Raw genomic sequence first — 72089 nt, 5'->3', positions numbered from 1 at the left:
CGTTTGTACGTCCGTACTTTCGCGACGTTTTTTCGTTCTCCAAAGCTCAAGAACCAGAAGAGAGGCAGAAAGATACAGAAACGGCTCTCAAGAAAATTGCGTAGGTGGTTTTTTTACCATAGCAGTTTGAAAAAAAGGTGAAAACTGTGGTTAACCCTAAATAGCTTACGAACCAAAAACGCTAGAGACTTGAATTAAATTTAATATAATATATTGTAACGTGATATCAAAAAAGTATATTTAAAAAAAAAATCAATTTAACGGTTTTTTTTATAAATCAAAAAAACTGAAAAAAATAATTTGTCACCTAAAAAATTTTACGACTAAAATACGATTTTATCTCCTAAACAATTTTGTGCAACGAAAAATAATGTTTTTGACATCTGATAAAATTTTGAAAAAAATCTAATTGACAGTTTTAAAAAAAAAAAAAAAAAACGTAAAAAAAAATTAATAAAAATTGGTAAAAATTGATTTTCGACTCAAATATCTTTCAAAACTTTGAGATATTGGCTTTAATTTACTTTTATCTTTCAAAAAATATTGCTGTCATTCAGTAAAATTCTGAAAAAATCGAATTGACAATTTTTTTCCATAAAATTAAAAACCGAAAAAAAATTTACAAAAGTTGATAAAAATTGATTTTCGACTCAAATATCTTTTCAAAAATTGTAGATATTGGCTTTAAACTACTTTTATCTTTCAAAAAATATTGTTGTTAACATTCAGTAAAATTTCGAAAAACATCGAATCGACAGTTTTTGTACAAACAATTAAAAACATAAAAAAGAAATTAACAAGATTGGTAAAAATTGATTTTCGACTCCAATATCTTTTCAAACCTTTGAGATATTGGCTTTAATTTACTTTTGTCTTTCGAAAAATATTGTTGTAAATATTCAGTAAAATTTAAAAAAAAAATCGAATTGACGGTTTTTGTACAAACAATTAAAAACATAAATAAATTAACAAAAGTTGGAAAAATTGATTTTCGACTCAAATATCTTTTCAAAAATTGTAGATATTGGCTTCAAACTAATTTTATCTTAAAAGAAATATTGTTTTCAACATTCGATACAATTTTAAAAAAATTGAATTGACAGTTTTTTTACAAAAAATAAAACTCTAAAACTTTCGACTCAAATAGCTTTTCAAAAATTTAAAACTTATTTTTTTTCATAGAAAATATTGTTTTCGATATTCAATAATTTTTATATAAAACAAGCGGCTCGGTACGTGCTTCGCTACGTATAAGGCATAGTAATAAAAAAATATGATTAAGTTCATTTATTCAAACAAAAAAATATTTGAAATTGCTAGCTATTTGAAAGCCCAAATGACCCAAATGATATATTATTTATATTATATTTATCAGCAAAGAGTAAAAACTTAAAAATAAAAAAGAGGCTGGGATGCGACCCACACTGATAACTTCCCATCCCGTATGTCGATTTGTCTTCCTTAAAAGTTTGTCTATATGTTTTTTTACCAAATTTGCGCACTATTTTTTGTAGATTTTATTTTTTAATTACTGAATATTGAAAACAATATTTTCTGTGAAATAAAATAAGTTTGAGGCCAATATTTTTAATTTTTGAAAAGCTATTTGAGCCGAAAGTAAATTTTTGCAAAGTTTAAGTATTGTTTTTTTCTAGTTTTTTATTTTTTGTAAAAAAATTGTCAATTCGATTTTTTTGAAGTCGATATCTCTTCTGGTTCTTGAGCTATGGACGACGAAAAAAACGTCGCGAACGTACGGACCTACGGACGTACGGACGTACGGGCGTACAAACGTACGTACACACGCACGCACAGACATCTTTCTAAAAATCTTTTATTTCGACTCTAGATATCTTGAAACGTCAAGAAATGTCAAAGTTTTCAATCTGACAAATCGGACCCATTACAATAACTTCCTATGGGAAGTTAAAAAGAATTAGGTACTCTTACTATGATTGGTCTATATGGGTTAGTCTAAAACAGTTGGATAAACAATATTTTTAGTTTTTTTTTTTCATTTTGAGCATGAATACATAAACAGTTGAGGGTACCGACTCTGAAAAAGGCAACATAAAGTTGGCCATGTGAAAATCATGATTCCTCCAAATTGACACCACAAACGTGAAGTGTTTGAGCTTGGGCCCCATTTAAGAACATCGCACATAATAAAGGCACAGGATATTGTAATCTTTTTAATTCAAATGGCATATCAGTTGGAATCATAACGATACTCGGTATTAAACACACTTCTCCTTTTAATTTACCAGTTAGGATTGTAGCTTCAATCAATTCATAATACTGTCAATTGATTTATATGTCGTGACTACACTTGGCAGTTTCGATTGAATTTGAAAATTAATGGCATTGATATGATTGTTTTTCGGTGCTAAACTGGTGCGTTCTCTCAAACAATCATGATTTCTGTAATTCTGAAGAAAATTCGGATAAACACATTCAACCAACTCATCTATAGATTGCGCAATTGTACAAAAATTGTTCGGTAAAGTGATCAATCCGTTGGTACTGTCGATTGGTATTTTGACATCACCAATTTCTAAAAATTGTTTTGATAACTTATGGGCAGTGCAGCATAATGTAAGTGAATACGCATATTAATGTTAAGTGTCAATTTTTGTACATATCTCCAAAGAACAGATGACTTCCAACAGGCGTTTATTTCATTAGTAGGAATTGACGTTAATCGCAAAACTTTTGCCATTGCAGAATTTCTCAAAATATTGCAAGTTGGAGTTTCAATCACCCGTACAATGTACATTCAATGGCAATTTTAATACAGAGTGTGCGGTCCGACCATAATGTTACAGCAATTCCCTAAGATGCAAGTGGCAATGTAATTTTCTCTTCCGATCGAATAGTCGCTAAAATCAATGATACAACGAAAGTTTTGCCTGTACCACCAGATGCATCCAAGAAATATAATCCACCTGTATTATTGGAAATGGCTTGCATGATTGTGACATGTTTTTGTTGAATATTTAATTTAGTTAAATCCGATTGTACAAATAAACGTAAATCACGTTGCAATTCACAGTCAAAAAAATCATGTATCTTTCGACTTGGTGCGGTCATACCCAATTGTTCTAACGCCTTATTTACAATCGTTAAACTCATATCTTCAATTCAATTTCAAGGTAATCAACAAATCGGGATTTCTTTAAGTACAAAATGTTTGAATATGGGAATATAGAAAGATGTTGATTTTATACCTTTTTGATTTTTTTTTAAATTTTTTCTACGTACAAACCTTCTCTAGACTTCCTCGAATAATTCAAGACCAAAATTAGCCAAATGGGTAAAGGCATTGTTGAGTTATAAAATTACAACGAAAAGTGGCATTGATTTTTATATATATAGATAAATAAATAAATCCAACAGTCCGTTTTTTCATACAAAATAAAATCTACAAGAAATAATACGCAAATTTGGTAAAAAATGGTACGAGTACATATAGACAAACTTTTAAGCAAGACATATCGATAGACGGGATCGGAAGTTATCAGTGTCGGTCGCATCCATTCAAAGACGATGTTAAAGAAATTGCATGAAAGTGTATCCCTTGTCCAAAACCTTATTTTGGAGCAGCGCGAATTCTTCCTTTACAAACGGACGAGGTTTGCAGGGTTGTCAAATCGTTGAAAAGCTGGTGGGTGTCGAATTGATGTTTTGCGTTTTTTTTCAAGATCTGCCGTAATGTGAATATTTGATCGACTTTAGACTTTCCTGATCTAAGACTACACTGATAAGGACGTTTCAGGTTTTTAACAATGGACTATAGAAATTCATATATTACGACAGACAATATTTTGTAAGCGATGTTGCGTAGACTGATTCTTAAGTTGGTGCATTATAGAGAGTCTCATTTTTTCAGTATCGGTTATGCTTTCTTCCAACAATATTTTACAGATAACTTTGTGCATGCCCCTAAACAAAGTGTCTCCATCTGCTTTGAAAAGTTCGGCTTTTAAGTCATTTGCTCCAGTGGCTTTGTTAGGCTTCAACTTACATATATCAATCTGTACTTCGTGTAAGTCTTATAGAATTAGTTAAGCTAGGTTTACTTTATTAAAAAAAAAAACTATTTTCATTTCACGAGAAATTATGCTCCCTTCCATAAAGCAAGCAAAATGAGGAAACCTTTTAGAAAAAAAAACATATCCCAAAAAGGCAACTTACAAAAGGATATAACTAAAGCCACCTTCATAATACGACATATAAAACATCTTTTTCTGCAAGTGAATATACGTTGCCATACTTGTGAAATTATAATTTTTTCCATATATATAAAATATCTATTTTCCTTCTCGATACTACACAGCTATAAGTTGAAAGATTTGTCGTTAAACTTATAAAGCAAATCACGTCAACTGACAGATATCTAACAACCAACCATTTTCAAAAGTCCAACAAGTAGCTATATAGTTGCTGGCTTTTATGCTCCCACTTACTAAACAAGGCTTGTGAATCCGCTCTATAGGCAAGAAGTTTTACACAAAAAAGAAATAACGAATCCTTTTTTAAAAAAAGGTACAGAACTCATCCTACAGGAACAAGATAAATTACATCACATAGACTAATTGTATTGTACCATCTGCCTACAATGGGCTACCACATTACACACTTACCATCCATACTTGGGGCTGAAGAACTCTGAACAAAAACACAAACAACAACAAAAACTCCTCAACGACCTACCATTACCACGTGTTTCTGTAAATTGTATCCAACAAGATCCAGCGTAGGTACTACCTAAAAAAAAAAGACTTAAACTAACTAATAGAAGTCGCATCGCTGTACTCGAACTAAGTAAGATTTCTTTTTTGTTATTATTTTTTAAATTTATATTTTTATTTAACGTTTTCTTTTTCTTTAATTTTATTTTTTTTGTTGCTCTCTAGTTGATTGTTTATTAGTCTCTTCTGGCTTTAGCTAACTTTAAGTGCCTCTCTTCAACTGCGCAAAGCCTGGACAACCACAACGACGACGACGACGAGGATGATGATGATGATGATGACGATGGCTACGAGTATGTCCGTATAGACGACAACAACGTGAACGTCCAAAAGAACGAACCAAAAGTATAAGGCCACTTCATGTGTGCCATTTGTGAATAATACGAGGCACGACTAATGAATCACGCTGTGCAATAAAGAGTCGAAGAAAGATGCAACCAAAACAAAGATACACCAAACATCTTATGCAACAACAAAAAAGAAAAATACCAACAAAAACTAAATAACAAATCATGAAACAGGGTGATTCAGTAAGGAACACAGTGTTCATAATTCCTCATGAAAATTTCTTAAGCTTCATCAAAATTTCGAAAGTGGTTTCGTTCTAGATTTCAAATAAAATATACTCTCAAAGGTATCCAAAAGCCTTAACAATTTATTCTTGTTTCAAATGAAAATTGAGTATTCTCTCGAACCACCCTGTATTTTGTTTTTAGCTTCTATTTATTTTAAAAAGTGCACAGTAGCTGTGGAAAAGATGCAGGCGGTCATATCCAGTATGCATCCTGCCGCCACAATTGCCATCCAGTGGCTTTTATTTAAACTACATACAAACGTATATAAGAACTAAGAACCCACTGTAAGAACTTTAGTTTTTTGTTTTGGTTTGGCATAAGCCATCTCTGGATGATGGTCCTCCTCCTCCTCCAAAGTTCTGTTTTTGTTATTTTTCAAAGTAAACTCGTTTTTTGTTGGTCACGTGAGGTAGCATCATCGAATACAACACACCAAATAGTGAAGTCCATCTCGAGAATATTGCATCATTTGTTCCTTAAGATTGTATGCTCTAGCTGCTAGTTTTACGTTCAAAAAATAAGTCGATAAAAAGAGGTTCTAAGTTGTGAAGTAGGTAGCTTATGAGTATTTTATTTAAAAAAGAATTCAGTTTTGTTTTACATTTTTTAAGGTAAAAGTTCAAGAATTGTTTAAATTTTAAGAGCTCCATCACTTAAAAAATATTCTTAGCACAAAAACATAATAATCTAAAGTTTTTGGTCTAAAACTACAATAGAACATAATTATTCACTGGGGCGTATACGCACTATTGAATTGTCCATAAATATTCATTTAGTGAGTATTACGGTTTAATTGTTTAAGGGGAGTTATAAAGCTTACTACGATATTCAAGCTAAGTAAACGAGCATATGATGATGATGGGATCATGACGAAATCTAGAATGCCAAAAATCTCGAATGCTGAAAATCTCGAAAATAAAAAAAAATTATCTAGAACGCAAAAATCTCGAATCCACAAAAATCCAGAATTTACAAAAATCTCGAAAGACTCTATCTAGAAAAAAATCTCGAAAAAAAAAATAAATTCCATATTTTTTTTTGTATTTTTAACTGTTAAAAGTCAATAAAACACAAGTTTACCCAATATTTTATTTTCTGAGCAAGAAAAAAAATTTTTGCAAACAGTAAGAAAGGTGCATGTGTAGCAATGCGCAATTGTATAATTGATAACTTTACTTGTCAACTTTAAGTTTGTTAAGGAGAAGTAACTTATCCAGAATGTATGTTTGAATTCGAGATTTTGGCATTTCGAGATTTTATTTTCTAGATATTTGTTTTCGAGATTTTTTCCATTCTAGATTTTTGTTTTCGAGATTTTCATATTCGAGATAATAAATTTCTGGATATCGTGGTAGACCCGATGATGATAGTATCACCTATCAATTTAAATGCTCTACGTTCAATACTATCAAAGGGGCTTAAGTAGGTCGCAGGAACACCAGCCCATAGATGGGAGTTAAACTCAAGCTTTGGACTTATTTAAGTCTTTTTGATAACAGCAAGATCAGAAGAGATAACATATTTATTGTTAAGCCTAAGGAAACCCACACACCATGCAGCATTTTTGGCGACTTCCCGTATGCGCTCGTTCTACAAGAGGTGGTTGGTGATACACATACCGAGAATATTAATATGTTCAGTCTTCTCGATGCAAGTGCCATCCATGGATAATGGCAAAGGGGTGTTTGTAACTTTAATGATACAAAACAGCATTAGGTTCTCGAAGAATTAAATTCCACTCGGTTTTTTATTCCCCATTGTACAATGCTGCTTAGGTCGGAGTTTAATGAGCTTATCATATTTTGGCATTGCAGTTCACCATCCGAAGAAGAGGTATGTTAGTCTTTAAACGAAAATGAAAAGCTAAGAGTGCTAACCGTGGCATGCTGGTTAGTGCGTTTGACTGTCATGCAAGGGGTCTCGGGCTCAATCCCTGCCTGTGCCACCTTAATTTAAAAAAAATAACTTTCGAGGGTATTGCCTCTTGCGAGGAATTGACAATTCCTTCTCAAATTAGGCGTTCGGATTCGGCCTAAAAATTGTAGGTTCCTTCCATTTCTAACAACAGTACTTGCATACAGGAAGGATTGCGAGTTGTAAGTCACTAGGCCCTGGTTCACAACGGACTGTTGCGCCACCCAATTTAATTTTAAGAGTGCTATCGTCAGCAAAGCAATGTAGTTGCAGACAGGAGATCATTAATAAAAATGAGAAAGATTGTTGGAGATAGTATAGAGCCCTGGGACACACCAGCATTTATTTTGTGGTACTTAGACTTGAACCCATCCAATACTACTTGTATCGAACGATCCAAGCGTTAATTACTAATCCAATGAATCAGGGATTCATGAAAACCTCAAGAACGCATTTTCAATAAGATAGCCTGATGCCAAACTTTATCAAAAGCTTTTGATATATAAAATGCAATAATCTAACTTTATTCAAAACGATGTAAAGATTTTCTCCACTGTTCGGTGAGATGAACCATGATAGTACTAGTGGACATATTGCTGCGAATGCCGTATTAACGGTCATTTATAAGCTTTCGATCTTCAAGATATTTCTTGAGCTGATATTTAATCATCGTTTCCATGACCTTGGAAAGAAGGGACGTAAGTACAATTGGTCGGTTATTAGAGGATGAGAAGTATTCGCCCATTTTTGGGGATGGGCTGAACAAATGCTGTTTCCATCCGCTCGAAACCAGACCTGAGGAGTAGGACAGATGATACGTAGTGGTTTTGCCAGCTTTGAAGAACACTTCTCCAGAACAATAGCGGGGATACCATCCGGACCAGCGGATTTAAGTTTGTTTAGATCTCTAAGGAATCTTGCCACAATACGAGTGCGAAAAAAGATTGGTCTCATAGAATAACTAACTCATACAAGTACGGGCGAAGTCATAACAATCACTGGGAGCGTTTAGAATTGGCGTCAAGCTGCCTAGAAAAGAGATTAGCTTTCTCTTAAGAGCTTACAAAAAAAAAGAGTGTTATTAACAACTAGCGTGGGAACCAAGGAAGAGGAAGAATTCCTCATGTTTTTGCAAATGACCAAAAAATGTTGACTGCCTTTGGGACATTGCAGAATTTTGTTTGCTCTTCTTTTTGGTTTTCCATAAATTTGGTCCGCCGGCCGAATATGGGCGTTGGAGGCCTTCCTGGCTTGTGTGAACTTTCGGCTTTCCTCAGAAGAGTTTGCTTTATGTCAACGGAAACTTACTTCTCTATCCCTAATAAATACTTTACAACTCGAATCTAACCATACCATTCCTAATTTTTTTTTTTTTTTTTTTGATTTATTTATTAGTTTAAAAACTCTTAACAATAACATTTTTTACTTAAATCATACTTAATTTTAAGCAATATTATACAGTACTAGCGGCTCGGTACGTGCTTCGCTACGTATAAGGCATAGTAATAAAAAAATATGATTAAGTTCATTTATTCAAACAAAAAAATATTTGAAATTGCTAGCTATTTGAAAGCCCAAATGACCCAAATGATATATTATTTATATTATATTTATCAGCAAAGAGTAAAAACTTAAAAATAAAAAAGAGGCTGGGATGCGACCCACACTGATAACTTCCCATCCCGTATGTCGATTTGTCTTCCTTAAAAGTTTGTCTATATGTTTTTTTACCAAATTTGCGCACTATTTTTTGTAGATTTTATTTTTTAATTACTGAATATTGAAAACAATATTTTCTGTGAAATAAAATAAGTTTGAGGCCAATATTTTTAATTTTTGAAAAGCTATTTGAGCCGAAAGTAAATTTTTGCAAAGTTTTAGTATTGTTTTTTTCTAGTTTTTTATTTTTTGTAAAAAAATTGTCAATTCGATTTTTTTGAAGTCGATATCTCTTCTGGTTCTTGAGCTATGGACGACGAAAAAAACGTCGCGAACGTACGGACCTACGGACGTACGGACGTACGGGCGTACAAACGTACGTACACACGCACGCACAGACATCTTTCTAAAAATCTTTTATTTCGACTCTAGATATCTTGAAACGTCAAGAAATGTCAAAGTTTTCAATCTGACAAATCGGACCCATTACAATAACTTCCTATGGGAAGTTAAAAAGAATTAGGTACTCTTACTATGATTGGTCTATATGGGTTAGTCTAAAACAGTTGGATAAACAATATTTTTAGTTTTTTTTTTTCATTTTGAGCATGAATACATAAACAGTTGAGGGTACCGACTCTGAAAAAGGCAACATAAAGTTGGCCATGTGAAAATCATGATTCCTCCAAATTGACACCACAAACGTGAAGTGTTTGAGCTTGGGCCCCATTTAAGAACATCGCACATAATAAAGGCACAGGATATTGTAATCTTTTTAATTCAAATGGCATATCAGTTGGAATCATAACGATACTCGGTATTAAACACACTTCTCCTTTTAATTTACCAGTTAGGATTGTAGCTTCAATCAATTCATAATACTGTCAATTGATTTATATGTCGTGACTACACTTGGCAGTTTCGATTGAATTTGAAAATTAATGGCATTGATATGATTGTTTTTCGGTGCTAAACTGGTGCGTTCTCTCAAACAATCATGATTTCTGTAATTCTGAAGAAAATTCGGATAAACACATTCAACCAACTCATCTATAGATTGCGCAATTGTACAAAAATTGTTCGGTAAAGTGATCAATCCGTTGGTACTGTCGATTGGTATTTTGACATCACCAATTTCTAAAAATTGTTTTGATAACTTATGGGCAGTGCAGCATAATGTAAGTGAATACGCATATTAATGTTAAGTGTCAATTTTTGTACATATCTCCAAAGAACAGATGACTTCCAACAGGCGTTTATTTCATTAGTAGGAATTGACGTTAATCGCAAAACTTTTGCCATTGCAGAATTTCTCAAAATATTGCAAGTTGGAGTTTCAATCACCCGTACAATGTACATTCAATGGCAATTTTAATACAGAGTGTGCGGTCCGACCATAATGTTACAGCAATTCCCTAAGATGCAAGTGGCAATGTAATTTTCTCTTCCGATCGAATAGTCGCTAAAATCAATGATACAACGAAAGTTTTGCCTGTACCACCAGATGCATCCAAGAAATATAATCCACCTGTATTATTGGAAATGGCTTGCATGATTGTGACATGTTTTTGTTGAATATTTAATTTAGTTAAATCCGATTGTACAAATAAACGTAAATCACGTTGCAATTCACAGTCAAAAAAATCATGTATCTTTCGACTTGGTGCGGTCATACCCAATTGTTCTAACGCCTTATTTACAATCGTTAAACTCATATCTTCAATTCAATTTCAAGGTAATCAACAAATCGGGATTTCTTTAAGTACAAAATGTTTGAATATGGGAATATAGAAAGATGTTGATTTTATACCTTTTTGATTTTTTTTTAAATTTTTTCTACGTACAAACCTTCTCTAGACTTCCTCGAATAATTCAAGACCAAAATTAGCCAAATGGGTAAAGGCATTGTTGAGTTATAAAATTACAACGAAAAGTGGCATTGATTTTTATATATATAGATTATCTTTTAATAGAGGTTTTAATAAAAATTTAAATTTATTTAAGTTTTGCTCAGTCTTTAAGTTACTAGGAAGGCTATTAAAAAGTTGAATGCGTTTATATAGTAGGTTGTTTTGTGTTGCTGCTCTTCTATACAATGGAAGTCTGAAATCACCAGTATTCCTCAGATTGTAAAATGAATTTGTTATATAGTTCACGTTCCGTTGTAAATATGCAGGATACATTTCATTTTTGATTTTAAAAATCATCACAAGCGCATTAAATTTTAGTCTTTGTTCAATATTTAACCATCCGAGGACAGTAAGCATATCATTAATTGGTGTTCTATAATCGCACTTAAGCACTGTTCTCATTGCTCGATTTTGTAATACTTGAAATTTTCTTATATTTTCACTATTTGACATGAATATAATCGAAGAACAGTAATCAAAGTATGGAAGAATCAATGTATTATAGATTGTCACAGCACAATTTAGAGGAATATACCTCCGGATTCTTTTGAAAAAGCCGATTTTTTTTGAGATTTTAGCGCACTGATTATAAACATGTTGATTAAATTTGAGTTTATTGTCGATAAAAACCCCGAGATATTTTATTCCATCCACACATTCGATAGGTTGATTATTTATTAGTATGTTGACATTCAAACCACCGTTATTTAAACACATACATTTAGTCTTAGTAACGTTTAATTTTAATTTATTTTTACAAAGCCAGATGTTAATTTTTTCAATTTGATTTTGTATTAAACTTTCACATGATTTTAAATCGTCTCCTACAACGTAAATCAGGGTATCGTCTGCGAATAACGACATTTTAGCATCAGATATAGTTTTAACGATATCGTTTATATATAAAAGAAACAGAATTACACCCAATTTTGATCCTTGAGGCACACCAAGATCAACCTTTACCTTTTCCGAAAATGTTTCATTTATCTTTACTCTTTGGAATCTTTCCGACAGATAACTTTTAAACCATTTCACTTCAACTTCACGAATACCATATTTATTAAGTTTTTCAATTAATATATTTCTGTCTATCGTTTCAAACGCGCGTTTTAAGTCAAGAAAAACACCAATAATAGTTTTACCGCTATCAATTTCTTTTTTCCATTCGTTAATAAGCCAACATATCGACGTTTCGCATGAGTGACCTTTTCTAAAACCCGATTGTTCTAAACACAGTATATTTTCTTTTTCTATATAATTCGTAAGTTGATTACACACAATCTCTTCGAGGATCTTTTCATAAGTCGGAAGCATATTTATAGGTCTCCAGTCTTCTGGATTTTTAGGATTTTGCACTTTTTCGATAGGGATCACAACTGATTCTTTCCAGCTTTCTGGGAATTCACCATTTAAAAGAGACAAATTAATGATTTTTAATAATTTTGGCAAAATTTCATTATTACAATCAAGCACTATTTTGCAATTTAGCCCAAAGCAGTCTTTTTTCTTATTCATAGCTTTGATTGACTGTTCAAGCTCTTGAATGTTGATTAATTTAAATTTAAATTTATTTGTATGGATTAAGATATTATCAGAGTATGGAATTTGTTCTATGCTATTATGAATAGCTTCTACACTTTTTACAAAAAACGAGTTAAACGTGCCGGCAATTTCCATTTCGGTTTTGAGTGATTGATTTTCAATTTTCAACTCTTTTATTACATTTTTATCTGTTTTTAGAATTTGACTCTTCAAAACTTTCCATAACCCTTTCTGATCACCAGCACAGCCGTTTATTTTAGATTCGATGTATGAACATTTTGCCTTAACACATTCGCGTTTATAAACATTTCTAGATATTTTATAAATGTTCCAAGCTTCCAAAGAATTTTCAAATCTAGCCCGTTCATATGACACAATTTTAGATCTTTTTAAATTATATAATTCGGTGTTATACCATTCCACTGAGTTTTCGCGTAATTTAGAAGATTTTGTGATACTAAGCAATGCTGCTTCAATACCTTCTTCAAATTTCTTTGCACAAATATTTAAATCATTTGTTTCGGTTATACTATTGAAGTTTTCACAATTTAAAGCACTCACAAAAGGGTCATGGCTATATTTTTGGTATTTTTTTCGATTTTGATTCGCGTTTTTAACTGAGTTCGTATACAATTTTATACTCAAACTTTCATGATCTGATATTTTCCACTCATCACGAACCGAAACGTCTAGCTTTAATGTATGGTCAGCTAAAACATAGTCTATTAAGGTTTTGGAACTTTGAGTTACTCTTGTAGGTTGGGATACACATTGTTTAAGGCCAGTAAATATCAAAAAATCGTTTGCAAAGTTACATTCATAATTATTTTTTGCTAAAAAATCCACATTAAAGTCACCTAAAAGCACAGTTTTTTCATTTTCACTTGTGTTATTTAATGTCCATTCTTTTAAGAACTCAAAAAATTCACGTACAGGCATTTTTTCTGATCTATATATTAATATAATGTTCCATGAATCACATCTTACAGATATCTTTATTGACAAAATCCATACCTTTTTTTCAATTGAGAATTGTTTCACTTCCACAGACCTTATTGATTTTTTAACATAAATAGTTACTCCACCTGTATGGCGAGAATTACTTAAACAATTATAAATCTTATAGTCATTCAGGGATACTTCACATTTTTCGATTTCAGGTGTGAGATGAGTTTCAGTTAACATCAAAAAATCAAATTTATTACTTTTTGTAAATTCTTCAATTTGTTCAAAATTTCCGGTGATACCTTGCACATTTAGGAGGGCCCCGCTAAGAAACCTAGGGGGTTTTTCATTTAAAAAGGTATCGATTAGTTGCTAATACTGCACCCGACTTCTCACCCCATCTAACTTTTTGAGATAAACCGGGCAGAAGTAATCCAACGTTTTATGATCAGTATTTAGATTTAAACTGAGTCTCTCGTTTGTTCTTACACAGTTTATACATTTGATAATTTCAGCACTATCGCAGTCAACAAGATTTATTTTTACATTCTTGCGAAATGTGGTTAAACCCCAAACATTTATAACACCTTTTTACTAAAATTGATTCAAATACTTTGCATTTATCCCAACCGACATTGACTCGCCCTACTTCCATGACTTTGGCAAAGCTTTCACAATCCAATTCCACTACCGCATTAAAGTAAACAAACTTTTTTTCTCCTTTCTCTACAATTTTTTTTATTATTTTCATGCACTTTATTTCACTCGCGGCAAGCATAGCGTTTTGTGCTCTTAAGCTTTTCTCTATTTCCCCTGATTCGATTTCGTCACTCAAACCGCATATGATTACTTTTGGTTTTTTTAGCACCGGTAATTTAACTTCGTAATCTTCACCAAGCTTTTCTTCAACTGCATGTTTGATTATACTTCTATCTCCCTCACTAACACATGATATTTGGACGATTCCATTTTGCTTTTTAGCTACTTCACTAATTTTTAGGTTACTTGGATCAACATTTTTCTTAAGATCTTCTTTTGTTTTTTCACTCGGTTGTTTCGATTTTGGTTTTATTATTACTAAAGGCTCTTTCTGTAGCTGACTCGCATATGTTTCTTTAGCTTTCGGATTCACACCCGCACAAGGAGTCTCGCGCCTACCAAAAGTGTTGCAATTCTCGAGAATGTCACGCACCATTCGTTCTTGTTTCAATATATATTCTTTATTTTCATTTATCGAATTTAACATTTCATTCAAAGTATTGAAAATCGCATTTTTTTCATCAACACACTGATCACAGATAAAGGCTAGGTTTTTTTTTTCATGGACCGTGATCATATAATATATCATATATAGGAGCTCTCTCTTAAACCGGACAGCTGTCATGTGATTTCTTTATATCGTCCTTGGTAGAATAATGCAGGGCTCCCACGTCAACAGTATCGGTACAATTTTTCTAAAGTCGTGACATTGACATGCTCAGAAGAACTGAGTGTGATGGCACAGGGCTTTTGCGATTATTGAGACAGAGGCTGCAAAATGAGTTAAGCGTCACCATCGACTGACGTAAATTTGTGATATTCACATAATTTGTGTTCCAAACACATAAAACAACCCCAGTGCTGATATCAAATGAAGAATACCTTTTCGTAGGACTGTAACGCCACCGGAAAGTATGAAGTTAATAGCATTATTTTTTCACGAATTGATTAAGTTTAACTAAAATGTTTCTTTGTGCTTTGAATATGTCATAAGAATGTATTTCACAGAATATTTGTTTATTTGAATTTCCTTAATAAATATCTTAAGATAATTTTTCGTAGAGATTGATTAATTTGAATGCTGCTTCTTAAAATATAAAAATCTCTACAAAAATATTGGATTAAGAATACAAGAACCTTGAAACACCGATAATTGTCAAAGATTTCTAGTCAGAAAATCGAACCGATTAAAATAACTTCCAATGGGTATAGTTAGCAAAGGTTGATCCATCAGATGAGCTTTTATGTTGTATTAAAAGAGTTAACTATTTGTCAGCAGCATTTTTAATATTATTATGACTCTCAATTAAAAAATGTCAAGCCATATATTTCGCTTTGTTATTATGATCCATCAGAGATTATTGATATTACTCAACCTAGTCAACGGTTCTTAATGTTCTGTAGTGCTGGTGACTATGAGAATATAATGACTCACAATTTACAATTCACACTTTGCAAAATATCTATATCTATATTAGGTACCTTGTTTTGTACATTTTTTCTTTTTTATATAATTCTTTAATTGGGTGATCAATGTCTTTATAGAAAAATGATCGTTATGTTCATTCAGGAAATTGATTGATTATTTTATTGTTTAGCTATGTGACAAAATGCGAGGATGCGAAAAAGTTTTCATGTTATTATATTTTTCATTTTTGGTCATTTTTGTTTGTTAACCGAAGCAACAATAAAATATTTAAAGAACAGCGTTTTCCGTAACATGGGTAAAATTGGATTGAAAGCAAACGTGATTTTAAATCACGCACTTTAACCTCTGAATGATCATTGCACTGTATATTGTTATGTTCTAGCATTTAATGAGCTAACGCCTTGTTAACACCAAATTGGTAAGTGGGAAATATTATCACTTAACAATAATCATTGTCAGTTTTTATTATATACTTAAAAAGCGGTTCGCTGTTTTAACTTATAAGTTTTGATGTTGTTTCATATACTTTGCTTACTTTTGGCAATGAAAAAATCTTGTTAAGAAAAGAAAACGATTTTAATTATTTATGGCACACCTTTTCTCTTAACTTGTGATATATGGGAGCTAAATATTTACATATATATGGCAAGTATTGCATAGGCGAATAATAGACTTAAAATAACATTATTCATACATAAAATTTGTTTGGTCAAAAATGAAAAAATCGAATTTTCTCAAAACCAAATCGATATATTTTTAAAAAATGTTTACTTACATTTTTAAGTTCTCGTAGGAACTTTTTGTAATCGATCCGATTTGTCGAATTGAAAATTTTGATAATTCTTGGTGCTTGTCGTTTTAAAGTCCCTAGACTCGAAATAAAAGATTTTTAGATATCCGTGGCATGATGGTTAGTGCGTTGGACTGTCATGCGAGAAGTCTTGGGTTCGATCTCTGACAGTGCCACCTAAAGTTTTATTCACGGGTACTGCCTTTTGCGAGGAATTGAAAAATTCTCCAAGAGTAATTCTTGTCATGAAAAAGTGCTTTCACAAATAAGCCGTTCGGATTCGGCATTTAAACTGTAGGTACCCTAAATCCCTGCAATTTCTCAAACGCAGGAATGATTGAGAGTTATAAGTCACTAGGCTCTGGTTCTCTACAGATTGTTGTGCCACATAATTTATTAACTTCCCATGAAGTTATTGTAATGGGTCCGATTTGTCAAATTGAAAATTTTGACATTTCTCTACGTTGACATTTTTCTAGAGTCAAAATAAAAGATTTTTAAAAAGATGTCTGTGCGTGCGTGTGTACGTACGTTCGTAAGTCCTTACGTCCGCACGTCCGTACGCTATCAATAAAACTGAAAACAAAAATTTGTCACCTCCAAAATTTTACGTCTGAAATATGATTTTATTTCTAAAACAATTTTTTGCAACAAAGAATAATGTTTATGACATGTGATAAAATTTTGAGAAAAATCTAATTGACCGTTTTTTTTCATAAAAAATAAAAATAAAAAAAAAAAAAAACATTACTTCAAGTTCGTAAAAAATTGAATGTCGATTCAAATATCTTTTCAAAAACTTGAAATTTAGGCTTCAACCTTATTTTATCTTATAAGAAATATTGTTTTTAACATTTTGAAAAATGTTGAGAAAAATCGAATTGACAGTTTTTTTTACAAAAAATAAAAACCTAAAAAAAATGTATAAAAGTTGGTAAAAAATGATTTTCGACTCAAATATCTTTTAAAAAGTTCGAGATAATAGTTTCTATCCAATTATTTTCTTATAAGAAATATTGTTTTCAACATTCGATAAAATTTTGAAAAAAATCGAATTGACAACTATACAACTCTAAAAATAACAAGACTAAAACTTAGTAAAAATTTACTTTCGACTCAAATAGCTTTTCAAAAATTAAAAATATTGGCTTTAAACTTATTTTATTATTATATTGTTTTCGATATTCAGCAATTTTTATATAAAAATCCAACAGTCCGTTTTTTCATAAAAAATAAAATCTACAAAAAATAGTTCGCAAATTTGGTAAAAATTGATACGAGTGCATATAGACAAACTTTTAAGCAAGACAAATCGACAGACGGGATGGGAAGTTATCAGTGTGGGTCGCATCCCAGCCTCTTTTTTATTTTAAGATAGATCTCTGTGAGTGCGTGTGTACGTACAATGCTTCGTACGAAAGAACGTTCAGGAAGCATTCTTCGTCGTGCATATCTCAAGAACCAGACGAAATATCGACTTCAAATATTTTTTAAATACAGATAATGATGCCGAAACGAGCCCCAGGAAAATTGAGTGGTCGGTTTTTCTTACCATAGCAGTTTAAAAAAAGGTGAACATTTTGGTTAACCATAAATATCTTTCGTACTAAAAACGCTAGAGACTTAAATTTTATAAAATATATTGTAACGTGATACCGAACAAGTATATTTTTTGACAAAATCCAATTAACGTTTTTTTATAAATCAAAAAAACTGTAAAAAAAAGGTTTCACCTCAAACATTTTTCGAATAAAAATGATTTCATCTCGAAAAAAATTTTGTGTAACGTTTTTAGCATCTTGTAAAATTTTAAGAAAAATCAAAGTGACAGTTTTTTTTAGAAAAAAGAGGCTGGGATGCGACCCACACTGATAACTTCCCATCCCGTCTGTCGATTTGTCTTGCTTAAAAGTTTGTCTATATGTATTTTTACCAAATTTGCGCTCTATTTTTTGTAGATTTTATTTTTTATGAAAAAAACGGACTGTTGGATTTTTATATAAAAATTACTGAATATTGAAAACAATATTTCCTGTGAAATAAGATAAGTTTGATGCAAATATATTTAATTTTTGAAAAGCTATTTGAGCCGAAAGTAAATTTTTACCAAGTTTTAGTAGGTATTGTTTTTTTAGAGTTTTATTTTTTGTAAAAAAACTGTCAATTCGATTTTTCTCAAAATTTGTCCTAATGTTGAAAACAATATTTCTTATAAGAAAAAATTAGTACGAATCTATTATCTCAAAGTTTTTAAAAGATATTTGAGTCGAAAATCATTTTTTACGAACTTTTGTTAATTTTTTTTTCGGTTTTTAATTTTTTGTACAAAAACTGTCTAATCGATTTTTTTCAAACTTTAACTGAATGTTGACAACAAGATGTTTTGAAATATAAAAGTAAATTAAAGCCAATATCTCAAAGTTTTGAAAAGATATTTAAGTCGAAAATCAATTTTTACCAACTTTTATACATTTTTTTTTAGGTTTTTATTTTTTGTAATAAAAACTGTCAATTCAATTTTTGTCAAAATTTTATCAGATGTCAAAAACATTATTCTTCGTTGCACAAAATTGTTTTAGAGATGAAATCATATTTCAGTCGTAAAATTTTGGAGGTGACAATTTTTTTTCAGTTTTATTGATTTATAAAAAAACCGTTATATTGATTTTTTTCAAAAAATACATCTGTTTGGTATCACGTTACAATATATTTTATAAAATTTAATTCAAGTCTCTAGCGTTTTTGGTTCGTAAGATATTTAGGGTTAACCAAAATTTTCACCTTTTTTTCAACCTGCTATAGCGAAAAAACCACCCACGCAATTTTCTTGAGAGCCCTTTCTGCATCTTTCTGCCTTATTATCTGTATAACAAAATTTATTTGAAGTTGATATCTCTTCTGGTTCTTCAGCTATGGACGACGAAAAAAACGTCGCGAACGTACGGACGTACGGACACACGCACGCACAGACATCTTTCTAAAAATCTTTTATTTCGACTCTAGGGACCTTGAAACGTTGAGAAATGTCAAAATTTTCAATTTGACAAATCGGACCCATTACAATAACTTCCTATGGGAAGTTAAAAATAAAAATGTAAAAAAACATTACTCAATGTTGGTAAAAATTGATTTTTGACTTCAAAATCTTTTTAAAACTTTGAGATTATGGCTTCTTAATAATTTTGACTTATAAGAAATATTGTTTTCAAAATTCGAAATTTTTGAGAAAAATCAAATTAATAGTTTCTTAACAAAAAATAAAAACCTAAACACAAAATTAATAAAAAATAGTAAAAATTGATTTTCGACTCAAAAATTTAAAACTTAACAAAAAAACAATACTAAAACTTGGTAAAAATTTACTTACGGCTCAAAAATCTTTTAAAAATTAAAAATATTGTCTTCAAACAGAAAATATTGTTTTCGATATTCTGTTTTTATAAAAATCAAACAGTCAGTTCTTTAATAAAAAAATAAAATCTACAAAAAATAGTACACAAATTTGGTAAAAAGTGATGTCAAGTTCTTGATATCTCCCAAATTAATTTCATTCATCCAATTTGTAAAAATTTAAGAAATGCTACTAAAATTGGTAAAAAATTGTTTTCAACTAATAATCTATTTAACAAAACTTGATTTTCAAACTAAACTATTTCTTTATAAGAAAAAAATGTTCGCAATTTTAAAATTTGTAAAAATAATAACAACAACTTTTTTAACCCAACACGAAAATGTACAAACTTTTATTAGGCCAAATCATAATGGCAAGTTACACAAGTGAACAGCACGTTCCTTCACAGTCGACTCTTCAACGTTTGGTGGCCAAATTTGATACGACAGATTATATTAACAATCAGCCAACACCAGTAAGTTCAATAAACGCAAGATCGGTCGTGAACATCGCATCGGTGCGTGAAAAGTGTACAGCGGAACCCGAGGCAGTCTATTCGTCGCCGTGCACAAGAACTCGGCCTTTTGCAGACTTCAGCTTGTTTATTTTACGTCGGTACTTGAGCCTACAGCCGTACAATATCCAACTGACCAACAAATTTCATGACCTTAGAAAACGTTATTTGTTCTGGCTAGGCTTTGAATCGTTTGGAATAGGACCCACATTTTAGCCGCGTATTTTTGGACGACATCAAGCCGCGCAAGATTCATAACATGATAATGCATCCTCAAAAAGCTATCGTTGGTGTGGATTTTGGGCTGGCGGCAGCGGCGGTGGCGTAATCAGTCACCACTTTTTCGAAAACGATGTTGGTGAGACTATCAACGTCAACAGCGAGCGCTACATTTCAATGATAACTAATTTCTTATGACCCAAACTGAACCATATAACCCATAGACGACATGTGGTCCCAGCAGAACGGCGCGGCGCTACGTGCCACACGTCAAACTCCACGATTAAAATTTTGCATGACCGATTTGAGAGTAAAGGTATCTCTCGCGGGGGTGATGTGAATTGGCCATCAAGTTCATGCGATTTGACCCCGCTAGACTTTTTCCTGTATGTTTTCTTGAAGTCGCAGGTCTTTGCAATCGACCTATTCCCTAAAGGTGAACATAACACATTCAGGCGGGTCTATGCGGAAGATTCATTGAAAATTGGACCACTCAGGCCCATGTCATCGTAAGAAGCCACGGCGGGTATTTGAATGATGTCATATTCCAAACTTAATGGCGTATGTACATTCGCCTTTCAAAGAAAAAACAAATAATTTTATTAATACCTCACATACAGCTTGTTTTATTCCATTTCAACATTTACCCCACCTTATTAAAAAATCTTTTATAAGAAACTTTCAAGAAATGCTAGTGAAATTTTTAACTAATGATTTCGTTAGCAAAAAGATTTTGAAATCCAACTATTTCATCACATGCAAAAATCGTTGGTAATTTTTTGCTAACCTTTAAAAAAAATTTAATTGACAATTTTTTAACCAATGCACGAAAACTTCAAAAACAAAACATAACTGGATAAGAACTTTTTTCGAATCAAGTATTAGAAAATTTAAGAAAGATATCGTCGTCCATTTTCCGCAAAAATTAACTAAATACACTAAGTTAATGCAAATGACAGCATTTATATTTTTTCAAAACTCCCTTAGCTTAACGATGCACCATTTTTAAATTATAAAGAATTAAAACTCCCAAAATCTATTAATTTGAATTTTGATTTCAAACTTTTAATGCAAATATCTCAAAACACAAAAATTGGACTTAGATAGTTTTAATAGAACGACGACGATATCACACTCAAAATATTGTTTTTAATATTTTGTTAAAGTCTTAAGCAAGACAAATCGACAGACGGGATGGAAAGTTATAAGTGTGGGTCTCACCCCAGCCTCTTTTTTCTTTGCTTTCTTTTCATTAATGCTTGACACAATTTCCAACATTTCTGTATGAAACGCACCCGAAACCCCCCCAAACTATGGTAAAGGGTGTCCTTGTTAATGCATGATTTGAATTAAATAGAAAACGCCGTTTTTAGTCTTTTGATAATTATATTTTTATTGACTCGTAAAGTACATAGAATAGGGTAATGTATGGAATAACACATCGGACAAATGGCCTCCACGGCTTTGCATGCACATGCGCACTCTTTTGTTGAAATTTTCCATGAACATTCTGCATAAATGTGGCTGAATTTCGTTGATGCAGCGGCGAATGACAAAGCCATCAAGATGAAAATGTGCTTCATCGCTTAAGATGATTTTGCTCGAAAAATCAGGGTCCATTTGTTGATGTTCAATAATTCATTCAACGAACTCTCTTCTCTGTCCATGGTCATTGGGCTTCAATTGTTGTGTTAATTGAATTTTGTAAGCATGAAGACACAGATCTTTGGTGAGTATACGCTGTAGAGAGGTTCTTGAAATTTGCAATTCTTGTCCACGACGTCGAATTGAGGTTCCTGGATTGTCAGCAACACTCTCACGCACTGCTTCGACATTCGCATTTGAACGGCTTGTTTTTGGACGACCAGTGTGTTTGGCGTCTCCAACGGATCCAGTCTTTATGAATTTTTCGATAAATCTCTTCACAGTTGACGAAGTTAAAATACTGTTCCGACCATATTTTGTATGAAATTTTCGAACTGCAGCCGCCAAGCTTTCATTTTTTTTTTAAATATTCTTTAATAATAAAGACACGTTTTTCTATCGTGTAATGCTCCATTTTTAATAACCCTATACTGTTAACTGTCAAAGTGCTTTTTTTCAGGGTTGCCAACACTTCACTGCACAAATGGCGGCAAATTTAAATCTTGCGTTAATTTTGGGACACCCTTTATCATTAGGGTATATTTCGAAAGCAAATGTTTGAATGCTTTCAGATGTAGGGAATTCACGAAGTTAGTTAGTCCATGTCTTGCTGGACAGGAGTCTTCTAAAAGAATTTAATATCACAAATTTGAACTTAATAGTATGTATAAATGTTGTTGTTGTTGTTGCCTCCCTAACAGAACATTAGAACATTTTAAGTGGTGCTCAGAAACTCTCTATGGTAAGTATCTAGAGTCTGGATCCGTCCTTTCGAGATGTAGAGTATTTCTGTTGTAGGTACGCGTTTAAAATATGTAGGCCACCTACCAAATTCATAGTAATAATGCACAATGTACCTACATAATGTACATAATGTTCATTCTCAACAAGTTCGACAGGTAAAATTACTTCATCACATTTAAGTTCCAAGCCAAAATCTCCTATACAACTGCATATAATATTCAAGTACCTATACCTAAATGTCTATAACTCTTTACCTGCGTTTCGTATAAAAACATCGACAGCAACATCAAGTTTATCATAATTGCCCCATTTATGATTCAAAACATGTTCAAGCATGCTCAACAGAACAGAGTTACCATAACTTATACTACATATACATACACATACATAGTAGCAATTGGTAGCAATAATTTGTATGTGCTGTGTCTCGATCGGGCATCATCTCCGTCCATAAGAAAATATCTCAACCATGCTTTTTGTCCCAAATTTTCCTCCATATTACAGCTCAATATCATTTACCTTCTGATGTAGGTACTCATATGAAATACGACCCTCCAAAGATTTCACGAAAAGTCTCTGTCACATTGAAGATCACTGCGAGCATGAGATCTTAAAAAATTATGGCCACGAGTTGCACGTACGATCATTCGATTACCTGACCCATTATCTAAACGTATCCCAACTTGTTCTACCTCTCCGTGCACTCGTACAACAACGACGCGTCGACGACGACGATGATATTGACGTTTGTCGTCTCGAATAATTTCGGTTTGAATCTCAACGTCTGCTGAACCCAAGACAACCAACAACTGCTGCAAACAAGTGTCTTCAAGACTTGCAGTAGGTATAAGAGCTTAGGTATACGCTCTGCACCCAAACAAAAATGACTTTTCAAATTCGGACAAAAAAAAATTAAATATCATCAAGTAGTTGCTGATTGCTTCTGCTGCTGGGCTCAACGCTGCTAAAGAACCAAGAAAAAGAACAAACAAAAGAAAAGCAGCAGCAACAACAAAAACAATATCACAATAAAAGAAAATACTATCTGAAATAAAAATCGTTAAAAGGGCATAAAAAACGATCACAGGTGTTCGCGATCAAGCAAATAAAATGCATCGCTTATAAACCAATACGCACACTCTAACAAAACAGACAGCCTAACAATTGTGCATCCAAATCCAAAATCCAAACCAGTGATAGCAGACTGTGCGAGTATATTTTCCCACAAAAATTACTAAAAATCTCTTTTATTTGAAGCCGAGCTGTTTTCATTAATTACGTTTATAATATTTACAAATTGTATTGAATTTTTATAACATGCTGTCAAAAAATACCCTTTTATTCACTGCTTGTCAATTATATTCTCAAAGTTTATAGTTTTTTAACTCTTGACCTTAAAGTATATTTGTTTATTTAAGTAACCAATCTACGAATATACATTCAACAGATTTCAAATTAAGTACATGTATAATACAATTTAGTTTATAAATACAAAATAATAATACATATTACATATAAAATTAAAAATTGGAAAAAGAAAGTTCAATTAATTAAAGTGAATAATCGACTTTTAAATAAGTTTCTGGACATTGATATATCTAAACTAGAATAAAACATATTAAATAAATTACAACATGCGGAAATCGGTTCACGTTGTCCATATAGCGTATGATGGGAATCAATTGACAAAGGCGGTCTGGCTCTTAAGGAAATTGAAGGAGCATACAGATGCAAGCAGTTAAGCAAACTCTCACAATCAATAGTTGAAGTCAAAATATCACAAATAAACATCACACTATACATATTTCTTCTCGACTCAAGAGTTTGTATTCCAAGTAAAGGGCATTTCGAATTATAAGAATGATGGAAACCTACTATATTGTTTTAAAAAATATTTCGAAGAGCAAATCTGAGAAATTTTGTTTGAACATTTTCAATTCTCTTTTTATTAAAATCAGTTATAGAGCTCCAAACAACACAGTTATATTCAAGCACAGGCAGTAGAAAGATTTAATGGGGTAAGGGTCCTTAAATTCCAATGAGTTTCTTTTGATGAATCCAAGTAAAGAATTTGCTTTGGATACAATATAATTAATATGTAAGTTAAATTTCAATTTAAAATGAAATAGAACGCCCAAGTCTTTTCAACAACTTGTAACGAAAAATTATTTAATGAATAGTTTGGAATAATATTTAACAAAGTTCTGTTGTAGGCCATACAAGCACACTTGTCAACATTTAACAATAGATCATTTGACTTGCACCAATCAACAAATGAATTTAGATCATTTTGAGGAAGAAAACAATCATTTAAATTAGAAATTCGAGAAAAGAACTTTATGTCATCCGCTTACATAAGGCAATGAGAATTTTTAAGAACATTTGGAAGATCATTAGAAAAAAGTAAGAATAATAAAGGACCCATATGACTACCTTCTGGAACACCAGAAATTACTTTAATCTCTTTTGAGAAAAAGTCCCCGATCTTTACATATTGTTTTCGACCAAGTTAATATGAAGAAAGCCAATGAAGTAGCGGTCCATGGAAGCCATGTGCTTGAAGTTTTTTTAAGAGTATGTTTAAATCAACTCTACTAAAGGCTTTTACAACGTCTGTATAAATCACACGAACTTGTTCTCGATTGTCTAGGGTATTAATGACAAAATTTGTGAATTCTACTAGATTAGAATTAGTAGACCTACCTTTCCAAAAATCATGTTGATTACATTTTGCTTTATGATAGATTTAAATTTACCTTGAACAAGGCTATCTAAAAGCTTTGGAACAACAGATTCGTATTACCTAGGTATTTGAAATACTTTTTGTTCATAAAGTTTTCATTCAATCAAATCGAAAATAAGATTCAGCGTTACCCATTTTTGGAGTGTTTCTACATCATAACAAAGACACACATTTTAAAACACATCCTTTATGCATTTTTATATGTCAATTCTGAAAATTCAAGAAATAAAGAAATACAAAATCAATTGGCCGCTAGGATCTTGTGATTTACCATCGTAAAACTTCTTTATATGGAGTTATTTGATAAGTTAGCAACAGTTAAAGAGCTTAAGGATGAGATAATTCGGCACATTAAGAGCATAGAAAATGAATGGGGTGGAGGTGTGCCTCCGAGAACGTGGTGGCTATTTGGTAGTTAGGTATATGGTTTCATACAGAATGGAGCCATAGTAATATTATAATAAAAGAAAAAAAGGACAATAATGTCCTAAATAACCTTTGTTTTATTCAAAATCAACACCGGTCCTTAAAATTAAATCAGCCTTCACATATCTATAATAAATCCAAAATAAAAATACAGTCTAAAAATACTTATTCAAATAGTCGGTAGCTACATGCTTATGATTCTTAATCTGAATGAAGACCTCAAGACACGGACTTAAATAATCACATTTTGTAACACTCTGTCAAACCTTATTTATTTTTTAACACGACTTTAATAATTTTCCTTGATTACATCGTCAAATTTAATTTTTTTTTAAATCTGACGCATCTGTAGGCGCTAAGGCACATCGTACAACTTGTGTAAATAAAGGGTGATTTTTTTGAGGTTAGGATTTTCATGCATTAGTATTTGACAGATCACGCGGGATTTCAGACATGGTGTCAAAGAGAAAGATGCTCAGTATGCTTTGACATTTCATCATAGACTTACTAACGAGCAACGCTTGCAAACCAATGAATTTTATTACCAAAATCAGTGTTCGGTTCGAAATGTGTTTCGCGCTTTACGTCCGATTTATGGTCTACATAATCTACCAAGTGAGCAAACAATTAATGCGATTGTGACCAAGTTTCGCACTCAGTTTACTTTATTGAACATTAAACCAACCACACGAATGCGTACAGTGCGTACAGAAGAGAATATTGCGTCTGTTTCTGAGAGTGTTGCTGAAGACCGTGAAATGTCGATTCGTCGCCGTTCGCAGCAATTGGGTTTGTGTTATTCGACCCCATGGAAGATTTTACGCAAAGATCTTGGTGTAAAACCGTATAAAATACAGCTCGTGCAAGAACTGAAGCCGAACGATCTGCCACAACGTCGAATTTTCAGTGAATGGGCCCTAGAAAAGTTGGCAGAAAATCCGCTTTTTTATCGACAAATTTTGTTCAGCGATGAGGCTCATTTCTGGTTGAATGGCTACGTAAATATGCAAAATTGCCGCATTTGGAGTGAAGAGCAACCAGAAGCCATTCAAGAACTGCCCATGCATCCCGAAAAATGCACTGTTTGGTGTGGTTTGTACGCTGGTGGAATCATTGGACCGTATTTTTTCAAAGATGCTGTTGGATGCAACGTTTCGGTGAATGGCGATCGCTATCGTTCAATGCTAACAAACTTTTTGTTGCCAAAAATGGAAGAACTGAACTTGGTTGACATGTGGTTTCAACAAGATGGCGCTACATGCCACACAGCTTGCGATTCTATGGCCATTTTGAGGGAAAACTTTGGAGAACAATTCATCTTAAGGAATGGACCGGTAAGTTGGCCAACAAGATCATGCGATTTGACGCCTTTAGACTATTTTTTGTGTGGCAACGTCAAGTCTAAAGTCTACACAAATAAGCCAGCAACTATTCCAGCTTTGGAAGACAACATTTCCGAAGAAATTCGGGCTATTCCGGCCGAAATGCTCGAAAAAGTTACCCAAAATTGGACTTTCCGAATGGACCACCTAAGACGCAGCCGCGGTCAACATTTAAATGAAATTATCTTCAAAAAATAAATGTCATGGACCAGTCTAACGTTACAAATAAAGAATCGATGAGATTTTGCAAATTGTATGCGTTTTTTTTTTAAAGTTCTCAAGCTCTTAAAAAATCACCGTTTATAAGCTCAGTCAAAGAAAACAAATGACATACAGAAAGTGCATTGTGATATAAAATTGAGAGTACTGCAAAAAAGTGTGCTCGGTGCAATATTATAATTATTGAGTTAATGGATTCATATTGAAATTATTTGTATGTATATGAAAACAAAATTTGTATTTTACTTCCTTAAACTTTGTCGCAAAAGTACCATTTTTAAATTATGGACTTGACCAAGAACATGTTCCAAAAACTTAGCCACAATTTGATCAAATTTTCAAAAATGGACGATGCAGGGGGGGGGGGTTTATATGAGCCATACAACTTTTACAGTTAAGTTCTTTAAGTATAACGACATTCACAAAGAAGTTTGTGCCAAAAAAACTGTATGGCAAGTATTGTATTCGTAAAAAATTTCGAATCAACCATGAAATTACGATGGCCGAAAAGTCGAAAAAAGTGGGTCCAGCGATTCCGTCAATCTGTCTGTATGTCCTGGCCCCTACAGCCTAAACAATTGTGCCGATTGAAATTAAGTTTTTTAGGCAATTGCCTAAGGCGTTTTTATTTTTCAATTTTTAATACGAAAAAAATAGCAGTCCCCATACAATTTCAAAAATATTCTCTTTTAGCACAAGCTCTTGTCGATGATTAAATTTTTAAATTTGTGATGATTTTTGATTGTCAAACAAAAATATTTTATTTTCCAAAACGTGATATCTCAGAAATAGGTGTAGATTTTTAATGAAATGTTAACTGTAAATGAATGAATAGCAAAAATATTTAAAAAACAAAATTTAAAAATTGTATGCATACAAATTAATTAAAAAAAAAAAAACGGTCTTATGATTTTCGAAACAAAATTAAGTTAATGTATTGGCATAAATATTTCTGTCAAAACTGGGTTTATGTTGAATTAATTAAATTTTAAAAGTTTAAATAAATCTTGTTCTTAAAGTGAATTTGCTTTAGATGATCTAGAACTGAGATTAAAAGGCAAATTCCAAAAATATAAATGTCCCGAACACAGCGTAAGTGACACTTTTGTTAAACTAATGGCTTATTGAAAAACATAATGACAGTTTTATTTCTATTGATATAAAAGCTTTGAATCTCTTAACATTTGAAGTGTAAAGAGATTCTGAAACGTGTATTTTGTACAACTTTTTTCCTTACCTTAATTTTTTTATTTTATATTCAGAGAAATTATTTAGATACTTAAATGCACCTATTTCATTAAATTCAAGAACCAAGCATCAGCAATAGTAATAATAGACTCCGAGAATTGAGGCAGAAAAAACTACGCCAAAAAAAGTTTCTTTCTCATTTTCTGGGTTCGTGAATTTTTGTAGCGTTTTTCGCATTAATACAAATGGCAACAAAAAGGAATATATTAAAAGTCTAGATCCACCCTTGGTGTCTATTTGGTGCCTTTTACATCCCCGACAACTTTAAAAGACAGCTTGATTTCGGTTTGTTTCAAGGGCATAGAGAATATTGTTTAATTATATGGAGCTCAAAGAATGAAAGGCATCCAGGCTATCCAAAATAATGTCCTAAAAAATCTGTTTGGCTATGACTGGACGGCCGGCGCGAAATAGAGAAATTCACAAACAACTTAATCTTCTTCTCGTAAGTGATCTTATTGAGCTTCATCTAGCATACAATTTACATAAGATTAGCTGTGTGGCATCTTATCCAATCGTCGAACTTGGCACTAGAACACAACTTCAAAACTCGAAACAATTCGAACGTACCGTCAAGTATAGAGATTCGTTTTTAACCGCACATAGAGAATGTATAATGCTTTAAACAGCTGTATTTTTTCCTATCATTTTGATATTCAAAACTTTAAGTCCAATGTGCATCGGTATCTCCTCTTTAATCTATTCCTATTTTCGAGAAGCAGTGTTTAAGTTTTGAACATGTTAACTGTATTAATAACACCTTGAGAAAAAAAAAACAAAAAAAAAATCCTAAAAAAATAAAATTTGTCTATACCGATGAAATAAATCTTAATCTAAAATCGGACTACATCAATAATTTGTTTTTTATAGGATATTTCCAATAATTGATTAAACAATAAACGAAAAATGAGTTCTTCAAAAAATAATTTGATCAATACGAAGAAACTCTTATTTTTTATTACAGGCTTATAAAAAATACCTTTATTCCTTGTTGCTCAATTTCAACGAAAAAATCCCTCAAAAAAAAGGAATTAATCCCACAATCTAGCATCATTTCAAAAACACACATCAAATCAAGTTAATGCCGTGTTGTGTTGTTTTTTTTTTTTAATTTCATTTTGTTCTTTAATTTTATTCTTCTTTTAATCTTTTTTTTCATTTTTATTCTGTTACAATACAACTTACAAGATGCAAGTTAGACGTATGGCGATGGCGACGCTTTAAATCGCATCTCTGGTGCCGTCTAGGCTGACCCGACTTTTGTGTATTTTCAAATTGAAATAAAAATTATACGAGATATACGAACCTACATAAGTTTGTATTGATGGATAAATAAAATACAGCTACACAAATGCTACAATACAGCTTCACACACACAAAATAAAATGATCTTTTTCTTACTTTTACACAAATGTTATGAAAGGTGTGTGGAGGACAAAATAATCAAAACAAACCTTTTTTATTTCTGTTTTTTTGGTTTGTTTTCGTTCGATCAACAATTTGGCGGGATACTACAAATTTACTATAAATTTCCATTTTACTAATACTAAGGCACATGAGAAGAAGAGGATGGAATGTAAGGAAAAACAATGATGAATAAAGAGATTCTCAAAGTTGGAAATCTAAGAGAAAGATTGATTTACGAATGTGTTAGTTTTGAGAAATTCTCTTTATGATGAAATAAAGAGCTTCATTTTAAAACAGAGATAAGATCGATCTTGTGTTTAAACTAAAAGTATTAGATTTGATATCTTACTCGTATAGGAGTAGATTTGCACAGATTTTTTGTACTCACAAAATATTCTTCAATATCTTACTAATTTATTGACATACATAAATTGTATCCTTTTTTATCCCTAATATTAAACTGAAACTAAATTTACTCCTTAATAATTTCATAAAAAGACTCTAAAATCTATTTTTTATATTTGGCTTCATGTGAAACTACTCGTAAGTTTTGTCCAATGCAAGAGTCTAAATTTTGAAGTCTATTTGAATATTTCATTTTTTTTTTTATAATTTACAGGCACTTGAAAGGTTATTAATACCCTTTGTATATGTTTATATTTAAACACAGTGAAACTGTTAAGAAAATAAGGAAAGATTAAAGAGGAAATACCAGCACACTTTGGTCCTAAAGTTCTAAACATCAAAATGGGAGGGAAAATCAGAGTGGACAAAGCATTCCACATTCTCGATGTGCGGTTAAAGAAAGAATCTCTATACTTAACACTGGTTGTGCGAGTATTACGAAAGAATTGTTTACTTGTTGTAAAAATATCTCTGAACAACGAAAAGCATGAAACATTTCTGCGGTGTTCGAGGGATATAATTATTTCGGTTATCGTTTTAGAGTACTATTTAAAAGACTTTAACTAGCTTAAGGGACATCTGCTCAAATATGCGCGTTATATTCCAGTATTGAACCAATGAAGGGTTTGTAAATTACAGAAAGATCAGAAGCGGTAAAAAATTTCGTACACTGCCGGAGGAGGTCTAAACACCTAGCAGCATTTTTGGAAATATCGAATATGAGATCAAATTATAAGAGCTGATCTGTGATACACTCTAATTTGATTAGTGGATAAAGATAGGAGCCAGCATTGAAATTTTGAAATATTAAATTCTACATGGTTAATAACTACCCATTGGATAATGCTGTGGAGATCGGAATTTAATGAGCTCAACATACGCTGCCGTTGAAGTTCCATATCCTAAGGACGACAATGTGAATGTAAAATATGAAAATCTGAGAGTACTATCGTCAGCAAATCAGCTTAATGGATTAGAAATTGAAACACAAAAGATGATTTATGAATTTAAAGAACAGAGTCGCAGACAAAACAGAGCCTTGGGGAACACCAGCATTTCTTTTATGAATTTCAGACTTAAAACAATCCAAAACAAATAATGTTGAATGGTTATAAAGGTAGTTTCTAATCCAACGGAGAATATATTTATCAATACCAATAGCAAGCATTTTAGATAAGAGAGCTTGGTGCCAAACTCTATTAAATGTGCTTGAAATATCAAGAACAATAATCTTACTTTCTCCAAAACGATGTAAAAATTTGTTCCTCAGCTTAAAAAAAATGCAAATAAGGTTTCTTGAGCTATCTAAACTTATGAAGCAGCTTTTTTTCAATAATATTCGTGTTGGTTTTCCAGACCTATAATCATTTTCTTTAATATTCTCACCATCTTTTGGAAAAATTTGCTCATGGAAAACTGCGTCTCGACTTATTATGATTTCTTTTTTCTTAACGTCATAGAAGCGATATGATTTTGAGTGTGTGCAGTATCCGATCAAAAGGACTTTTTTTCCTTTGGCATCGAGTTTCTTCCGATTTTCTTTTATTGCAAATTGCAATATTCCTTTCCATTGTCGCTTCTAATGGCCTTTATTTTGTTACCAGTCTGATTTTCTACAAAATTTTTGCACACAAGGAACTTTTTCTCTACCTCATTCTTGCTTTAATGAAAAACGCAAAGATTTTTCTTGAAAAATCATCAATGAATAGAAGCGGGAACATATTGTTCACCAAGTTTGCAGTTGCAACAACATTACGCTTTTGGTCTTTCAATAAACATCCATTCTTGGAAAAAATCATTGAAAAACCCTTCTGAACAATTTTCGAGACAAATAAAAGATTAATTCATATGTCAGGAACTAAAAATTCAACCTCACTTTCTTTGAATTTTCCAATAGATACCTCAGAGTTAAGATTTTCCATCTTACTTGGAAAGCATGCACTATTTGAGCACATGTGAGCTGACGCTCCCGAGTCGAAATACCATTCTTCTTTGTCAAAAGCCTTGACGGAAAAACATCCTAACATCGCATTCTTTTTTTTTTATGGTTCTTATTGTTTTTTGGACATTGAGCAGCAATATGGCCAAATTCGTTGCAGTTGTAACATTTAGGTCCCTTAAAGTTCTTATTCCAAAAGTTTTTCTTGTTCTTGTCAAAAAATCGGTATCTTGACATCCAAATTAACGTCTTGAAGAAGTTTGGTTTTAATACTGTCTCCTGTAATAAGAATCCCAGAGCTTTGGATTCCCATTATCATTGATTTGTATTCTTCGGGAAGAGCAGCTAAAAGCATTGATCCTATCCATACTTCATATAGGTTAAGGCCAACAGACCTGAGCTTGTACGATGTATTTAAAACATCGTTTACGTACGCATCTACGGTAGATAAATCTTTCAATTTTGTAGAACAAAACTTTTGGATGAGCCCAACTTTCCTCACAAGACCAGACTCTTGAAAAATTTTCTGAAGTAAATCCCAAACCTCCTTAGCGCTTTTGCAATGTCTTATATGAGGATAAATGGATCTTTCAACAATGGATCTTTCCGATTTTGCGTTTAAGAGCTTCGTTGCATCCTTTTGCGTCTCACTACCATCAGAAACAGCCTTCCAAAGTCCTTTCATTTGAAAAACAAAGTATCAAATCTCAACTTTCAACAAATTTCACCTGTCTTACAATAATCTCAATGTTGAAAACGGGTATTTTTAAAAACTCAAGGAAATATTTAAAATAAGAGTTTGGATACGAAATCAATACTTATAATTATGTCGAAAACGATTTTCCAAAACTATTAAAGCATCAAATTCAAGTTTTTTTTCGAATCTTCATATGGATTCAAATAATGACTCACAACTATTGAGAATTTCCAGAAACTAAGTAGGATACTTAAAAGCTTTAAATTATATATAAAACAGAAGGATTTGAACTTTTCGAAATTATCATGCCATTTATTCGCGCTCCAAGATGGGTGAGGTCACTTTCCACTTCCATTTGTGCGCGCCACCTGATTCGCGGCCTTCCTCTACTGAGCTGTCTTGTGGGTGTGGTTTCGAAGACTTTCCGGCCCAGAGCATTACCCTTCTAGCTAAGTTTACGTCGTTGTCCAGCCCATACGGCTTGTCGTTCTATCTTCTCCTCCACTCCCCTTCGATACATACGGGACCGTAGATCACATGAAGAACTTTTCTCTCGAAACGGCCCAAGGTGCTTTCATCCGTTTTTGACAAAGTCCATGCTTCCGCACCGTATAGTAGGACGAGAGAGGTCTTTGCTTTCAAAGCCCAAAGAAAAAGTGGTAAGGAAGAGTTATTCTTCGTTTGATCTCAGCGCTGGTCGTGTTTTCTGTGCTCATAGTGGTGCCTAGGTAGACGAAGTCCTTGACTACCTTAAAGTTACGTGACGTTTTGACCGAGACGTCGGTGTAGTAAGTCCTTTCTTGCAGACAGCATGTACATTGTTTTCCCCTCATTAACCATTAAACCCATTTTTTCACTCCCCAAAACCCACAAAAGCCCCATTGACATCATGCTGAGTTTCTTCCGATTATGCCAATGTCATCAACATTATGTCAGTATTTGGATTGACTTTTAAATGATAGTGCCTCTAATGTTGACGTGGGTGCTCTGCACTTTTTTTAAATACGATGTTAAAAAAATCGCATGACAGCGCATTACTCTGTCTAAAGCCTTTTTTGACATCGAAAGGTTCTGTTAGGTTGTTTCCCACCTTTACGGAGCAGCGTGAATTCTCCATGGTCATCCTGTATAAAGAGAGAGTTTGGCAGGAATCCCAAAACATGACATGGCTCTATACAACTTGTCCTTGTAGATTATGTCATATGCGGCCTTGAAATCGATGAAATGATGGTGGGTGTCGATTTGATGTTCTTGAGGTTTTCTAGGATCTGCCATTATGTTAATATTTGATCAACTGTGGACTTTTCCGGAATAAAACCACACTGATAAGGACCTATCACGTTGTTGACGATGGGCTTTAGACGTTCACGTATTACGGCAGAGAAGATCTTGTAAGCGATGTTAAGTAGACTGATTCCTCTATAGTTGGTGCAATTAAGAGGGTCTCCTTTTTTCAGGATCGGGCAAACAATACTGAGGTTCCATTCATCGGGCATGCTTTCTTCCGACCATATCTTACAGATAAGTTGGTGCATGCTCCTAACCAAATTATCTCCAGCTGCTTTGAAGATTTCGGGATTCAAGGCATCTGTTCCAGCGGCTTTATTGGACTTCAGCTTAAATGTGGCTATCTTTATTTCGTCTAAGTGGGGCATTCGTCGTCTAATTTGAATTGATCATCCTGCCTGACAGGGGAATTCGGTTCGTCGTCGCCTTTATAGAGTCTGCAGAAGTGATCCTTCCATATCCTCAGCATTGACTGCGATTCTACTATGATGTTTCTACTTTGGTCTTTACAGCCTTCGGTTCTAGGTTTATGGACTTGTTAATTGCAATTCACCTCCTCATAAAACTTTTGGGCTTCGTTCCTGCTTTCCTTTCTTCAGTTAACCATTGGATGTTCTAAATGTTACACTAAAATTTTGAAATTTGAATTTAATGCGCGTTTAATAACTATTGATAGTGCCATAAAAACTTAATCTCAAAACATCGATGACATAATGCACCAACTAATGTTATGCAAGAAAAACCCTCATTTTGTATGATCTAATGGTATTGGGATCTTGAAAACTCCTCAGGGCAGTTGATGCTTTTTTGCTGATGTTGTTTTTATTGCTTTTGAAGAACACATGAACTTGGTCATGAACGATAGTTAAACAACAAAGAAATAATAAAACAAAAAACGCTACAACAACAAACCGGCAAATAAAAATGCAACACAAGGAGGCAAAAGATTCACAATAAAGCCTTAAAAAAAAATATAAAAATAAAAACTAAGCCCCAGAAGAAAATACTTAAAAAAAAAGAAAACTCAACAAGAAGCGTAAAGATTCGATTCTTTTTCGTAGTAGCTACCGGTTTTTACCTGACAATCTTCTTGTGTACCTCTACCTATATAAAACAACTCTGCTCAATCCACTCTACCCCCAATAGCTAGAGGTACATAAGTATACAACAACTCGCGTTACTATACTCTACTAGGTATATACTCTTTGAAGCTCAAGCTCAAGCCGGATCGTCGTTTGTTTGGTTGTCGGTCGTCGCTTGGTCGTTCGTGAGTTGTATGCTGGAGCCAAATGGGTGCATCAGCATATCTAGATGGGTATAGGGTTACCTCTTATAGCTTTGGTTCTTCTTTTTCTATATACATTTATAAGATGCAATGTCTTGTGGAAGCCACGACAATCTTCAACATAACACAAAAAACCTGGCACAGCGCACACGATCGTTTCTTGATTTTTTATTTTCATAAACCTACCTTATGTCGATTTAGGGTATAACCGATTTGATTTCACTAGGTCTTGAAATTTTAGCTTTTTTTGACATTTGAAATTTTTTAGTTCTTAAAGCCTTAATTGTAGAACCCGTGGCATGATGGTTTATTGCTAAGAACTGTCAGGCTGTCAGAGGTCTTGGGTTCAATCCCTGCCTGTGCCATCTAGAGTTTTTTTTCGAGTACTGCCTCTTGCAAGGAATAGACAAATCCTTCAAGAATATCTTTTGTCATCAAAAGTGCTATCTCAAATAAGCCGTTTGGATTCTTAAAACTGTAAGTCCCCTCCATCCTTAACAGCAGTACTCGCACACAGGATTGATTGGCCACCTAATTCATTCAAGCCTTAATTCAAACTACAACAACGACAACAAGGAGCTTGATTTTAAATAAAAAATAGGGATTTGTAAGGGTGTAAGGGGCGTGGATAGGATTTAAGGCAATGACTTGGATTTAAGGCCGTTAGGTAAGAATCTAAACCTAAGCGTCCACAAACCTCCCTTCGCTGCAAAACTTTTCCTAAGTGTTTCGTTTATGTTGTTTGTATTGTTAAGTGCAACATAGGGTGCTGTATAATTCATTTCATATAACCCGAAGTTTTTCTCTTCAGTTTTGTTCCGCGTTCTATGTTTTTTTTAGCCAATTGTATGCACTTTTTTATTACTTTAATCCTAGAATAAAAAAATAATAAAAAAAAAAACCTATAAAAGAACCAACGATAGAACTACTTCAGAGCCAACTCACCAGGCAATGGAAAGTGAGATCAATGAACCCATCCTTGCACAGATCATTTGCTCGATCTCGTTCCTTACTCCTCACGAGCAACGTAAAGGGTTATCCCGAAGGAAGACGACGACAACCAAGACTATGACGATGACGACGTGCAATGACCGGACCGAAGGAAGACTTGGAATGGTTCATCGTTGACGTCGTTCGTCGGTCGTAGTCGTTGTAACGATATCTTCCTTTTTGTTGTTCTTATTTTTAGTATTCCTCCAGATTTGTGACAACGGAGCTCACATTTGGTTATCAGCATTTGTGATTGTTTACAGTTGAAGGGAAGAAAGGTTCCCTTCGATGCTACGACGACGGACGACGGCAATGATGTTTTCCCTTACTGCTCTGTAAATCTCTCAAGTCGGGGGTGGTAAGGGTATCGATTATCAAACTTCTAGGCTCACCAACTCCCTGAAATTGCTGACAAAAGAAAAAAAAAGGGGGATAACTCAGTACAAAAAACAACAACAACAAAGATAAAGGGTATAGGTAAGATATACGTTATGTTCCTTGATGTATTGCTGGAGTAACCTACACATAGAGGGATGACAGGTGAAGCATGTCAGAACATGTCTTCGTATCTTTTGCGGCAGTTCAAATTATATTATATTTTTTTTTAAATGCGCTTCTTTCGCTCCTTTGAGTTTCTTCGGGGGTCTAGAATTGTGGATGAAACCTGGAACTCATTTGATATTCGAAATCAACTCGAACAACTCGTGGATGGCACAAGTGTTTGGTCTTGGGATTTTAACTTTTGGGGTACTCCCTAAATTGCTTTAAGGCGAAAGATCAGAACATTACGTTACGTTTTGGATGGAAGCTGTGATGTGGGTTTTATATTTCACGAAAACATAAATTCAAAGGAATATTATGAGAGCTGGCTGATGATGATTTTGTTTATGACACGACTTAAAAGTAATATCTACCTATACATAAATATGAAAATGTAAAAGTTTTGTATAAGTTATACTTTGGGTCCTTTCTTAATTTTCTTTTATTTGAAGTGGTTTAGAGACAGAAGTTTGTTGGATATAGGTACAATTTAAGTAAGGCTCAAGTTGTCCTGGGAAACCGAATAGTGAGGTGTTTTTAATGAAGGTAAGCTATTGGTATTTAAATGGAAGGTGTTTATTGAACTCGAAAATCAAAAACAAAAAAAAATAAACTGACTTTAAACATATTTTATTCATACAAAACACTTTTGGATTAAGAATAGATATAAATAAAATTAGGAAACGAAAATAATTTAAAGATTGGATTTTAAGGTTTTTTTAAGTTATTACATGGACGTATGTGGAATATTTGTTAAATTAGTTTCTTTCTTTTTCAAAATCTGTCGATTTGAAGTCAATATCTTCCTTTGTTCTCTAAATACTTGAGTCGAAATACAATTCTTATCAGTTTTTAGTTTTTTTTTGTAGGTTTTTATGTTTTTATAAACAATATTTTAAATAATGTGATGAAATTGTTTGATTTGAAAATCTATTTTAGTTAACGAGAGTCTTAGTCAAAAATTAATTTTTACCGATTTTGCAAGCATTTCTTTAACGTTTATATTTTGTATGTAAACTGGATTTTTCTCAGAAAATTTAACACAGATTGAAATCATCTTGAAGTCAATGTCTTCTTTTATCACGAGATATTGAGAATTGAATGTGAATTTTTACCAATTTTACGTATTACGTATTTCGTAGATATTAATTTTTTTTTATAAAAATTTAATAAATGTTGAAAACAATATTTTTTATAAGATGTAATTAATTTAAAGCCAATATCTTAAATTTTTGAAAAGAAAATTTTTTTTAACAAGTTTAAAAAGTGTTTCTTTTAAAAAAAAAACTATCTTTCTTAATGTTTAAAACTATAGTTTTTATAAGATAAAATTAGTTTAGAACCCATATCCTTAATTTCGTCGAAAATAAATTTGTATCTACTTTAAGTAATGTTTTTTAGGTTTTTATTTTTTTTTTTTAAATTCAGTTTTATTTTTCTCAAAATCTGATTAGATGTCCAAAACGCTTTTCTTCCCTGCTTTTGTTTGGTTTGGTATCACGCCACACTTTATAAGTAACAAATTAACTCAAGTCACTACCGTTATTTATGTTAAAAAAAAACCACCCCACTCAATTTTTTGAAAGTAATTTCTGCATTTATATACACAAAATTATTTAAAGTCAATATTAACCTTGAAACATCGACTGGTATTAAAATTTTTCAAATTGGAAAAATTATACGGATTACAATAAATTCTTGTGGGAAGTTAAAAGGGACTTCTTTTATATCATTCTATTAGCTTTGAGTTACAATTTTAATATTTGTCTTTTTTCATTTGATGCAAATTAAATTTTACATCCTTTTCAATACGGAATGCTTAGTAAGAGAGTCAGAGAAAAAATAGCAATATTTTTCAAATTACACTGATGGAAAAAATTATGTTTTTTTGTTTACTGTGGAACAAACAAAACAATACTTTTTTAAAGAAAGTAGTTGTACTTAATTCAAATATTGCTTTCAAATTGTTCACATTATATCGGGTTTTTTGAAATATGCCGCTTTAAAAATGCTAGAAACAATCAAGAGTTAAGGCCTTCAAAGTCCATCGGAAAAGTGCAATTTTATTGCCAGTAAGGAAACCTTGTCGAACAGTGTTATTTGTTCTTATTTGTTTTCTCCACTAAATAAACCTCCAGCAAGCTTCAACAAATGAGATAAACATACATTCGTATTTGTACCTTACAAAATGTTTGTGCTGTTTATTCAACAAAATAAATAATATCTGCGTATTCGTTCATAATTTTCAAAATAGTACTGTAAGAGCCATTTTCTTTAATTTGGCTAACTCTAGAGTTGACACAAAGTTAAGAGTTTAGAGACAGTTCGATAAATGTTTTCATTCACTATTTAAATTAAAAAAATCTGATATTTAAAACATAGTCCTCTTGCGTTTTTAAAAATTTCCCTTAAGCACTATTCACATGAGCACGACCAACGAATGAACGAATATTCGACTATTTTGACATTATTTTCACATAAAAGGGTTTAATTCGTCGTGAATGAAGTTTGACAAGGACCCACAGCCAAACACGATTCACCACCGAAGTCCGAAACCAAAACAAGAATGATTTTTTTTAGGTTAAGTACGAGCGATTATTTTATTCATTGCGAGTGTGGATAATGAGAACGCGAATAAAGTTTGACAGTTCGTAACAACTAATTACAATTTTTTTCGCGACGAATTAATTTGTTTTCGTAAATTTACTAATATAGAAACTACATATATTGGTATTGTTTTGTTAAGAATTTGTGTAGAAATATGTCTTCAAACATATATAAACTTTCATTTTGTAATTCATTCGTAGTTCGTTGGTCGCGCTCATGTGAATACTATCTAAATTTAAAAACAAAATCTCTCTGCTTTGAGCAAGCCGATGAAGAAACTATTTGAGATGCTAATTCCGTCAAAGCGACGTATGGGTGTTATAGCCACTTTTTATCAACTAAAAAACTTGCTCCTCTCCCGAAACCATTCACAATTCAAATAAATGAAAACAATTGAAATAATTTATCAGACAAAAATAATTGTTTTTGAAAATGAAACTCAATTTCCAACAACATGGTGCAAAACGAGTTAAAAATTTCGATGATGGACAAAACTGTTGAAAACACTTATGAAAGGGTTAACCTAGCAAAGTTACGTAAGCCATCGAACCTTTTGTTGACAAGGCGTCTTTAATAGAAAGTGGATGTTGGAATGGGCCCTTCCAAAAAGGTGTCCAAATAAGAGGAAAATTAAATAAAAAAAGAGGCTGGGATGCGACCCACACTGATAACTTCCCATCTCGTCTGTTGATCTGTCTTCCTTAAAAGTTTGTCTATATGTACCTACTCGTATCAATTTTTACCAAATATGCGTAGTATTTTTTTTAGATTTTATTTTTTTTGAAAAAACGGACCATTGGATTTTTACTAACTACTACTGAATATCGAAAACAATATTTTCTGTGAAATAAAATAAGTTTAAAGCCAATATTTTTAACTTTTGAAAAGCTATTTGAGTCGAAAGTAAATTTTTACCAAGTTTTAATATTGTTTTTTTAAGAGTTTTATTTTTTGTAAAAAAAAACTGTCTATTCGAATTTTTTCAAAATTTTACTGAATGTTGACAACAATATTTTTTAAAAGATAATAGTAAATTAAAGCCAATATCTCAAAGTTTTGAAAAGATATTTGAGTCGAAAATCAATTTTTACCGTTTTTTATTAATATTTTTTAAGTTTTTATTTTTTGTAAAAAAACTGTCAATTCGATTTTTCTCAACATTTTTCAGAATGTTAAAAACAATATTTCTTATAAGATAAAATAAGATTGAAGCCCAAATTTCAAGTTTTTGAAAAGATATTTGAATCGATATTCAATTTTTATCAACTTTGAGTAATGTTTTTTTAGATTTTTATTTTTTATAAAAAAAACTGTCCATTCGATTTTACTCAAAATTTTATCAGATGTCAAAAACATTATTCTTCGTTGCACAAAATTGTTTTGGAGATGAAATCATATTTAATTCGTAAAATTTTGAAGGTGACAAATTATTTTTGTTCAGTTTTTTTTTTTGATTTATAAAAAAACCGTTGAATGGATTTTAACTTATCTTTATTCCTGATCTCATATTGTTTGAAAATAATTTCGAATTCTAGATCTTGCATTCCCAACCGTTGCCGAAGGCAATTGATGTTGCTTTTTGGATGTACGTTAACATTAGTATTACGCAACATATTTAAATCCGGGCATATGTTAATCGTGCGTTAAAAATAAAACCCAAAGTCAGGGATATCATTTTTTTTAAAGGTCAATGAGCATCGATATCTGTTCTGTAGATGCCACAGTTTATAGAGAACCAACCTTTGCGATTTCTAAAAAGTTCTCTGTTGTTTTCATAAGTGATTAGATTTTTACATGCGTGCAATCTATTGCCCCAATTTTTTGCTGGAAATTTGAAATTTCGCTTGTAACCGTCCTCCTCATGTCATGGTCGTTCCATTTTTCGAGTCCGACTTGTCGACACATTTTATATTGTCTTCTTTCAATTGTTAACAATTTTTTTTCATCTTCACTTCCGGAAGCTGACAATGGATGATTTTCCTAATAAGTGGTTTTAGCTGTTTATTTTTTCTTAATAATATTCTCTCTACATACTATTTTTCTTTTTTACCCTGGTTGAAAGATCTTTTAAAACACGAAAGTTATAAACTTTTGTAAGATAGCTTAAATATAATTCGTATGATTTTGCAGAAGGTAAAACAGCTTAAGTAGGGGATTCGTAAGTGTAAATTTATTTTATAAATAATGTTGGTAAAATATTTTAAGTTGGTTACTCAACTCAAGTTATTTTACCATAAAACAATTTTTGCATTTAAATTTCTATATTCACTTAAGATGTTTTACCATATTTAATAAATACAAAAAATAATGACAATAAAAACAAAATAACGGTTTAACAAACCTAAAAACATCTTAGGATACTTAGTATAAATGATAAACTGTTTAATTTTTTTGCGTAAAAACACTTAAGTCAAAAAAGTATTAATAAATGTATAAAATATTCCCTGCACATATTCTTCTTAATTTGTTTAAAACAAAGGTTGCAAGCTAAAAATCCACTTTCTAAAAAACTGTTAAAATAAACTTAAGAGCTTTTACCTTTTGAAGGCCGAATTTTTTTACAGAAGATGCAGCAAAGTGTGTTACCATCTAGTATTTGACAGAAAACTTTTAAGTATGCTCTCTCAACTTTTACTAGTTTCGGAAGTTGAGGAAGCCTGAAGTTCGACAACTCGATAGTTGAAAATCAAAACTGTCAACTTTGAGTAAAAAAAAATTAAATCACAAGTTGAGAATAAAAACCTAAAGTTGAGTTGAACTTGAAGTGAAAAAAATGGCTCTTAGTTCACTTATCTTTCAAGACACTTTAGCCTATCTGTTTTTTTTTCTTCTTGGATGACCTGAAACCAAATTTGCATCTTATTATTCAAACGTTACCAAACTGTATTCACAGTAAATGTTCTTTCCAGATTCACATCACTTAGATTAAAAGTTTGAATTTTCAATTAGGTTTATACAAATATACTCGTACTTACAAATCTACATACACCTTCACAGAAAACCTATATAATCATATAGAGATAAGTACCTATACTTTTCTTTCTTTTTTAAATTTTCATCCACAAAACTCACGTCGCGTCACACATGGTTTTCCGCACCATATAAAACCACTAAGTAACGGTCGCTGTCACAATGCATGTCTTTTTACCTGGCATTACGTAAAACGGTAGTCAATCCTTCAGAGTCAACATTTACATCGTTATTCTCTGGTCCAACAAATATTGACTTGTCTCGTTCAATTTCTGATTAAATTATCGCCCGTAATGACCGGACTGGGCCGGCCGTCTTCTTAATGCCTGCAGTGCAGCAACACCATCAGCTTTATATACAGCAGCATATTGCAGATGGATGCATGTGTGACAGTGACAGTGGCAGAGTGGCAGTCAAGCAAAAGCAAATCCAATCCAATTCACTGCCGTCAAACTCTTCCCACCGCATCCTCTTCACCATCTTCCGTCCACCAAATCCTCATGATGAGTAAAAGTGTCAGTTTTACTGCTCGATATCGACGAGCTACGATCGACGACGTTCGACGATAATTCCCAAGCGCAGTTCAATTCTCTTTGCTGCGATATGGTGATGGAAGCGGCAGCGGCTACAAGTTTGTTTAGTTCGGTTTCAGTGCTTTTATTTGGGTTAAGGGCTACTTTAACGTTCAGTCTTCAGTATGAATCTTTGTTGTAGAACATATTCCGTTTTTGTTGGTATATTCTTATTCTCAGGTGACTAATCGCCAATTGGTGGTGTTCTGAGCTCTGAGTTCTCGGTGCTCGGTGCTGTGCTATGTTGTGCTGAGCATTGAGCCCCTTTTTTTCTATCCAGTCTGTCTGTTTGTCGTTCGGATCGAATCGGAGGCATGCATAGTGCATACTGCATAGACATAAGCGATATTGCAGTGCATATATATGCATGCAGCGCTACACGGCTATACCTATGTTTATGCATTGATTCGGTTTGAAGAAACTGGTTTTTCGAATCCATCTAACGACTTTTTTTAACGTTCGTTCTCCCTATATTTTCAAAACGAAGGAAAAAATAAGTCGCAATTTATATGTTCTAGGTGGGTTAGCGTTAAAGTGATACAGGTGTTCAAGAAATCAAACAAAGGTTCGGTGGATATTTTTGTTCGTTACCTTTTTTTCTCTCGGTCTTTAATTTTTCTTATTTTTTTAAAACTGAAAATCTAAATGCTGCCAGGCTGCAACTTGCGACGACCGAATGACGATGACGACGACGACGATGGTTATAGTGATTATTGCTGATTGAAACCCTCATTGTTGGTGTTGATTTTGTTGTTGTTGTTTTTTTTTTTTTGCAATAATATGAATAATATAGGAATATACCTACCTACGTAGTATAGTGTACTTGTAGGTTTATAGAAAATGGGATTGTTTTCAGGGTTTTATCCAGTTTTTGTTTGCTATTTTAAACTACTAGGCCTTTGGACATATTTTAGTAAATTCATTCAAATACGATTTTTGGAAGTTGTCAGTTTGTAGAGTTTTAATAGATGTTCTAGAAGAGTTACAGTTGTTTTCAGGAAAACACCTAAACGGTGACTACTAGTATAAGGGTTAACATATTTTTATATGTTCTGATTTCATAACTAGTCGTTTACATATATCTAAAATCATGTATTTATGGTTGCAATCAAAAGTTGCGGTTTAAATTGTTTTTCGTAGAGATATTCGGAAAGTGAATCCAATTTTAGCCGTGTTTTATTTACACCATGTTAAATCTTGCTTTATGCTTGGATCTATTTTTGTGATCCAAAATTTAGTTTTTTTATTTTAGACCAAGACACCAAACACTTTTTCACTGGTCGTCGATGATACAAAAATGAATAAAAAGTAAGCTGTCTTGGAGAAAACTTAAAATTTAATTCCTCAACGATATTATTGCGTATTTCGTAGTATTGGGCTACATTCCCAGCTCAATGTAGTGTACACACAACAATTGTAGTTTATTTAAAATTTTAAACAAATTTAATTAAAGGGTGGCTAGATGTCGACAGATTAAAAAAACCTCTACAAAATCAGACATTTTTGAAATTGAGATGAATAAAGTCGATGCCTTCCCGGAAGAATGTATTAAGCGACATTTTAAGAATTTTACAGGAGACCAAAAAAACCTCCTGCGTAGGTATTTATTTGTGTATTTTAAAGTGAAAAGCATAATTTTGATTGAGATTTAGGCCACATTTATTTTTGTACCATTACATGGACGAAATTTCGATCGGATAAAAAGTTTTTGTCGCTTAGAACATTTTCATGGTCTACAGATTGTCGTTTGATACAGTGGCTAAATGGCGCTTAGATAATAGGTGGTAGGAATTATTACAGGATTCCAAAAAATATTGTCGTTTAGTTCATTTGCTTTATTGAGTTTTTATTATCAACGAAGTTAAAATAGTCATTATACATTATAGTCATAACATTATACTTCAAAAAATAAAAAAGAAAACAGTTTAACTTTAAAATAAATACAAATAATTAACTTTTCAGATACGAAAATTTACAGATCACTGATTCAGTTGATTTTCTGATAAGTCGTCTTCTTCATCAGTCTCTGGTAAAACATCTTCCTTCTCACCAACAATGTCAATGATTTCTCGGTATTCCTGGATATACCGTTCAGGGATAAACTTCTTCTTGAGTATAGTTTCTAAGCCCTTTTTCTTTGGACCCGATATTGGCAGTTTTGCGGTGTATAAAATATCAGGTGATCAAAATTTTCAACACATTTAACTTGATTTCGAGTTCGACACAAATCCAACGTGTATGAAGGTGGTTCCATGTCTCCGGACTTAAATATTGAATACTTGATGTCACAGGATGACTTAGAGAACAAAAAAATGTTGGATTCAGATATTTTAAAACTAGTTTGTTTCCTAGTTTTTACTTCCTGCGTTGGAAAATATTTCAAAGCTTCTTTCTTTCAGTCACGAAAACAGGGAAATGGAAGTCACAGTTTCTCTGGCATCGACAATACTTAAGTACTTAAAGAGAATTGAACAAATTTCATTTGCTCCCGGCATTCCATCAATCTCACCCCAAAGAAAAGCATAGCCATTTTGAGTTCCACTTTCATAGATAGTCTCGTTATAAAATGAGTACTTTCTTGAATAATTAATGAGCATGCTTTGCGTATGTGGAACGTTTAAGACTTTCTGTGGATCAAAACTAGCACACACAAATGATGTACAGTTTTTGGCCTTTTCCTGATCAGCCATAAATAATTTTTGGCTATTTTCCTTTTGTTGGGAGTGCTTCAAAACAAGAACTTTCTCTTTGTCCTCCAACACGGGGGATTTATGTGCTTCACAAAAGGTGCACTTGTCTTTTTTCGGAACGTGGATGCCAATATTATAGGGTTTGAAAATACTTCGGAATATTTTTTCGGAAACATCATTTTTACCTTCTTCCACTTGTTTTGATTTATAGTTCCTGTATAAATTGGATATGCTAAAGTATTCTGTTGGCAGATAATTGCGATTGGTCGAGGATCGGCAATAGTGTGATGGGACTTTTGGCAAGCTTTCTATAAAACTGCAAACAGCTGCTTTAAGTTCTTCTGAAGTAGCATTTTACTGGAAGAGTTTTGCCTCTTTTATACGTAGCTGATGTATTTAATGCAGTTTTTTTCAAGAGCGTACGACACAACCCGGCTCGAAATATCTAGGGTCTTAAGCAATAACTGCATTCAAACCTGTTCTTTCTTCCCTTCAAAATTGATGAAATATTTTCTTGTTTCTGTTTTCTTTTCGGCATTTTTGGTTCGTAGTCTTTTGATGGGAACTTGTTCAACAGAAGACAAAATCCAATTTATTTGCTGGACATACGGCAACTCCCAATACAAATTGAAAATGTCTTGCCTTTGCGAATTTGTGAACTTTGTTCCACACTTGTTTTGGCAGCTTTTGCACGGATTTGCTTGCAAAGATTTTTTTGGCTTGACTGCCTTTTTAACTTCCCATAGGAAGTTATTGTAATGGGTCCGATTTGTCAAATTGAAAATTTTGACATTTCTCGACGTTTCAAGGTCAATAGAGTCGAAATAAAAGATTTTTAGAAAGATGTCTTTGCGTGCGTGTGTACGTACGTTCGTACGTCCGTACGTCCGTACGTCCGTACGTTCGCGACGTTTTTTTCGTTGTTCATAGCTCAAGAACCAGAAGAGATATCGACTTCAAATAAATTTTGTTATACAGATAATAAGGCAGAAAGATGCAGAAAGGGCTCTCAAGAAAATTTCGAGGGTGGTTTTTTTACCATAGCAGTTTAAAAAAAGGTGAAAATTTTGGTTAACCCTAAATATCTTACGAACCAAAAACGTTAGAGACTTGAATTAAATTTTATATAATAAAATGTAACGTGATCTCAAAGAAGTATATTTTTTGAAAAAAATCTATCTAACGGTTTTTTTTATAAATCAAAAAAACTGAAAAAAAAATTGTCACCTCCAAAACTTAACGACTTAAATATAATTTCATCTCCAAAACAATTTTGAGAAACGAAGAACAATGTTTTTGAAATCTGATAAAATTTTGAGAAAAATCGAATTGACAGTTTTTTTAATAAAAAATAAAAATCTAAAAAAAAACATTACTCAAAGTTGGTAAAAATTGAATATCGATTCAAATATCTTTTCAAAAACTTGAAATTTAGGCTTAAAACTTATTTTATAAAAAATTGCTGAATATCGAAAACAATATTTTCTGTGAAATAAAATGAGTTTGAAGCCAAAACTTTTTACTTTTAAAATGATATTTGAGTCGAAATCAATATTTTACCAACTTTTAGTATGGTTTTTTTCGGTTTATATTTTTTGTAAAAAAAACAGTCAATTCAATTTTTCTCAAATTTTTTCTGCATTCGAAAATAATATTTCTTATAATTTAAGATTAGTTAAAAACCACATCTCAAATTTTTAAAAAGATATTTGAGTCGAAAATCAATTTTTATTGCATTTTTATTTTTTGTAAGAAAGCTGTCAATAAGATTTTTCTCAAAATGTAACTAAGAATTGACAACAATGTTTTCTTAAAGATAAAATTAGCTTACAGCCAATATCTCAAACTTTTGAAAAGTGATTAGAGTCGAAAATCAATTTTTACTAACTTTTATTATTTTGTTTGTTTAGGTTTTTATTTTTTGTAGGAAATCTGCCAATTCGATTTTTTTTTAGTTTTTCGAATGTTGAAAACAATATTTTCTATAAGTTAAAATTTTTAAGAACCCAAAATCTCAAATTTTTGAAAAGATATTTGAGTCAAAATTCAATTTTTGAAAACTTCGAGTAATGTTTTTTTTTTTGGATTTGACGGTTAATGAGGGCAAAACAAAGACATGCTGTCGTCAAGAAAGGACATACAACACTGACGTCTTGGTCAAAACGTCGCAATCGACAGACGTAACTTTGAGGTAGTCAAGGACTTCGTCTACCTAGGCTCCGCTGTAAACGTAGAAAACAACAACAGCGCAGAGATCAAACGCAGAATAACTCTTGTTAACCGCTGTTTCTTTGGACTAAGAAAGCAATTGAGAGGTAAAGTCCTCTCTCGAGGGACCAAAGTGTCGCTATATAAGACCCTTATCCCCGTCCTGCTATACGGTGCAGAAGCATGGACTTTGACAAAAGCGGATGAAAGTTCTTCGTGTGATCTACGGTACCGAATACATCGAAGGGGAGTAGAGGAGAAGATGAAACGACGAGCTGTACAGCGACGTAGACTTAGCTAGAAGGATAAAAGTCCAACGACTAAGATGGCTGGTTCACGTAGAGCGCATGGAAACCAATGCTCCGGCCCGGAAAGTTTTTGAATCCACACCCACAGGACAACGCAGTAGAGGAAGACCAGATTGCACGCACATGTGGAAAGTGACCTCAACCAACTTAGAGCGCAAAACTGGAGTCATCTAGCTAGGGACCCAGCTAGATGGATTAGTTTGTTGGGTGTGGCCCAAGTTCACACAGGAATATAAACAAAACTGTCTATTCGGTTTTTTTCAAAATTTTACCAGTCTTTTACTGTCTTTTTCTTTGCACAAAATTATTTTGGAAATAAAACTATTTTGTACTCGTAAAATTTTCGAGGTGACACATTTTTTCTCAGTTTTTTTGATTTATAAAAAAACCGTTAATTTGATTTCTTTTTCCCAAAATATATTTGTTTGGCATCAGGTTAAGATATGTTATATTAAATTTAATTCAAGTCTCTGTCTTATTATCTATATAACAAAATTTATTTGAAGTCGATATTTCTTCTTGTTCTTGAGCTATGAACAACGAAAAAAAACGTCGCGAACGTTCGAACGTACGAATGTATGTACGTATATATTTCTAGGATCAGTCGTTGTTTGACTTCCAACCAGTAAAGAAGTACTATTTTTATTTTATTTTCAAGTAAAACAAGTCCAAGGGTGTTAGTTAAAAAGTTGGCAAGTTGCCACAGTTTGATATAGCTCATCGGTAGCCCAGTGGGGGTGGCGTCTGCAGACGACTTGTAGACCCACACGACTTGGAGGTTAGGACACTGAAGTCATCAATAAAAAACGTCAATCTGTTGATTAAGGAAGTGAAGAAGTGCTATTATTATTTTATTGGCGTCTACAGGTTATCAATTAACAAGTACTGGGACCGTTAGATCCGTCAGTTAATTCCAATGACCCTAGTATGTTTCCTAAAATCAACAAGATATTCACGAAAAAGAACGACAATGACCTTCCGAGTCTGAAACTCCAAAGAACCGAAGAGAACAAAGACGTACTCAGGACAGCGCAAATAGATCCAGAGGAAGCCATCTTTGACGATGACTTTTACATATTTAACCCTAGAAAGATAATCTACGTCTGCGGGACGTATGGCGCGGGGAAAAATTGTTATATCTTTTGAATTATAAGCCGTATTACATTAGTTTTTTATATTTGCTCAGGACTAGGTCAGAGCTTGCATGGTGCATCTTAAAATTCACGCTAAAGATGCATTAGGGCCAGTAATGACTATGTTATACGTCTGGGAGACGTATGATTATCTTTTATGAAACTTTTGTGCACTGAACAAAAGTATATGGGGAAAAAACTTTTTTTCTCAAAAATTACTAAAACTATTTTTTATAGTTAGCTTACCCCTCAATGAACTAATTTACCAAATATTAAGACTCAAAGTCAACTGAAAGGTTTCTTTAAAAAATAAAGAATTTTGTTCGTTCTGTTTTCAAAGGTGGTTCAGATTTTTTATACATTTTGCTCAAATTTTACTTCTTTCGTACTTAATTATTGATTCATTTTACTTAAAATAACCCAAATAAAATGAATTAAATAACAAAATAATGATGAAAAATCAATTGTCATCTTTAAACGCGCTAAATAAGTGCCATACGTCTCTAAGACGTATGATTATCTTTCACACACTAAAAAATATGATTATCTTTCTAGGGTTAAAGATCCGCAGGAAAAAGTGGAGGCTGTGGGAGTTGCTTTCCAGCAAGTGTACCTGGAAAACAGAGAACTACTTAATCACTTTTGCCTCCGTAATGATATCACCCATTGGCGATCTGAGAACCGCGGTTTCATGAGGTTCAATGGCGATTAATTGGCAAATGCCATAATCGCCGAGCAAACGGGACCAAGTCCCTTGTTAGTGACGAAGGTTGAGCTTCAACTCATCTTTAATTCAGTAAAAAATTGAAAGTCAGCAGGTGTCGATGGTGTATCCAACGTTTTACTAAGACATTTACCGATGAAAGCAATTGACATTTACACCACACTCTTCAACAATGCACTAAATAATGCATATTATCCAGTGCATTTGAAGACCGCTGCTGTGGTTCATCCTCTCCCGAAAAAGGGAAACGACAACTCCAACCCGTCAAATTTCCGGTCGACTAGTCTTCTTCCGAGTATCAGCAAAGTTTTCGAAAAGATCATTAATAAGGCTCTGACTAAGTGGGCTGCGGACAACAAAATAATTTTGGATAAACAGTTCGGTATCAAGGCGGGTCATGACACAATTCATGCTGCGTCTAAATTCGTTTCTGATATCCAATGGAATAAATCAAAACAACAATGCACAGTTGCTGCTCTGGTTGATTTGGAAAACGACTTTGACACCGTATGGTTAGAGGGTCTTTACCTAAAACTGAGAAGGCTAGGCATAAGCAAGCCATTGTTGTATATACTTTATGATATGCTTAACGGTAGAAAGTTTGTTGTCAAACATTCTCAATTAAAAATGGTCTTCAACAGGGAGCGGTGAATTTGCCGATTCTCTTCAGCATTTACACCTCGTTCGAGGTCACATTGCAAGAGCTATGTCTTCAACCAACAATTTAATTTTCGGAGCGTTCTATCCGAACGACGAGTATTTTGAAAGTGCACGCTTGAGCGGCTTCATTCCACCAGAGGTATTTCTCTTTTAAGATTAATGCGGTCTGATACAGGATAGATTGGCAGTTCCGTTAATCTACCACGTCAGACGAAGAACCGTGGATAGGCGACTCCTGTACAATCGGGACGTCATGGCACAAGGCGGATCAGAGCTCCTTCGGTTCAGTAGGGCTGTGTCCGAACGGGACCGAACTGATAGGGTGAAGCAGGAGAACCAGTTTTGGTGGCTTCAATCGGCACTTGATAGTGGGTAGTCGGAATGGGGTTTTAAGCCTTGGCCGGCTTACATACTTGTTTTATAGTTTTAGGGTTTAGTTTTCAGTAGAATAGGCATGGTGGCACAAAAAGAAATAGAAAAAAAAATACAGACAATAAAAAAAACATAAAAAGCATGGAATTAAAAAAAAATAAAAAAGACAACAAAATATGAACAACAAAAATGATAGATAATTAGATTTGCTGCTGTTGTTGTTCTAGTTTTAAGTAGTTTAAAGGTAGAATAGGTAGTATAAATTTGTTTTAAGTTTTATTTAGGGACCTAATTTTAAGTAGTTTTTAAGCAAAAATAAAAAAGGATCTTGATATAATTTTTGGTTTCAAAATTTTCTAACAAATAGAAAAATAAATAAAATATAAATTGAAGTAAAATAGATCTTAGGGCCGAAAGGCATTAGAATTAAGTATTATTGTTTAGCTTAGAGTCTCCGTTTGGGACCATTAAATTAGTTGTAACTTATGGATAATTAGGCTAGTTTTATGAATTTTGTCTAGCTTTAAGATTGAATTAATAAAAATGAATTTAAAAAAAACGTATTTCTTAAAATCTTTTATTTCCACTCTAGGGACCTTAAAACGTCGAAAAATGTCAAAATTTTTAATTTGACAAATCGGTCCCATTACAATAACTTGGTTCATTAGATTTGACCGAATGTTGTCTTTTCTTTGTGACATGTAGGAACTAAATACAAACATATATTGTAAATTTTGCATTCGTACAAATTTTAGAACTCGAAAGCTTATTCAAATATGACATTACGATGTTAGAGATTTCGAAAAAAGTGGGTCCTCCGAATCCGTCCGTCTGTATGATTTGTTTTTAATTTTCTCTAAAAAAAAGTTCTCAATTTCGCTTTCTTGCAATTAAAGCCTTTATTTTGTTTTTAATTTTTCTCAATAAACTGATATCAATATTTTTTTTTTCAGCATAAGCTCTTATACTTTTACGTTGCCAAAATGATTTTTATTTTGTAGGCTTATTTACAGCATTTTGATATAGGTACAGAATTTTGAAATATGCAGTTTGTTGTTCATATAGTAGGTATTTTGTAATACAGTATTTTGATCCATGCAGTATTTCGACCCCAACCCTTACTAGCACCGTTTCATTACGAGGTGAAACTGTTATTTTCTTGGACTAAGAATAAGTCTAATAAAAAATCATAACCTTAAGCACTTTAAAGACATTCGAATTATATACATACTGAATCTATATGTACATTGTACATAATACCTATTTGCCTACAATTTACAATAAGTTGAAAAAAGCTTCATAAGGAAAGACTATACATTATTCTCTTTATTCAGGAAAATGAGTAAAAAGTTTCATAATAACATTAGTTTTCATATCTTATCATAATTTAAGATTCGCAGTTCAATTGACGTCATGTCACCAGCAAATTAAATTTCGTGGAATATATGTAAAGTTCATAATTATTATAGTAAACGAATTCCTACATTATTCTTATTGTTCATATAGTTCTTATCTCTGCTAGGAATTTATTACTCATTTAGCTCACTTTAAAATATGACCGTGTGGCCTAATGGATAAGGCGTCGGACTTCGGATCCGAAGATTGCAGGTTCGAGTCCTGTCACGGTCGAATCAAGTAACTTTTTTTTCAAATTATTTATTATACAATAATAATAATAAAACAATGAGTCAAGGATAATGATTAATAAAATTATAAGACCTTAAAATTTAACTTGACTTTCAAAATTATGAGTTATTCTTAAAAAAGTGTTTTTTTGTCTAATTTCACGTTTCAACAAAATTTGTAAGTTTTTGAACTAAGTAGATACTAGATACATATGTATGTAATTTTTAAATTTGATGAAATATAAAAGCAAAATAAAAATTGGTATATGTTAGCTGCACTAATTCCCCACAGAAGAATATTAAAATTCAAGATGAGTACAAACAAATAATAATTCAAAAAATTATAACCATTTTATTTTAAAAATGAAAAAAAAAAGTCATGTGAGAACGTTAAGAGAACGTTAATAAGTAAAATTTGAGATCGAAAAAATAAATATGTTATTTCTTAAATGCTAAACGTTTAAATAGTTAATTTGCAGAAATTGAAACTCATGTCATTTAAAAACATCCACACCAGCCATTTGATTTCCCATTGGTGCCCTGTGAAGTAATTATTTTTAGAAATAAGCCACATTATCATTTAAGGAACGTGGAAAAGTATGCAACTAATAAATTGAAGCTCTCTTTTTTTTCTCAAGAGATTGGATATGTCAAAAATGTATTCTTTTAGAGTATTTGTATGAAAAACCAGAAGTCAACAATCACAAAAGTGATTATAACAAAATTTGTATACTGGGGCGTATACGCAATTTTTATCGCACATTTTAACTTGCGACATAAAGGAAGTATATATGCATACTTGCCGTATCGCATTCGTAAAATGTTCGAATCTAAGATTTAAATCAAACTAACATTACGAAGGCAAAGAATTCGAAAAAAGTGGTTCCCTCGATTCCGTCCGTCTGTGTTCAATTGAGTTCAAACTTGGAAATTAAGATTTAAAGCAGATTCACATTAGGGTTTCTTTTAATTTGTATGATTAAAAATCCTCATACAACTTTTTTGGCCAAAAATCGAAAATTCTCATGTTCTCAAAAACAAACCGATATAAATATTTTCACTAAACTTTCTATAATTTTGTATTGTTAACTTGACTTCCTTCAATAACAAAATATGTTTTTGTATTGCTCCATAAGACTACACCCTACAGAACCGTTATTTTGTTTTTAAGTTTTCTTAAAAACTTATTAAAAGATTTCAATATTTATGATGAAGAGACTCTTGAAATGTCTTAAAAGTATTTGATCATCAAAAATTGCATTGCTTTTTGGTTTGCATTTGAAGACATTTTTTTGTCAATTGGATGTCTCAAAAACGGGTTTGCAACAAATTTAAAACGTATATATATAAAACTAGTTGCCAAAAACATTATTAAGAAAAAATTGTATACATCAAAAATTTATTTTAAAAAAACCGCTCTAAAAGTCTTCAAAAAAAAAAATTATAAATCAAAGTTTCTTGTAATTTAAGTTTTTGGAAAAAAACTTATTTCAAAGAAAAATGTTTGAATTTTAAAATTTACAATTTGTAAACATGCTTTAGACAAAGGAGTAAATTCTTGCACTTTATTTATCATAGGTTGCTTAAATACAATCCCTAAAGTAATAAAAATAATAGCAATGGTTCAAATCAAAAAATATTTCCTGCATTTAAATATTTAAAAATATACCTGCAAAAAATGTTTATTTGAAAATAGTCGTTTTTTTATTAATTTTTCTGTTTTAGTTTCATAACTCCCCATAGGAAGTTATTGCAATGGGCCCGATTTGTCAAATTGAAAATTTTGACATTTCTTGACGTTTCAAGGTCCCCAGAGTCGAAATAAAAGATTTTTGGAAAGATGTCTGTGCGTGGGTGTGTACGTACGTTCGCGACGTTTTTTTCGTCGTCCATAGCTCAAGAACCAGAAGAGATATCGATTTCAAATAAATTTTGTTATACAGATAATAAGGCAGAAAGATGCAGAAAAGGCTCTCAAGAAAATTGCGTGGGTGGTTTTTTTTACCTAGCAGTTTAGAGACTTGAATTAAATTGTATATAATATATTGTAACGTAATATCAAAGAAGTTTATTTTTTGAAAAAAATCCATTTAACGGTTTTATTTATAAATCAAAAAAATTGAAAAAAAATGTGTCACCTCCAAAATTTTACGACTAAAATATGATTTCATCTTCACAACAATTTTGTGCAACGAAGAATAATGTTTTTAACATCTGATAAATTGTTGAGAAAAATCGAATTGACAGTTTTTTTACAAAAAAATAAAACTCTAAAAAAAAGAATACTAAAACTTTATAAACATTTTCTTTCGACTAAAATAACTTTTTAAAAATTAAAAATAATGGCTTCAAACTTATTTTATTTCACAGAAAATATTGTTTTCGATATTCAGTAATGTTTGTATAAAAATCCAACAGTCCGTTTTTTCATAAAAATAAAATCTACAAATAATAATACGCAAATTTGGTAAAAATTGATATGAGTACATATAGACAAACTTTAAAGCAAGACAGCCTCTTTTATTATATATATTTTTAGCATGCAGTTATTTATAGCTTATTAATGTAAATTCTTCTTTTCAATTTCGTGAAAAAATAATGAACATTTTAAAACAATTTAACGCTTCTATCTAGATACCCTTTTAGAGAAATACAAACGTTTTGTTTACATTGAAAGAAGTCAAATTAAAAAACAAATGCAAGCGAAAATTAAAACAAAATCTATCACATTGTTTTTAAGAAAATTCAATATTTTGATTTATGAAATTAAAAAAAAACGCTGAACGCGAATCTAAATTATAAGTTAATCAATGGCTTGCGCTTTAAGGGCGTGGACAGATAGACAGACGGATGGAATCGGGAGATCCAGTTATCTCGAATACTCTACCTTCATAATGTCATACTGAATAAAATCTCAATTTCAAACTTTTTGACGAATGCAATACTTGCAGTATACAAAGTATCTTTACGTCGCAAGTAAAAATGTAGAAAAAAAACCATAAACAAAATTTATAATTAAAAAAAAGGGTATATGCTTCAAAATGACCAAGCTTTCTGTCTTTTCGCTTTGTATTTATGTTATAAAATGCACTCAAGTGACTGTTACAATTTACTTTTCTCATAAAAAAAACATAATCTATTTCGTGTCTTAAAATCGTGGACTTATCTTCTAGACATATCAGAGAAATATAAATAACAGCTCCTTTTGTTAATATCATATAAGTAAGTACCTACCTGTGGACACAAAAATTGATTGCGTAACGCAGGTGGCTTAATCTACCATCCATTTGACGTAGAGCCTGTAATAACATATCCCACAACAACAAAGAAATAATTCTATTCTTATTCACTTTAATATCCCATTCTATGCGTAGTACATTTATTATATTATTCCCCATAATTCAAGATTATGGTTAACACAAAATTTCCATCACTCGATTACGTTTTTAACGTGTTTTTCTTTTATTGTCCATCGAAGACTCACGGGATCTGGTATCTTTCTCATCCATTTTTATTTTCCAAATCTAGTTTTTGTTTTACGTCTCTGGATCTGGATGAATTTTCCATCAGCCATCAGCGAGCCAAATGTGATTCCCACTAATTTACCTTGTCGCCCACCTTAACTCTATGCGTTTCGTTTATGTTGAGATACTATAGGTATAGCTGCTACTGGTCTTCCATTACACGAACTCATTATGACTGTTGCAGGTGTCAAATCACTTTTCCAGTAGACGTTGGACAAAAAAAAGTTAAAATAAAAACGGGAATTGGATGGATTCAGTTGGTCTTCAACGACGACGATGACGACGTAGACGACGTCTCTAATCGACCGAAGGGTTCTCCCTCCTTCTCCCTTTTTAACCGTCTCGGATCATCAACAAACCAAACTTATATCTAGAACCACACTCCTAAATCCAGTAAAACTTGATTTCGATTTCGACTTTAAACAAAACCTCACCTCACATATAACTCGTACCTTTTGCTGCTGCTGCATCATCATCGTCTCATTCCTTCAGGTTGCATGATTTATGTTGATTTTTGAGGAGAAATATAAACGAACACACAAAATAATAATAACAAAACAAAAATCAAAAACCGTCCGAAATGGACATTTAATGGAATTATTCATGGCGAATAAACCCTTTTCATTAGGAACGCATCATTGCACATGAATTAAATGGTGGTTAAGTACAGTTCTATAATCCAATAACCGCAAGTGAATGACATTTTGAATGTAGGGAGCTGCTGCTAGCTGCTTTTTATGGTTGGTTCTGCTCGCTCCTAGGTGCTACTGCTACTCCATCGTCATCGCCATTGCCATTGCCACGCCTGGAGAACGCTTTTTTGAAAAAAATATCAAAAGAACCAAACGCTCGCTCTGCAGAAAAGGGAAATTGATATCCATTTCTGATGCGGTAAGCTGCCGAGACTGTTGAGACTTAAGTTCTGGTTTAGATTTGGTTTATGCATATAGGCCTTAAAATGTTGGATAAAGTCAAAATTGTACGATAAGGAGGCCTCCAGGGTCGCATTGGTTTTATTGTTACCGGTCCGATTTGTCACACTGAAAATGTTGAAATTTCTTTGAAAAATGCAATAGACAATTTTTTAACAAAGAGAATTAACCTACAAAATTATTTCACAATTATTAGAAATTGATTTTCGACTTAAGCGTCTTGAGAACAAATGAAGATACCGACTTCAAACTCATAAAAACTTAGCTTTTTAACTTCCCATAGGAAGTTATTGTAATGGGTCCGATTTGTCAAATTGAAAATTTTGACATTTCTCGACGTTTCAAGGTCCCTAGAGTCGAAATAAAAGATTTTTAGAAAGATGTCTGTGCGTGCGTGTGTACGTACGTTTGTACGTCCGTACGTCCGTACGTTCGCGACGTTTTTTTCGTTGTCCATAGCTCAAGAACCAGAAGAGATATCGACTTCAAATAAATTTTGTTATACAGATAATAAGGCAGAAAGATGCAGAAAGGGTTCTCAAGAAAATTGCGTGGGTGGTTTTTTTACCATAGCAGTTTGAAAAAAAGGTGAAAATTTTGGTTAACAGTAAAAATCTTACGAACCAAAAACGCTAGAGACTTGAATTAAATTTTATATAATAGATTGTAACGTGATACCAAACAGGTATTTTTTTTGAAAAAAATCAATATAACGGTTTTTTTTTAAATCAATAGAACTGAAAAAAAAATTTGTCACCTCCAAAATTTTACGACTGAAATAAGATTTTATCTCTAAAACAATTTTGTGCAACGAAGAATAATGTTTTTGACATCTGATAAAATTTTGAGAAAAATCTAATTGACACTTTTTTTATAAAAAATAAAAATCTAAAAAAACATTACTCAAAGTTCGTAAAAATTGAATATCGATTCAAATATCTTTTCAAAAACTTGAAATTAAGGCTTCAAACTTATTTTATCTTATAAGAAATATTGTTTTCAACATTCTGAAAAATTTTGAGAAAAATCGAATTTACAGTTTTTTTTACAAAAAATAAAAACCAAAAAAAAAATTTTTAAAAGTTGGTAAAAATTGATTTTCGACTCAAATATATTTTCAAAACTTTGAGATATTGGCTTTTATTTACTTTTATCTTTCAAAAAATCTTGTTGTCAACATTCAGTTAAAGTTTGAAAAAAATCGAATTGACAGTTTTTTTTACAAAAAATAAAAAACCTAAAAAAAAAATTATAAAAGTTGGTAAAAATTGATTTTCGACTCAAATATCTTTTCAAAACTTTGAGATATTGCCTTTTATTTACTTTTATCTTTCAAAAAATCTTGTTGTCAACATTCAGTTAAAGTTTGAAAAAAATCAAATTGACAGTTTTTTTACATAAAATAAGAACCCAAAAAAAAAAAATTTATAAAAGTTGGTAAAAATTGATTTTCGACTCAAATATCTTTTCAAAACTTTGAGATATTGCCTTTTATTTACTTTTATCTTTCAAAAAATCTTGTTATCAACAGTCAGTTAAAGTTTAAAAAAAAATCGAATTGACAGTTTTTTTACAAAAAATAAAAACCTAAAAAAATGTATAAAAGTTGGTAAAAATTGATTTTCGACTCAAATATCTCTTTAAAAATTTTAAGTATTGGCTTTAAAGTAATTTTATCGCATAAGAAATAGTGTTGGTAAAATTTTTAAATAATCGAAGTGTCAGTTTTTTTTACAAAAAATAAAACTCTAAAATAAAAACAATACTAAAACTTCGTAAAAATTTACTTTCGACTCAAATAGCTTTTCAAAACTTAAAAATATTGGCTTGAAACATATTTTATTTCACAGAAAATATTGTTTTCGATATTCAGTAATTTTTATATAAAAATCCAACAGTCCGTTTTTTCATATAAAAAATAAAATCTACAAAAAGAGTACGCATATTTGGTAAAAATTGATACGAGTACATAAAGACAAACTTTTAAGCAAGACAAATCGACAGACGGGATGGGAAGTTATCAGTGTGGGTCGCATCCCAGCCTCTTTTTTATATTTGCAATAATCCATTAAACAGTTTTTCTTGTAAGAAATAAAATACCATTTAACTTTTATACTTAATCGTTTAAATCAGAAAAATGCAAAACGGTTTGATAGTAATTTTTGTGTTTATAATGAATTCGTCGTCTTAACTCATACACTCATCAAAAATTAAAATTAATATTATAAACTAAATAGTAACTCCAAAACATGGTTTTCAAAGTCTTGAGACCATTTAATTTAAAGTTTTTCAAAACTTCATGTAGAGTCAAATGAATACTCATTGCTAATAAAAATGTTTTAAGCTTCGTAGATTGTGAAATCATAACACAATTTATTTTTAAGAACTAAATTATGTTGGCGGTGTTTTAATTAAGCCTCAAAAACACTGTTGGTTGTCTCAATGATTTTTAAAGAGGTATATTTTGTTACTTTTTATTTATTATTATAATTCGTTAAATACTAACGTTAACAATTCTTATTAATAAAATATATACTTAAAATCTTAAACTTAAACTAAACTGTTGAAATATATTTATTTGCAGTTTATAGTTTTTATACTATCATTTGGTGAATTAATACAAGAGTGAAATGTATTATAGGTTTCAATTAATTGATTAGAGGGGCTATGAATACCACAGTACCACATTACTAAAATTAGTATTCAATGGTTTCTGGATACTTGAACGACTAAAACTAAAGTTCAATCTACAAAGAACTGATGCTCCGTTTATTATTCCAACACTAAAACAAAACTGCAAGTACAGCCTATGAATTGTCAAAGAAGGAAGATTGATGAGAAAGAGTCTTTGTGAATAAGGCGGTTTGAATATTATGAAGGGATCGTAGACAAAAACGCAAAAATATTTTCTGAATGGCTTCGAGTCTTGTGACTTGTACGGCCGCGGCGTAGTAAGGAGACCAACTGTGCAAGCAAACTCCAGGACTGGTCTCACAAATGAAACAAAAAGTAATTTTCAAACATATGGATCACGAAAATAATGGCTTAATCTCTTAATCCAGAACTCGATTTACTTTTTTTAATATAAAGTTTAAATGTTCATTAAATGTTAGTTTAGAATCTAAGACAATACCCAACTCAGAAAATACATATCGCTCACCGCCTGCAATAATGGCACAACTCATTTTTTTCACTTTTGAGATATAAGAGATTTAAAATAATGCCTTTTTTCAATTAAGATTTCTGTTCTTATAAATTAGGCTATCCTGATACGGATTTGCTATTTTGACGTTAGAATCATTACCTTCATAATAACATTTATCCGAGATTAAAAAGTGGGCGGCAACCGCCCTATTTTGGGAAAGTGTCATTATTGCATTAAGCAGAGTATATCGAAAGTCTTCTAGTGCCATTTCAAAGAATAACGGCATATTACAAAATTCCTTAACTATTTACTAAAAACTTGATGTAATAATTGAAAAAGTCGAAAAAAAACTAAATCACGTTAGCTCTCCAAATAATGTTTTTTATTCAGCCAATACAAAATTCATTTCTTATTCATATAAACTTAAAAATAAAAAGTTAAATAAATTTCTTTCTTATAAACTTAAAATTAATTTTGAGTGTATTTTCAAAATACGTAGTTTGTTTAACAGTCTCTTCTTTAAAAGGGTATTAGATCTAAATTTAATTTTAATCACATCTTAGTTCTCAATAATGGTTTTTTATTCAGCCAATTAAAAATTAATTTCTTATTCTTATAAACTTAAAAATAATTTTTAAAGTACCAACTTAATTTTATATTCTTTTCTTTTTGTACTTTTTAAGTTTAGGATATTATATTTAAATCACATCTTAGTTCTCCCTTTTATTCAGCGAATTAAAAAAATCATTTCTTATTCATATAAAGTAAAGAGTTTGGTTTCAAATTTTGTTTATTCATCTTGCGTCTTAAATTAATTTTACCGTAGTATTCTAAGAAAAATATGGCACAAATAATTATAATCATAATGTTTTCATAATGCACTTTGATGCAATAGTGCCACAAATCAAAATGTGCCGTTCTTTCCAAATGGAAATATTGAATTCGTTACCATAAGCGGCGTAATAGTGGCACAACTCGATATATGCCATTATTGCTTTAAAAACTAAACAATTTACTTACCTCGATCCTGGCACAACTGTAATGTGCCAAATTTGCTTTAAGAAGGAGACGCGAACAAAGGATGGGATGCGACCCACACAGACAACTTCCCATCCCGTCTGTCGATTTGTCTTGCTTAAAAGTTTGTCTATATGTACTAGTATCAATTTTACCAAATTTGCGTACTATTTTTTATAGATTTTATTTTTTATGAAAAAACGGACTGTTGGATTTTTATATACAAATTACTGAATATCGAAAACAATATTTTCTGTAAAATAAAATAAGTTTGAAGCCAATATTTTTAATTTTTGAAAAGATATTTGAGTCGAAAATCAATTTTTACAAGCTTTTATAAATTTTTTTTAAGGTTTTTATTTTTTGTAAAAAAACTGTCAATTCGATTTTTCTCAACATCTTTCAGAATGCTTAAAGCAATATTTCTTATAAGATAAAATAAGCTTGAAGCCTAAATTTCAAGTTTTTGAAAGATATTTGAATCGATATTTAATTTTTACTAACTTTGAGTAATGTTTTTTTTAGATTTTTATTTTTTATAAAAAAAAACTGTCAATTCGATTTTTCTCAAAATTTTATCAGATTTCAAAAACATTATTCTCCGTTGCCCAAAATTGTTTTGGAGATGAAATCATATGTTAGTCGTTAAATTTAGGAGGTGACAAATTTTTTTTTCAGTTTTTTTGATTTAGAAAAAAAACCGTTAGATTGATTTTTTTCAAAAAATATACTTCTTTGAGATCACGTTACGGTCTATTATATAAAATTTAATTCCAGTCTCTGGCGGTTTTGGTTCGTAAGATATTTAGGGTTAACCAGAATTTTTACCTTTTTTTTAAACTGCTATGGTAAGAAAACCACCAACGCAATTTTCTTGAGAGCCCTTTCTGCATCTTTCTGCCTTATAATCTGTATAACAAAATTTATTTGAAATCGATATCTCTTCTGGTTCTTGAGCTATGGACGACGAAAAAAACGTCGCGAACGTACGGACGTACGAACGTACGTACGCACGCACGCACAGACATCTTTCTAAAAATCTTTTATTTCGCCTCTAGGGCCCTTGAAACGTCGAGAAATGTCAAAATTTTCAATTTGACAAATCGGACCCATTACAATAACTTCCTATGGGAAGTTAATAAATATAATAGGTCCAAGATGACTACCCTGGGGGGCACCAGAATTCACAACAAATAAGCTTGAACACTCATTTCGAAATTTAACACTATAGCATCTATCTTGCAAATATTAGGAGATCCAGTTTATGAAATAATTGTTAAAACGTTATGTGATAGAAACATTAAAAGATAAAATTTGAATTCATGACAACTTATCGTTTTTTTCACTTTGAACTCATCAAATTTTTCTGCCAAACTTTGTGCTCCACAGAACTCAAAAATATGATAAGTGAACAGTTGAAAATGATAAGTGAAATTTGCAAAGTCCTTGCAGCTTTTATATTTTCCACATATGTACATACGTTCCATGTACGTTTTCTTATGCAAAGTCCAAGGTCAATATTGAAAACAGTAATTTGCAAAAACTTTACAAAAATGATGCTGTTTAGTTCCACAAAACTTTAAATTCTATTTTTTCAAAGAGAATTTCGTAAAGAAAACCTTCTCTTTGCATATCTATTGTTTTTACTTTCGAAGTATTCAAGATATTAAGGCGTAAATTTTTGATGATGAAGACGCGGGTGTTTCAAGACCAAACAAATTTCTAGGGACTACAAAATTATAATTTTAAATTTAATCAAATTCAGGTTGATTTCCTTCTTAATAAAATTGAAGATAAATTAGTGCACAGTACACGGCGGAGTTATGCTTTGTGGGCTGAAAATCAAATGATTGTCAGTACCATGGAGTTGCGCCTATGTATGCATGGTGTTGCAAAATCAACAGTGGCAAAACACGTTTTTATTTCAAAGCATGTTCCGAAGGCCCTATCGGGTCAGTGGTATTGCTGAAAAGTTTCTTATGATAGATGAATTCGCTTGCCTGTATTGTTCGGTAAATGGCACAATAGTTAAAAGCATCACACTTTCATTACATAAGGAAATTTATTTGGGCCCACATGGAAATCATTCATTAAATGTAATAATGAATGCTAATTGGCCGGGCAGCGTCCATGACTCAGGGGTTTGGCTGTAAGCCAAAAATTTGACAATGTATGAAGACCATTCGCAGATGGTGTTGTTGTTGCCAATAGTGGTTACGGATTGAAAGAAAAACTGGGTATTACTACCGTTACGTCGATATTCTAGTAACCCCACTTTGAGTCGTTGTCAAAAAAAAGCGCATCGTAATTTAAAATAGTTTTGACACTTTTAAAGAAAGATTTCCGTGTATTAATTTGTAGCACTGGAAGAAGCAGTGATAACATACAACTCACGCTAAGAATAAAATCAAAAATTGGATCAGGAAATTGCTGAAAAGAAAAAAAGATCTTCTTAATAATATAATGTCACGAAAATAGAGCCTTACTTCCCTGCTAGAAAACTTTAACTGAGGTAAAGTCCAATACAGTGTTTCATAACACAATTGTGTTTTGGCTATGATCTTTTCTCATTACAGAAGTTTTTTTTCGTTTTGAGGCAAAATGTTGTTCAGAAAAGTTTTCATATTTCTTTTTCTGAATTGCAAGGCAACGACCATAGCTTTTCACCTAAGCGAACTTTCAGTGTAATATAAAAAGATTTTGGAATTCACTTATTGTTTATTTAGAAAAAAAAATGCAAAACGCAATCAGCAAAAGATCATAATTAATAAAAACAATAAAATATATAATAACACATACAAGCTTAAAACTCCTCAAAACTCAGATTCCCTTGCGTATCCGAAATGGTTGTCGTTTCTGCCGCTGCAATTTTTGAGTAGTCGTTGATAATGGAAGTTGTACAACTCTACAATTTCAGACACTGTAATAAATTTCAACTTCCAAGAGCTCCAGTCGATATTTCATCTCTCTATCCGAAGTTTCACTTGGAAACTTGGTAGAGCCATACCTCTTCTTTGGTCTTGAAGGTTGTTGGTAAGGTGTTTCCTTTGTCGTTAATATTTTGGAATCAACTAATGGTATATTTTCTGAAATAACATAGCTTTGTGGAAGATTCAGTCTATCTACAACAGCTAAGTCTGATTTAAGAATATCACGGACGATTAAGTCAGCTTCGTCCATGACGCTTTCCTTACCACTTCCGGATCTTGTTTTTTGGGAGTTATCGCTTTTACTCTGCAAATTGACAAAATAATGTTTAAGAATAAGCATTTCATACTTATTCCTATTCCAAAGCCCAAACAAACTGTTGCTCGCATAGCCCCATGTTTTTTGACCCGTAGCCAGTTGAAGTTATTGCGCCTTCCTTCAAACGTCCTCACATGTAGCCTGCTTATATAGTTTGTTAATCTATAAAATAAAATGTAAACTTAAATATATATGAACACATAAAATGGTGGTTAAATGATTTGTTTAATGCTTTTCAGTCTCACTTTACAAGAGAGAACAAAGACTTTGCAGAGATTCAGGTCCCACTTTTATTGCGTACATTTTTTGAAAACTTATTCTTGCGAACTTAGGCCCCACACAACATTGAGACGGTCCTGACATCTTTTTAAAAGCAACCAACGCAACGCACCGATTTAACCACAGCTTTGCGTTACCCGCCCGTGAGTAGTTCATATAGCGTCTATAGGCAGTAACTAGAGAAGTTTGGTTAGCCAACACACGAGTCCAACCAGTTTAGTTTTACGAGCGTTTTTTGGTTCTTCTAGTTTTTCTATATGTCCAACTCCAACTGATGGCAGCTTCCATAGCATAGGTTAGGTAGTAAAGTATAGGTACATGCGATCCAATCCATAGTTAAGAAGAGCAGGTGTTAGATATCTATCCAATCGGCTTCGGCAGTTGAATTGGAGCCACATTGAAAACTTAACTAGTACCTTGGGTCTTAAACTTGTAGTCCTGATGCTATACGAGTATGTACATAGGTACGAGAATAGAATATGTAGAGTCGTATGGAGAAGACACACTTTGTCAATTTGTAACACACAAACTGTATCTCAGGTCGGTATATTGTTGCATTATTATGGAGATGGCAGAGAAGCCAAAGCAAATTATAGTATCTATGCTTGCAATTCGCATCGAATGGAGAGTACGTGCCCCACCAATTGAAGTAACATCATAGAATTGAGTTTGAGATCAAAGTCAGAGATTATTATCTCAAGTAGGGCTCATCTCGTTGTCTATATTCTCGTATTCATAAGATGTGGCAGAGTGGCATCATACTATAGACAGCGTTTGTATAACGCTCTATAGGTCTCTCCCTATCGATACCTATGTGCAACGCAACACGCTAGGCGTCTATATTGATGCGAATAGTTTATCATTATTTGTAATTACACAGGCATTTAACTGGTGTTTTCAATACGATATGTGATGGCGATGTGCTACTGGAGGAGGAGGAAACGAGCACGACTGAACGAATCAACTTAGGTCTAGGTATATTTTCAAAAGACTCGATTCTAACGATATTTTGAGCCTTGAGCTACTGTGCGATTAGTGGCGATGCAGTGCTGGAGCTTGAGCTGGAAGATGATGATGACGATGGGCAAGAAAAAAGGTGTATGTTAAGAGAGTGGTGTAGATGTAGGTATTAAACAAATAATAATATTTATGTTGCAGTTTATTATTTTTTTTATTTTACATTGTTACGTTTTCATTGTGGGTTTGTTATATGCCAGGCTATTAACGCCAAGTAATTGTGCTTGGCTTTGGATAATGTCTATGAAGTGGCAGATGTTTCAGCATTGACCTTTTTGAATTTTTATATCAAGTTCAAGTGAAAGGATTGAGCTCTTATTAAAAAACTCTAGTGTCTAGTATGTAAGAGTTCATAAATGAGAATAAACTTTAACTGTTTTTACAATTTCCCAATGTTTTTTTTACAAGTTAAATGTGAACAATTTGTAGAGTTTCTTAAACCTTATCTCGTTTAAGTCCAAATTGAAAATTTTAATATCGTCTCGGCCTCTGTCTTGATTGTTTTCTTGTACTTCAATTTCAACTTTTTATACAAACAATTCTCAAAGTAAAAAAAGATAGTAAGCTAGTGTTTGAATGATCCCAGAAATAGTCAAAGTAAACTTATGAGCTCTTTTCTTAAAATGTAAAAAAATTATAATTTTTGAATGTATGTTTTTTTAACGAACAAGAACTTAGATTTTAAATTTGATAATCTTTGAAATCTTGATAAGACTTGACATAGTAGTACAACATATTGTCTTTGTGTAGCTTTATGAACGTATTCTCCTTATTTATTTTGTCGAAAGTAACAATAAAAACCTTAAAATTTCGTAGAAAATTTTTGGCTGGATTATGTTCTGTTTTATTTACATTTACTTCACATAAATGTCCAGAGTAGGAAAAATACACCCCAGAGTAAAAAAGACTGACAGAAAAGCTTAAACTGGAATTCTAGGCATCTTTATTCAGCTTTTGGGGGTAATTTTAAACTTATATTTCACAAAGAATACATTATTGAAACAAAAACAGAAACAGCTTCTAGAAATATTACTAGAGGACCCGACAGATATTATTTACCAAGTTGCAGACACTGTCTGGTAATTTGATAGATTGTTTGTCTCAATAGAACAGAGTACATATAAGTCAAATTCAACAGAATTTGATACCTATCACATGTATATCACATATCGCATTTTGATTTGAAGGTCAATTTTCATAATTAGTCTGACTAACTTTAAAGCGTTGCTCGTAGTGTTTTTTGTCATGCTTCAAATTGAAGTAGTCTAAAATTGAGAAATGTCAAATGAAATACAAAAAAACAATACCTTCCTTGATCTGGTTTACATTCAACTTCGGCCCTTCAAATGTAACCACTCTTTATATAGATATACATTTTCTACGCTTTGACCTTAATTTTAAAATATAATCGATTCATTTTTTAAAAGAAACCCGAAGACGAGAAAACACATTAGCTGTTTTCAAGATAAATAAGAACTTTCATAAAAATCAATAAATTAACTAAAATTGTAGGAAAAATCAAAGTCTTACGGCAGGTCTTTTAAAATTCGTCCTTGCTAATTTTTGTTTTATTAATTGTCAGATCTATAAAACTGCAGATAGATCATAATTTGTCATCGACATTTTGTCCACGGTTTTTCAAAAGTTTTTCAATTGTATCATTTCAAATCATACTTCAGGTTGGTTTTGGTAGATTACCTGCGTAGCATCAATTTAGTTTAATATATCCTTTCACAAGAAACATCATAAAAAAGATATATAACAAGAGAGAATTATACTTATGCCATTTTATTTACCCAAATACCAAGTGATTCCTGGAAAGCACGTGTTGCTACCTAAACTCCATATTCATGGCACATTTTTAAGTAGTTCCTCTTCTCTTCCCTTAAACCTCCTGACAGTCCTTATAGCACAGCTTATAGTGTTTGAAATTTAAGACGACCATAATAATTACCATAACATTTGTCATTTGGCAGCCACTTAAAGTTTTTTATAAAAGAAAGAAAGAATTTATGAAAACAAAAATACAATAACTCTCCGTTGGTCCAGGTCCAGTTCGTTTCGTCCTTGTTCCTGACCTCCATATATCATTTCGAAACACTTGAAAGATCCAGAAAGAAAATAAATTTTCGGACACATGTCCAGAGCAAGGCGTTGTCAGTTACTTTTTTTTAAGATCTCATAAGGCACGGGACAATGCATTTTATGCATTTATAAGTTTGTCATGCCCCAGTTATGGCATGGTGATGGCCCTAAACTAATATGCGTAACAACAACGACCGACGACCGAAGACGACGCAAGATGATGATGTTGACGACGTAATCTAACACCGCTTTAAATTGTCCATAAACTATTCGAGATTATGGAACAGAAGAATATTTAAAAAAAAAAAGAAAGCAAAACGAAACAGACATCAGGCATCAAGAAGTCAAGGCACGTCTTTCTCCAAGTCTTTTGACACAATATCCAACACCCCTCTTGAAATGAAATGGTGATCATATACTAGATCAAGATGATGATAATTGTATTTTGATTTTTCATTTAATTGGATGCAATTTGAAGGTTCTTAATGTGTTTTCTAGTATTATTTCGTTATCTCTTTTATATGTACTGTACATTGTGAGTCTTGATAGACCTTCAGCTGCTATATAGGAATATGATTTGATTAGGCAAGGAAACGACGACGACGCACGCGACGATGCATTTTCAAATCTCAAAAATTTAAAACTAATCACGAACACAAAAAATAAATAAATTGAAGACCAAGAAGTCTTATTGTACAGTTTGTTGCACTTATAATTGGAATAATATGTTGCATTGCTGTACGCGCTGTTGACGACCGCGACCCAATGCAACCATATGGGGTTGGGGTTAATTATTATTTCTGTCGCAATCTTGTAGGGTATAACAGGTTTGTTTTTATTTTTTTTTATTTTGTTAATGCAAAGTCATACAATCTTTCTTTTTTTCGAAATTAAACTGAGTCTTGAGGGTAAGAAACATCCAGTCTCGCAATAATTCTTCTTTTGTAACCTTTTTTCATCTAGCCTCACCTTACCAATTTCACCCTTAATTTTAAATAAGGTCACTTCACAAAAGTTTCCGTAAAATACCAGGTAAAAATTAACTATAAAAATGTATGGATTAAGGTAAAATTTTCGATTTAACAAAAAACCTATTCACCAATATTTTCTTAAAAATCAATTAATTATTGGAATATTTAAGATGCTTAAACCTCCGCTTGTATTTAATTCAAAACAAAAATACTTCCAATAGTTTAAAAAAAAAGTCTAAGCACTTTCAGATTATTTTCTTTTAAGTCTAAGAATATTTCAAAACCGATGACATTTTAGCGTAATAGCCATTATCGCAAACCAACATTCAATTTTGAGTATTTTTGATCAACAAAATAATCCTGAAATTGGTTGTGGATTAGTATGAAATTGATTCTCCTTTAAGTCATCATTTTCGAAATCGAGCCAACTCCTTAAGTGTTTTCGAAAAAGACTATATTAAACCTCAGTTTTTGAAAACCAGCAATTCGAATATTTTTCGATCAACCAAATTGTAAATGAAGTACTCTTAGATAATTTTTTTGCAAGTCATAAGTAGGAAATGATTAAGAGCCACATCATTCATTTTTAAAAATTAATATAAACTTCCCAACGAAAGTTATTGTAATCGGTCAAATTAGTTTAATTGAAAATTTTGACATTTCTACAAGTTTTAAAATCTCTTATTTAACGTTTTTCAAGCTGTTTGCTATGTCTATTTCTAAAGAACCAATAGAGATATGGACTTTGAGAGGACTTTAAAAAAATTGAGAAAAAGTTAAAATTTCGGTTAACCCAAAATATCTCACGAACCTTGAAGTGATAGAAAAGTTTATTATTTTGAACAAAATTCAACTAACAGTTTTTTTATAAAAACAAATATTTTCACCTCGAACATATTACGGAAAAAAAATTATTTTATCCCGAAAATACTTTTATGCAAAGTAGAACAACGTTTTTGATATCTGGTTAAATATTGAAAAAAATCGAATTGACAAATTGTTTGAAAAAACAAAAAGCTGGATTCAAACTAAAGGGTGATTTTTTAGCTATAATCTTTTTGGTAACACTGGTTGAAACAGCTGACGCACATTTCGTGTTTTGTTTTATTGTCAAAAGTCTTCAGTTTGGCCTATAATTTAACCATTAATCGTGTTACAGCCGAACAACTGTTAGAAAAGTTCATCGCGCTCTTCCTCCATTTTATGATCAGTCATTGGCGAAGCTTATTTTTGACTCAATGAGTATGTAAATAAGCAGAATTATCGATTTTGGAGCGAATATCAGCCAGAAGCGTTGCAAGAGCTATAAATTCATCCAGAAAAAGTCACAGTTTGGTGTAGACTATTTTTTGTGGGGCTATGTTAATGTTATGCATTTACTGTTTTTATTATTTTGCGTTTTTCTTTTTTGAAAAACTTTCGTATAGCTATTAAAAAATCACCCTCTAATTGTATCTTATAGAAAATATTGTTTTAGAAATTCAAAATTAAATTTTTATAACACTTAAAAATCTCGTTAACAAAAATAGATTTTAAACCAAACTATATCATCATATGCAAAAAATTGTTGTTATTTCAATAACCTTTTAGAACAATTTATCCCATCCTTTTTTTAGACTTGACTTTAAAATTTAATTTTTCTTTAACCAAATCTTACATTACCATTATAACATTTCCATTATATTATTTTTCGAATACCAACACTTCTAAGATTTTTTCGATTTACAAAACCTTCACTCAATTATTTTTGAGGTTTTTTGCATAATTTAGTTTTTCAAGCAAAATCATTCATTCTGAAAAATCAATACTTCAATGTTTTCTTATTTTAATATTTTAAAAATTTTTAATTAATTTCTTTAGTTTTTGAGAAATCTTTTTATACGTTTGTGGATTTTTTTTGATTAAATCTTTACTGATTTTTATTTTTAAAAACCAACACTTCGAATTTAGAATTTTTGTACGCAGATTTTTTAATGTCAAGTAATTTAAAAAAAAAAAGAGGCTGGGATGCGACCCACACTGATAACTTCATATCCCGTCTGTCGATTTCTCTTGCTTAAAAGTTTGTCTATATGTATTTTTACCAAATTTGCGCACTTTTTTTTGTAGATTTTATTTTTTATAAAAAAAAAAACGGACTGTTGGATTTTTTTATAAAAATTACTGAATATTGAAAACAATATTTTCTCTGAAATAAAATAAGTTTGAAGCCAATATTTTTAATTTTCGAAAAGCTATTTGAGCCGAAAGTAAATTTTTACCAAGTTTTAGTATTGTTTTTTTTTTAGAGTTTTATTTTTTGTAAAAAAACTGTCAATTCGAATTTTTTAAAAATTTAACCAAATGTTGAAAACAATATTTCTTATAAGATAAAATTAGTTTGAAGCCAATAATTAAAATTCTTGAAGAGATATTTGAGTCGAAAATCTATTTTTACCAACTTTTATACATTTTTTTCAGGTTTTTATTTTTTGTAAAAAAACTGTGAAATCGATTTTTTTCAAACTTTAACTGAATGTTGACAACAAGATGTTTTGAAGGATAAAAGTTAATTAAAGCCAATATCTCAAAGTTTTGAAAAGATATTTGCGTCGAAAATCAATTTTTACCAACTTTTATACATTTTTTTTTTGAGTTTTTATTTTTTGTA

General features: G+C 31.9%; 1 non-coding gene across 1 annotated transcript; it reads left to right on the top strand.

The window, feature by feature from the left end:
- The first annotated feature begins 53154 nt into the window (after positions 1-53154).
- Positions 53155-53227, top strand: Trnar-ucg (transfer RNA arginine (anticodon UCG)). The gene has a single exon. It is a non-coding gene; the product is annotated as a tRNA-Arg (tRNA).
- Positions 53228-72089: the final 18862 nt, after the last annotated feature.

This window comes from Eupeodes corollae, chromosome 1, assembly GCF_945859685.1.
Source record: "Eupeodes corollae chromosome 1, idEupCoro1.1, whole genome shotgun sequence".
Taxonomy (NCBI): Eukaryota; Metazoa; Arthropoda; class Insecta; order Diptera; family Syrphidae; genus Eupeodes; species Eupeodes corollae.
This window is presented reverse-complemented; position numbering and strand designations above follow the sequence as displayed.